The sequence below is a fragment of the Leptosomus discolor genome, chromosome 2, assembly GCF_034619465.1.
Source record: "Leptosomus discolor isolate bLepDis1 chromosome 2, bLepDis1.hap2, whole genome shotgun sequence".
In the NCBI taxonomy this organism is placed as follows: Eukaryota; Metazoa; Chordata; class Aves; order Leptosomiformes; family Leptosomidae; genus Leptosomus; species Leptosomus discolor.
In genome coordinates, this window is record NC_141392.1 from 65,158,629 (window position 1) to 65,230,717 (window position 72,089).

Here is a 72,089-nt window from a genome sequence, read left to right on the forward strand (position 1 = left end):
ATTTTGAGTCGAACTACAGGCTGTTCAGAGAAGTTTGTAAATGACTGTGTGTTTCCCTAAGCATTTTCTGTGTGTAAAATGTCATGCACTATGTGTCATGTGTGAAAAACTTCTGTAAAATATTCCAAAATTTTTTCTGAAGTTGAATGTGTTGCCTCACTTTTTTTCTCTTTTCACAAAAACATACACAGAGTCTTAATGCTTATTAATAGAAACTATGTGCAAAATTCTAAGTTTAACAAGTTACTTTTGTTTGTATGTGCATATGATAATGGGAGAGGAAGATACAAAGAGGGCAATAATATTTATGGGTGATTGTTCAATTTTTAAAACATATGGATAATATAGTTTTCCAAACAAGAATTAGTTTCTTATGCAAAAGGAAAACAATGAGCAGAACCATTACCTAAGCCTCAGCTTCCCTATTGTTTTTATCAGATATTTTAGAATTTTTAATTTCTTTGTGATGGTTTCAGAAGTTCATTTAATTGATTTTTCTACAACACACTTTTCCTACCCTGTCTGCTTTTGTATAGCATCATGGCAAGTAATATCTGTCATACAAGTGCGCAATGATTTCTGGATCCTTGTTCATTCTGAGTACATGTTTATAGTGTAAAAAATGTGGTGTTCGCATCTCAAATATATTATACACTTCTTTGTTTGAAGATGAACACGGACTCCAAGATTGAAGGCAGCATGTCAGTCATAGGGCAGCATATTCACTGGATTTTTTTACCTGCTCTTTCTGTAGCAATTCTAATTTGGGAGAGAAGAAAAAGAAAAGTTGTCTTTACTTTTCCATCACATTTAATTGGCCTGTGGAAAATGCAGGAGTCTCACTCAAGATTTATAAACAAATACACCATTATGTTTCTCATTAGTTCAAAGAATACCTGTATAAGTGGCAGTTGTCAGATACAATATGTGCCCCCCTCCTTTTTTGCTTATATAATAATCCCAGCATTCAAAAGACTAATCACTACAAACTGATCTACAAAGCATCTTATTTCCTCATCAAATTTCCCTGCTGGGCTTAGCCATGCTTGTCAACTTCCCAGATCCCCCTTTCAATAACTGGTTTATTCTTAGCATCTTGCCAAAATGCATTCCTAGGAGTAAACCATGGAAGAATGAAGTTCTAATTTCTTTATCTCATTCAAGAAGAGGTTTCTACCTATGCTCCTGGGAAAGGTCACAGGTAATTTTGGCTGCAGGTTCCCTTGAAAGAAGCAGGCGTGTACAGCACATTGGAGCCCTTTGTCTATAAATACAGATGAGCATCAAAGATGACAGAGGACAAAAAAAAAAAGAGGAGAGGAGAGGAGAGGAGAGGAGAGGAGAGGAGAGGAGAGGAGAGGAGAGGAGAGGAGAGGAGAGGAGAGGAGAGGAGAGGAGAGGAGAGGAGAGGAGAGGAGAGGAGAGGAGAGGAGAGGAGAGGAGAGGAGAGGAGAGGAGAGGAGAGGAGAGGAGAGGAGAGGAGAGGAGAGGAGAGGAGAGGAGAGGAGAGGAGAGGAGAGGAGAGGAAGGGAAGGGAAAAGGAAAGGGAAAGGGAAAGGGAAAGGGAAAGGGAAAGGGAAAGGGAAAGGGAAAGGGAAAGGGAAAGGGAAAGGGAAAGGGAAAGGGAAAGGGAAAGGGAAAGGGAAAGGGAAAGGGAAAGGAAGAGGAAGAGGAAGAGGAAGAGGAAAAGGAAAAGGAAAAGGAAAAGGAAAAGGAAAAGGAAAAGGAAAAGGAAAAGGAAAAGGAAAAGGAAAAGGAAAAGGAAAAGGAAAAGGAAAAGGAGAAGGAGAAGGAAAAGGAGAAGGAAAAGGAGAAGGAAAAGGAAAAGGAAAAGGAGGGGAGGGGAATTGATCAAGCAACAACATGATCTCTATGTTAGCATTAATATCAGCGACAGCTCATAGGTAGTTCCAAACTGAAGTTCAAAATGGAAATTGCCCTGTCCTCTAACTCTCACCTGTGCTCTCCTAGTTAAAGCTGAACCTCCCCTGTCATCCTGGACAGGGAACAAAGGTGGACACTGACATGCCCAGCTCACACCCAACACGATGTACAAGGCCAGGCAGCTACACACAAATGGTCATGGTTTGTGTGTTCTTTGGATAAATGTGGCTTGCAGGTTCTAATGCAGCAATAAAGCACTGTTGCCCCGCTCTGTACACTTCTGCAAGTCTAAACAAATCTCCATTGAGTTGAATGAGTACTTCCCTATGGAGCAAGAGCCGAAAACGAGCATTTACTGACTTTCTAAGTGTTGACTAGGTGCATTAGGGATGGATTATTAGATTCACTTAATGAGAGTCTTACTTGTCCTTTCTTGTAAAGACTAAGCTTATTGATTTCACAATTGATTTTACCTATTCTTTTCTGACGTTTTATTCATTACTAAAATACTCATTTATTATATTCGCATATGTGAAGTGTCACTGAAACAGAACAGCAAATGGAAGGAAAAGCTACAGCTTTTCAATATTGTTTCACCTCCTACTTGATGTCTGTCATGGGTTTCACACAAGTTTAGCATCGGTTGGACAACCTGAAGCACAGCCCTTAGCAAGGTAATCTCGGGTGCCTTCCTTCCCCATAAATACATCTGTGGTAGTTCCAGCGCACACATTTTCCAGGCACATTTTAAACACAATGCATGAGTAGACAACTCCTATACGAAAAATACTATTTTCTCCAGAGGACAGCATATGAAAGAGAAAAGATATTGTGCTGCTGTATTTTTTTGCTTCTCTAATTTTGACTTTTAACTTATTTGTTTGTCCTAAATTCCTGGGCAGGTCCTGTATACTATTCTAGTATATCAGAAACTAATTTTCTCCAATGGCAAAAAACCAGCCATTCTCTGCAGCTCTGCATTAAACCTATCAAAGGAAAAGGAGTTCTTTTCATTAAGCCAAATAATCCTTTGGATCGGAACTTACCTGTTTTACTCAGTGTGAATCAAAACTATATTCACCATATAACCAATGATCTGCTTAGAAAATGAAGATGACAGGTTTTTTATGACCAGAGATTTGTGGTTTCCTTTATAAAAATTGCTCGCAAATCTTGACATGTTCTTCTTCAGTAGGATGAGTCTAGCTCTACAGAGAGCAAGGAGGAAAAAAAAACAGGTTTAATTCACAGTGTTTAGACTACGTATGTGTGGATAATGCTTCTGGCTGCCAATCCATTTTAAAAGGAGGAGACAAGATACAAAGGCTGCTTCACTGTTGTTGAGGTTGGACAAAAGAGCAGTGCAGAGACAGAACACCTCCTTCACAGCTAAAGAGCATTCTCGATTCTCTCTCTCTCTCTTGTTCTTATCTCCCTCTCAGGTTACTGCATTTTCTGTTCCCCTCATGCCATTGCAGTAGCGATGAGGACAAGTGAGATAATGCTTGGCCCAAATCCAGGCAATCATTTTGGAGTAATTAGTTTAGGTACTGCACACCCAACCCATACTTTTTTTTTCAGGTGGGTATCAAGTGGCTCACGTTACCTGATTACCTGCCTGTGTTTGGATGGCCAGCCCCAAGGTTCAGTTAAAGCCCGTCCTCAGGTAGCAAGTGAGGGCTTAACTGAATGTGTCAGTTTGTTCTGGGAAATCTGGCTCCACTGCAATGAGTTATTTCTCCTCCTGCTGCTGTATGCGATCTCCCTTTTGTTGTTCTTCTTCTTTGGCACTTTCAGGCCAAGAACAAAGTCTATGCTGTGATGACCTTGGAGCTGCTGTTAATTCTGATATTTTGCTGCTTTTTTTCTTTCATTTAGTTGGAGAGCTGGGGAAGAGCAATGTGTACTATGAGGGCTGAGCAATTCTTCACCCTGAGAAACTATGTGCACAAGTCCACTGATTTTCACAGAAATTGGGCAGTTGTGAGTCAGAAACACATGCCTCTTGCATCGAGCCTTCACATGAGAAATGCCATACAGGGACAGAAGATGACTTCTGTTGACACACATCATATGCAGACTGCTTTCTTGCTAGGGCAATACTGGTTTTGCACTTTTTACTCTTCCCTGCCCCCTCCAGTGCTTTCTGACCAATCCTTTGCCACCCCTCCTCATTCATCCCTCTAGCCCAGGGTATCTCTCAGCCAAACTCCTCTCCTGAGTGGATGTTAACCAGGAATGGTGTCTTTCCCACACCCCTTCTTATGCACCTTCTCCTTGACCGTGGGGGACCCTTCTAAGGGCAGGAAGGACCTGCGTCTCCACTTCGTCCTCACCTTGCCTCACTCCTGTGAATGTGAGCGAGGCTGCAGCTTTATGCCAGCTGTGAAGGTAGCCTCGTGCTGTGGATGTATTTCCACCTGAAATTGGGCTGAGGCCGCTAACAGCTTCATTAAGACAAGAAAAGAGCTGTTGGATGCTAAAGGCTTCCAGCCAGTACTAGCCTGGATCAGATACAGATTGGCAGCCTTGACGTGCATGGCTCCAATTTCCCATTACCAATTCCCCTGAGCTGCTCAGTCTCCCATGGTGAAAGCTCTAATTTAGGAGAGATCCTGTAGGGCTGCGTTGTTCTTGTCCTCTGCTTTGTTTCTAATTTTTAGGAATAAGTCCATGAAGTCTTGCAGCCAGATGCCCGCTGGCTGTCGGGTAAATATAAGCATTCATCCTGAGAATAGTTCAGCTCAAGAACTAAAGCTGTGGTCATTATTTATATTCCTAGAAATCAGAGCAAATAGCAGTATTTCAGTCCCATTTCACCTAGCTGATTAGCTTTGCAATCAGTGCATGAAAGAATTTGAACTCATCAGCTACTCAGAACTTTGAATAGCATAACCTAAGCAATGGGAATAAAACAGTGGAAAGAAAATTATATTTCTTTATACAACTGATTGCAAGGAAAAAAAATCAAATATCTTTGCAGTTAGAATTTGATTCAAATTTGGGCTAAGAGACGCAAGCTATTCTTGCAAGCAAAGGTAACTATGTTAAGACAATGTTGTTCAAGAGGGACCTTGGTGATTTCAGCACTACTTGATTTCTTTAGAAGAAGACCAGATTCTGGACTGGCATGAATAGATTGTTTCCTTCGAAGCTGGCAGAGCCGTAATGATTGCAACAGCTGAAAGTCTTGCTCTGCACTGCATCAGTGCTATTATAATCACAGTTTTCATCCCATAAAACTAAGTAGATCAACACAGTCACGGCTGGCTCCAAGTTTTTCAGCAGCGTAGGAGAAATTGGATATCATGCTCCTGTGGATGAGGGTCCAGGGACAGGTTCCTTCTGCCAACGGAAAGACAGTAGGAGGAGAAAGTCATGCTTAAGATGGATAAATGTGGGGAGCTGGGCTTCCTGCAGCACTCAGAGGAATAAAGGGGAAGGGGCAGGGCTGTTTTGGAAGCGACTGTCCTGTCCTCACAGCTGGTGGTACCTGCCCCCACACCCTTACCCCACGCCAGCCCCAGGCAGGCAAGTCCTGGGGGAGGGCTGCGTGAGCCCAGGCAGCCCCTCCAAGCTATCACTCCCACTGCCTATGGCCCAGCACCAGCTAGAGTAGCACACTGGGAAAACATTAACACCATGTCTAGGGGTGCTTTTATGCCACCGCATACCAGGTGTGACATGAACCTGCCTGCTGTTGGCGAAGCACCAGCACCCTTCCCTGCCAAAGGAGCCCCCACGTCTCCCCCAGGAAGCTCTGCCTTCCTCACCCTGCTGTCTCTCCAAACATCCTCCAGCAGCCCAGCAATGTGCCCGCCAGTGCCGGCGTCCTTGCTGCAGTCTTTGTGCAGAGGACAATTACCAACATTGTGCCCCAAAAGCTTAGTGGCATGAAGTGAAAACAGCACAGTGTGAAACCAAAACGGGGAACATATGGTCGCCATACAGGATTACCTGATTTGAAAGCACCTCTTCCTTCATTCAGTAGCAGCCTTTATATTAACGATGGGCAAAACCCCAAGGTTCACATCTGCTTAAGGAGAGGGAAGGTCCTAAGTTTAAAACGAAAAATTTCAGCTTGATGCCTGTTGGGTTTTCTGGGCTTTCTCTAGAGTTGAGGGACAAGAGCGAAACAGGCTCCTGATATGACAAGTAAGGTCTCGATTTCATGGCTTTTTCTAGCAAAATAAATGCTGATGTTTTCTTTATTCCTTTGTCTCTTTTCTGAGCTCTTTCAATTATTTTAAGAATTCATACAAATTCCTGTTATCTGTTTTTGATGGATGTGTTTTCTGGCAAAATGTTAAAAAGATAAATAAGACAATTACTCGTTTCTCAAATCATGGTGCTATATCTGAAGCATAACCAAGTAACTATAAGATAAGATTGCATCAGTTGATGAAAAAATCTGGAAAAGCACAAGGACATGTGTAACAGTGGATCAATCACCTTGTCATCTAACTCATTACATGACATGATGGCAAGTTAAATTAGCTAGAAAGGAATGACCAGGATTTGTAGTTTAAACAAACAGAATTAGCTATGGATAGTCCAAATTTTGCCAGTGACATTAAGAAAACCATCAATAGGAATATTGCTCTTTCTCACCAAAAATAGTGTCAGACTGTGGGGAAGATATACTTCTTGACAAATAACCTGAATGTGACAAAGACATAATCTAGCCATTATTTTGGCCACATAAGACATTAAAATTAATGACAGTTTTTGCACTGCTTTTAAGGGCGTGGTCTTATAACTGAATTAGTATTTGCAGCAAGTTTGACAGTCCAACATGGCATATTATATGTACTTTATTTTTGCTAACCTACTATTCAATGGAGAGATTAGAAGAGGATGTAAAAACCATCAGGCAGAAGGTCTGACAAACCATTCATCTCAACACCCTGTAAAGATAATTCTCAGCCATTTAAGATGGATATTGAAGAGGTTCTGGCAGATAAACAGACTGGCAATAAAAATCTCTAGGGAAACATTGATTTCCCATCATTTCTAAAGAAAGAATGGATTACAGAAAACAACTGGCTACACAGGTGTACCGTCTTCAGTACACCATTTCAATCTCTACATTGCTCCTGAAAAGAAAGGATTCTGTTATTCTGCAACAAGGGAAATCATAGACAAGCGTAGGTTTGGTCAGGAAAGAGCTAAATAAAAACAAATTTTTGATTTTGGAACCAGACACAAGAATCCATTAGCAATTTTCCTGTGGGCTGGAAATGTTCAAAACATATTTGAAAATGAGAAGAACTGTGAATAGACAGACTTACTCTGAGGTACTGTTAATCATTGATATCTTCATTTAATAGTCATGATGGGTTTGTCTGCAGCTGCACTGTATACCTGGTGAGGAGATATATTATGCAGCATGAGGAGCTGTATGGATGGGAAATTTTGACCTTGAGAGCTACAGTTCCTTCTGTGTGTTTTCTGTTTGCTGGAAGACGGACCTCAGAGTTACTTGCTTATGGTCCACTTTTTGAAGACGGGATAGGGAAGGAAGCTTTGTCATCTCCTGCCCATTTGCTGTGTTGGAAAACAGCAGCTTCATAATGCACTATCTACTGCACTCCTGCCTCTACTCACTCGTCTGGACCTATATAACTCATATAGGGACTATGAAGGGGTTTCCTTTAAGCACAACTTTTAGCACAAAATCTACCTATATTTAGAAAAGAAAACAAAACTTTTTTATCCATGTGTGTGCGGCAGGGAGTTTTTGGTCACTTTTCAGTCTCAGCTCAGTTTTAAAAAGTTTGGAATTAATCAGCAAACCTGGGAAAAAACAAAATTTGAATGCTTTGGAGTTAACACAGTCATCACTTTGACAACCAAGAAGTGCCTGGTCTGACAGCTTCTACTCCTCCTGTCCTGAATATTTTGTCTACTGCCTTTTCCTCAAACAAGTCATCTCATTTCATCAGTCCAATATAAACACAACTCCTTTCCTCCACACTAGGTCAGAGGGAAGTATTTAACATGCTGGAACTCAAGAGCACCAGTTACTTTTGTCTTGACAGCAACAATTTTGACAGAAGAGAGAAATGGAGGAATCCCATGAATGTGTCGAGCCATTAAACGTACACCCGAGCACCCTCATAGCTACTGTTACCAATTAACAAAACCCTGGCAGAGTATTGAGGATACTTGCAATCCAATTCCGTAAATACTTATGAATGTGAGAAGGGCTGTGCAGCTAAGTGGCCTCAGTGAGTTTACTACCAATGCCCATGTGCATAAAAAGTTCCCTACATGCTTAAGCGTTTGCAGGAATCCTAATTTTTGCCTGTGCTGTTCATAAGTGTCTGATATGAAGAACAGTTCTGAGACTTTTCATCACTTGTCATATTTTCGTAAATTATCTTAAGCATTTTTAAATGTTCATTATTCCGGTGGTTACTGTGTTTACACATAGCCACACCAGATAGGTCATGGTATTTGACTCCGGACTTCTTTTTTAATTAGTTTTGCTGACCAGGGACCCACTGTTGTTGAAACAGATGTTGCAGCCCAATAATAGCTCTCAGCTGCCAACAGCAAACTGTGGAACTCAGCCCTCGCCATGCAGAACAAATGAGTGTAATAAGGGGCCAGTGAGCTCCAGACAACAGGGACAGTCCACAACATGTGTGTTTACCAGCTCCATCTTAAGGCACATAAAATTTTAAACACATTTCTTTGTCTCATCTAAAATATAACAACTGAGCAACTATTACTCAAAAATGCATGTAATGACACAGAATAAATGCATTCTTTTAGCTCCTCTATCCTGCATACTTGTTTAACTATCTTATTTTTGCTATGAGCCATATGCAGCAGGGATCAGATGTGCTCTTCCAGACTTGAAAAGACAGCCTAGTGAAACTCAACATGAGGACTCAAAAGAAGCCTCCAACAACTCATGTCCTGTTCAGACTGGTACAGAAGGGAACTATAACACTTCCTCTATAAGGCAAGAATGAATTCAGTCTCCTGTGAACACTTGTTGGTTCTTCTTTAGAAGGACTGAGATTCTGAGCCGAGGTGCTGTTCATCCTAAATCCATATCTTCTCCTGTATGATAAATCCTTTATTAAGATTTAAAGGCATATATCTAATTTTTTTTATCCAAGTATTACTCTTTTTCACCTACTTCTATGTCATTAAATATCTAAGATGCAGATTATTTAAGACCAGACTTCATTTCTTCTGTCTTGTATATTAAATTCGTATTATCCAGTGTTTCTTTATAAACTTCCCAAGTCTTTTAGGCCACTTCCTTCATCTTACAGAGAGTTCTTTAGTACTATTACTCCTTGTTATGTATAACTCATTTTATAATGTTAATAAAAACATTACATAGGTAAGGCACAGTGTTGATCTCCGGACATGTCTTTGTACCTGTTTTTCTTTCAAAAAGGACATTAATATCTTTCTTAGGTTAAACGGTACATTAATTTACTAGCAGACACATTGATAGTGTAAAAATAATGCATTTCTGTAAAGACTTCTAACCCATGTACAAAAGTAAAGTATCGGTAGGCATTTCTATTCAATAACAGGCAAAAGCACTCTTGAAAAGCGATGATGCATATGCAGTGCTGGTGGTGAGCAAATTAGATAACAGCTTGTGGTGTAATATGGTGTAAAATTAAAAATCCCAAGAACCCATAATTCACATGGTTACAAAAACATGGAGCCATGAAGTCTCATGTAGAGTTACCATGAAGCTCAACTTAGGAAACTGTTAATTGTTTAATATTTTAATACCACAAAAAGGCCAACAAGTTACAAAGGATTCAGGAAAAAAAAAAAAAAAAAAAAAAAGTTAAAAGAAAGCTAGAAGGGTAGCTGAGGAATGGAGGAGTCTTGGATTGACCTGGCATCAGTGGTGCAGGTGTTGCTACATGACAGAGGCAAACAGGGCACCCAACCGAAATATAGGGGACAGGATGCCATTCTGCAAATAATACGATTTGGCTAAGCTATATTTTCTACCCCATCAAGGGTTTTTCCAGCACCATCAGTGAGATTTCCAAATCTGTTCTGCCACTTCAGAGTGCAGCTCACTTTGAATGACACTGTGATTCACCACAAAACCACTCCTGGGATCCAAACATTATTATTTACAGCTATCAGAAGGGTTTAAAGCAGAAGTAGATAAACATCAGGGTGAAGAAAGGCCACTCAACACAGACCAGGCTGCTACAAAAAGGGGTAAATCTATCCTCCCACCATCTCTCCCCACCCCAGCTCTTGTACCCATGCAACCACACCATGAATGGCTGCTTACAAATGGTTCAGGTGGACCACCGGTGTACCCTGGCTTACCCAAAGACCACCTGATTTCTGGAGAGAGCACAAAGGGAGCACAGAGCACAGGCAGCTGAAGGAACCAGGCATGGGGACACCTTTCACTGCCAGTGTGCCCTTAGCGTTGAGCAGCGACAGGAATGAGCCAATTGGAACTCAGCTGAATGAGGATTCTGCTGTTTTCTCACATCCTCTGTAGCTGTAACAGGGTGGCAGTAATATTCGGGTATCCACTAGATCTGCAAGATCCTGATTTTAACAGGCTTTTGTGAGTATAGTAAAAATGAAACGTAAAGGGAAGGATTTAGAACAAATACTAGCTCAGGAACGTTTTTCTAACACATATACAAAATATAAATCTGTCTAGTAGAGCGAGTACCATGCAGATTAAAAGGCTTGTTCAGTCCTGGACTGAATGAAGCACAGTAGACCACGGAAGCCACAGCATTTCCTCTCTTCCTGACAAACACAGTTTTCCTTGCTCACGGTGATTGAGAATGCCGCTCCAAAGATCATTTCCCAGACTCGCTGTTTTGATCGTGTTACAGCTCACTCTGTTTGCCTCGTCTCTGCTTCATCAAACATAGATTCATTTCGCAGCCCACTCTTGTCAGGGAGTCAGCACCAAGAGATAAACTGCCCCTCTAATCTGTTTGTAAGCAACCACATCTGTGTGACTCCTCGCGCTGGGAAGAGTTTGCTGTAAACATCCACAAAGTCAGCTGTTTTTCATACCTTTTCTTCCTTTGCCTTTATGCTCAGGAAAGAAACCAGTAAGACTTCTGATGAGCTGAGACCTCTGCTCGTCTGGCTGACAGACTGTGCCTCTGCTTGTACTTCTCTGCAGCAGATTTCGCCTGTGGTCCTTCGCTCTGTTTTTAGGCTTGATACCACAGTCTTGCCTTGGTGGCAAAGCCAACCAAAGGTGTTCCTGCTTCTCCCCCCAGACTTAAGCAGAAATGAGTTTAAGATTAGCCAAATTATTTAGTTTGTCTAATTTATAGTAGCTTCCCAGGCAGTAGGTGCCTATGACACCCTACAAACCAGATCTCTTTCAGGTAGCCCTATTTGTAGTTCCCAAAATATAAGGCATTCCCTTGTGAGTACATTGGCATTTAAAGGACATTTTGAGACACTAACGAGGAAGCAATTCCCACTCAAAACTTTAGAATGAAGAGCTTTAGAATGAACTGTAGAATTTGCAACTCATGCAATGACTTTCCCTACTCTTCTACAAAAAACCAGAAAACTCCTTTTGCTTGGGAAGGACTGCATATAAACACACAAGAGAAAAAAAGAAGTGAGAGGGGGAAAGAAAGAAAGAAGGAAAGAGGAGGGAGAGAGGTAAAGAAAGAAAAAGACGAATGAGGGCATCTTGCTTGTATCTGAACTACAGGAAAGCATCTGGCTCATGTCTGTAACAGAGAGAAGAAGGATCACATTCCCAGAGACACATAAACGCCACTTCTAAGACAGAAAGTATGATTCATTTTTCTATCCTAAAAGGAAAGGTATCATTTGGCCTCCCTGCCAGCAAAGTAGACAAAATGTATTGCAGACGCGTATGAGCAAAAGAGATTTCTCCTGCGCTTTTATTTTGCTGTCAGTCGCCAGTGCGTGCGCGGCACTGACTCCCTGAGCAGCCTGGCAGGCTGGTTGCAGCAGCTCCCGGAGCGGCCCAGCACAGCCAGCTCACCGTCGCACGCCAAGGATGAGAGTTGGACCGTCGTGCGGAGGAATTGTGAGCACGTTTAACGCTGTAATCTTAGTCTACTGATAATTGTCCTACTGCTGGGGAAGTCTGACACAGATACCCGCCTCTGCGGGGGCATGTCTCCAGGTTAAAAAGTGGCAAAGGATATCAAATGGAGCATAATGGAGTAAGATGGGAATGGGAATCAGTGTAAAATATGGGGGCAATGCACACTTACTCATTTTAGATTTTTTCTGTTTAATACATAGAGCTGTAGCAGCTTTTAAAGGTATGTCATTTATTTCTGCATATGCATGCTTTTAAGTGCAATGTATGCTCTTTATACACATGTATGAGCAGTTGACTTATAAAATTCATGCATCCTTGTGTGTCTTGCATATTAAAAGTGGTTTAGAAATGAACCAAGCTTTCCTGCTTTGAGTATAAGACGGTAACTAACTGAAGGTGACGATGAAGAATTCTCCTTTATTGGCAAACTTCTCCTTTAATGTTTTCCTTGAGGTTTTTGTTTTTCAGAGGTGTATTTTTGCCTTCTTCTGGAGCATCTGGAGGAGGTCAGCCCAGAGACAGATTTCAGTCTGGAGAGTAGCGCAAGCCTTTTCCAAGAAGGCAGTTCCTGTGGTCCTCAGAGAATTGACCAGACTTTATGGGTTTGTCTACATTCTTCTCTGCTACAGCTAGGTGTGCAGTAAGGCATTTTTATCATGCTTCCTTGGCAGGGTACTACAGCACTTTTGCATTTTTATATTTTGAAATCCATCCTGCTTCCCTGGTGCTGTTCCATTCCAGTTGCTGGCAGTCATAAGTACATGTGATACAACCCAGGAGATGTTTTCAAGGACACTTGGTTTTCTTTCCCAAACTGCACCCTCCCAATTGTAAAACCTTCCTTTTCCCTCCTGGCACCACAGTGCTTTCACAATACAGAAAGAAAACAGCAATACAAATGCATCTTTTCATTCCAGCATTTTCTCTGCACTTTGTACTGCGGCTGGCCAGCTCAGAAGCCCAAACATTGAGTTTTTCCAGCAGAAGTAAGCTCCGTGATCACTCTAAACTGCAGTGGGACTGAGCAGGAGGAAAAGCACCATTTCCACTGGAACTGAAATCCCTCAATTAGGTTAGAGGGGCATTTTCTCAAGGAGTTTTGGGGAAGGTTATCTTGTAGGCACACTAACTAGGAAATTAAACAAATCATCAAGAATATTCTTTGGGCTTTTTTTTTTTTTTCCCAGTGCCCATCAAGGAAATTTTTTACTTTTATATCAACTTACTTTTTCCTATTAAAAGTGATTTGATCATGTAGGCCTTGGGCAATACAGAGTTATGTGAAAGCTGATATTAGAAAGGGAGGGAAAAGAAAGAATTAAAAGCAAGATGAGGAAAATAGATAGGACGCCAACTGCTTATGTTGTGCGCCCAGTGGAAACCAATGGGTCTTTCAACGTGCATCTCAACTACTTTTATTGGATTTTAGAATGAAATTAAACAAGTTACGTTTTGTTTTGGGGAAGTCACACTGAACTTACTATCTCCACCATACCAGCAGAACTAATCACAACTAAAACTTAAACAAGAGAGAAGGTCTGATACTAATTCTTGAAGGAATGTTGTGCAGCTTTCCCTTCTGAAAAATGAAAGTGTGGTACCCACGTCTATAGCTAAGTTTCTATTGCACAGAAACACAACGCAGCAAAGGCGCTTCCTTTTTGTCTCCCACAGATGTCCCACAACAGCCTGTCTAGCAGCTCCACGGCCGTCACCCTGCGGTGTTGTCCCGCCGTTACGTCCATGCTCGGCCATCATCCTGCATAAGCCCATCATGTGGGGAATAATGCCGCGAATCAATAACGCCGTCTGGGAAAAGGCTTAGAATAAAATACGACAGGAGGGTGCAAACCTCACCCGAGAGGGGGTTTCAGTGCTGGTTGCCCGTGGCTGCTTGGGCTCCCGGCAGCAGTGGGAGCCGAGGGGTGCTGGCCCGTCCGCTGCCCTGGGCTGCCCTCTGAAGGCTGAAGTCAAACCCACAGCGCCGGGTGAAAAGCGCTTCTCTGCCTCCCCAGCAAATTACAACACAGTTTTGCTGCTGGGGAAAAGGTTACCAAGCCAAAAAAAAAAAGAGCCCGAAGGGGGCTGTACGTGGGGCAGCGGCTCCCTGCCCCCACAGAACAAGGGCCTCGCCCCACTCAAGGCCACTGGAATAGCGAAAACTGTTTGCCTGACTTTTAAAAAAATGATTGTAGGAATTGGGAAAATTAGGAGCACTTTAACGCAAGTGTCGGCACCGATCGTTTGAATAAGTTAAGCTGTGCCTCTCTGCTTTTTGTCTGCTTGAGGCTAAGAACGAGTTGGCGCTTTATAAAAGAAATATGGCCCGTATTGCGCTGACCCTGTCCTTACGTACGACTGCATTGCAGAGAGCCATGAACTGTCCACCCTACAGCAGATGCAGTCCTTTTTGCCCCTATCTACCTGAACCTCTCTATAGCAAGCTTTTGTATAGACTAATCATGTTAGAATCATAGAATCATTAGAATGTTTATTCATTCTGCCCATTCATATTTTTCTTCATTCACATTTCTCCTTATTCACGTTTGTAAAAATAAAGCATTTCAGCAACAGACAGTTTGCCCATCATGTGGAGGGAAAACAAAAGCACATATGTTTCAGTAGGTATCACACAGATTTATTCCCAGCTCACATTGCTGACTAGCTATTCTACACTATTAGAAATGTGATTGAAACCATTAGCTATATTTTAATGAACTCCACGTGCCATTTCAGTTTTTTCGCCTGGAAAAAAATTTCTTATTATATAATTCTCCACACACATAATTGAGATAAATCTCTATTTGGGCCATTTCTCAAAAGTTTGGTTTAGGAGAATCCTTTTTAAAGAGACATTTGTGAAAAATAAACACAATTACATATACATGATTGGTTCTGCTTATTGCTTCCGCTAGGCATTAGGAAATGTGTGTGCACGTGTGTTCATTTACACAATGATGCTCACAGCTCCAGTGAATTACGGCATGTTACAGCCATGAGCGTACTCTGAACCAAACTGCTTTTTCAGCCTGATTTCCCAAAGAAATTAGTCTTATGCCTAACACGAGAAACTCCAGTAACTTCTGAACCCTTTGGCCTATTTCAGCTAAATTTGACAAAGGTGGTAGAGATCTCAAAGATAGCAATGCTCACACTGGCATGGGAAAACAGGTGGCAAGCTAAAAGGAAATCCCATTAATGCCCACACCCTGGGTATGCTGCAGCATGACCTTGCTCCTTATTAGACTTCAGAGAATCCACAAGGGAGCCCAAACCCTGGGTGAGGGACCCAGCCCTACTAGAAAACCAGACTTGAATTTTGTGAACTACCTGATTTTGTTTAAAAATAAACAATCAAATACCTTCTTCACTGATGTGCTCTATAACAAAGTAATTTCTTCCTCCTTTAATTTGTCTTCTGAAACAAGATTTCTACAGTTTACTTGTAACTCTCTTGCGCAGTGTGTAGGATTAAACTAGTACTTCTCTTTCTGCACTATGAAGATGAAACTGAGGCGCAGAGAGGTTAAATGAGTCCCCCTGAAGCTTCTCGTTGTTGACACAGGAACTGGATCACAGGCAATATCTTTATTCTGCCTCTTATAAGGACTTAGGTATAATTGCTGTTTTCTGAATCTGATGGGGGGCAGGGGGGCGGGGGGAGCTTTAGAAAAACCTCAAAGGTTTCTGGTTTGCAGGAATTAGTGTTTGTCCATGAGGATTACTTCCTCTGTAGTCCCATCAACTCTATTATAACCCACACTACACAAAACCAAACTGTTTGAAATAGGTTTTTTCTGTACTTTCAGATGAAGGGTCTAGCTACACAGTGGTCTATACTACCAGTGAGCTAAACTCTCTTGTTTTCACCCTAAAAAACACCAGCAGAGATGGACAAGAGCCTATTATGCTTTCTGGGGCTGACAGGTTGTTCCCCACCCAGATCCCAAGGTAGGAGAGACTTGTTCAGAGGAACAATATTGCAGCTGGCATGTAGGAAACACGAAATAGAATCCCGCATATTCTCTGCCGACCATCATTTTGTGCACTGGTATGGGGTCCTAACATTCCTAGCCCCAAAAGTGTGTCAAAAATAACAGAGTTTAACTCAGTTATGAGGCATGGAGTCTGTATGACAATATGAAGCCTAGTGGAAGTTAAAGGCAAGTCTCTTTCCATGGTGTATGGATCTTGATCTGAATGCCTAAATACAGCAAACTTGGATTTCCCTTAGTTTTCAACAGGATATTCTTTTTCCCATTCTCCATTACAGAGAAGAGTAACTGCAAAAGGAAACTATGTAGAGATAGCAGAGTCTTTACTAACAGCAGAGCAAGGAGAAAGGCCTCTAACTCTCTCAGTGGCCTACAGGTATCATCTTTACCATGTGAGAGCAAAGATGAGTTCAGCTGCACATACAGCTTATCCCTTAGTTAAGGCACATCGTTTAGAAAGCACCACTCTCTGACCAAAACTATGCACTTGTCAGCTGGGCATCTTGAATTAAAGGACTTAAAAAAATATTTAACCAGCAGAAGAGAATCTGACAGAAAGCTGTTATAATGCATTATTTAACCTATTTTTGTAATTACTAGGGCTTGAATTACAGTAACTCCAGCTGAGATGGGGCCCAGATGCCAGGCACTGTACAAACACCTAATAAGAAACTGCGGCTGCTCTGAGTCACTTACACCCCGATCCTGCAAATGTTTAGGAATGTGTTTAACTTTACTACTGTCAGTATTAATGGAGCTGCTCAGAGAACTACAGGTAAAGAGATGAGACCAACGAGAGCCAGAGATTTTGAGACTGAAGTGTTTAGGTGTCTGATTCCCACTGGTCTCAAGATGTTAATTCGATCTGGCCTTATATGACTTACTGACATTTACACAGCAAATCTTAAGCAGACCCAAGGCAAGTGCACGCATTCACATCATTTGCCTTCCATACCAGTGCAAGGCTATTTCCAAAATGCCCTTCTTCGGTGTCTCCTCATTAAATGACACGGGCATATTTTAATGGAAACGCCAAAACTATCTTAATATTTGGGTGCTGTGCTTTTCAGCTTCTCAGGGCACAGCGCATATTGCCCCTAGTGCCATTTGCTCAGCCCTCTGTGCCCTGAGAGCTGCCGGCTATCCGGAGGAAATACCTTGGTTGCACTGAGGCAGCAGGCAGGGGAGAGGCTCTCCCTTGCTACAGCCGCTGCCTGTACCCTAAATGGCAGTATTTAAAAAATCGTTGCAGATTAAGGAAGTGGAGAGATTTCTTTCTCTTCTCCTTTTCCCATTGCCCCCTCTCCCTTCTGGTGAGGCTGAAGGCTGAAGTCCCCCTCCCCACCACCTTCTCCCCCTGTTTGCTCCCTCCCTTCTCCCACTTTTTTAAAAATACAGTTTTCTTTCAAGTCCTCTACAGTTACAGTGTTTCGGCCATCAAAGTCCCCTCCCAGCCATTTTCATTTACCTTGTGACTCTGACCCTTTGTAAGGCTGAGGATTTTCAGAGTAAACTGATCCTCAAGGTCCCCAAGGATGTTATTCTCATTTATTCACTCAGCCCTTTGAATGGAGCAGCCTGGGGTTGGCAGCGGTTCAGCAGCTTGCATTCAGAGAGCACACAATCCTTTTTCTTTCAAGGGCCTTTCAAAATAAGGCCTGAGGTTTGCCGAGGAGCTTGAAGGGCTGTCAGTCATGTGGCAAGTTACGTTTCACCCCCAGACACCACCGAAAGTGATGAGCAGAGGAGGGGTAAGAGCAAGGAGCAGGCAGTAATTGCAAAGAATGATCTCTCTGGGCCATGCCTTCTTCACCAGCATGGCATGCTCTGGAGATGTCCGTGTCGACCCCCTCCCCCAACCTGGCAAGGATCTCGAGCCCCAGAACAGAGCGCAGAGCATGGCCTCTACAGGAACAGCTGTGCAATGGACAACCCCTTTCTTCAGGTGCGTGGTGGGCCGAGCGAGCACCCCTAGTGCCATCTGCATGTCCACGGGCAGTCATTACCTCTGACAGCTGGCCCTCCTTTGCGGGAGGGAAAAGGCCCCTCCTTCGCATTTTCATTGCAAGATGTTTGGGAACGGTCCCCTGGGACTGATAAGACAGAGACATGTCTGTGAGTGTCCCAGAGGGAGGGAAGGCTGTAGGAAAAGGCTCATGGTTATGTACCACTGTACCTGCCAACTGGTGTGTCACAAAAGGCTAAAATTACCAGCCAGTCAATTATCTGATTAAAGAGAGCCTTTCATTTGAGATTAAAAAAAAAAAAAAAAAAAAAAAAAAAAAAAAAAAAAAGAAGAAAAAGGAAAGAAAAAGAAAATCCTGGCTGAAAGCAATACCTCTACTAGGTTACCAAACTTACTAGACATTGCGTTCTTCGCTTTTTACTTTTGGCAGTGATGAAGTGAATCTTTAAAAAATCAAGAAACATGGGGAGAATAAACATTTTGCATTAATCAAACATTTTTCTACATTTCTTTCCTCTAGCGCAACATGATCTCATTTATCTCCCTTCTCACAAAAAGGCCCTATTTTTTAAAAGAATGAACGACTGCCCATTTTACATATTTCCATTTTTGTTCAACTGATTAAATAAGGAACCTTCTCCAGGAAAGCTATTCAGGTTTCATTAGTTTACAGTTGCCTTGCAATCCCTTTGAATTACAGCGAGCATAAATTATCATTCTGTCAGCTAACATCAGAAATACCTCCTTAAGGCTCCTGGACTCAACAACGGCTGCTAAGGTTTGGGAATAAATGTACGATGTGCCGGGGCTTCACCAGCTGGTTAATGACCTGCCGCAGTAGTTATAGGGCCCAAGACGAAGCTGAGGAAGATTAACTAATCTGGCCAGTCACTAGTGTGCTGGCTCTGAGCTCCGAGCAGCGTGGAGTGCGTGATTGTAAACTTTATTTTCTGATCTCTGCTGAATTAGGAGTTGGGTTTTTTAGGGGAGTTAATGTTTTATTAATAATGTTTCCAGTGTTTATCCTTTCCTGTTTGAGCAACTGAAAAGGTAATTTCCAAACACAGGAGTCAGCAAAGTTGGATTTCTTTCAAAAAATGCTGTGTTCTCTACACACAAGTCAAACAAACATGGTTCAAGCTGAAAATTATTCCTGCATTGCAACAGACAAAACTGGGGCCAATTGTAGTTTTTCTTCTTCGTTCCTGTCCATTCACATAATCCATCCTTCAGTTGCTAAACACCAAGCTACAGATTAAAACTTCCACAAAGTGATACTTCTGCAAGCCATGAGCTCCAAAACCCCTCAAAGCTCAATAAAATCTGAAACTTTTCTGGTCTCACCCATCTCTGTTGCATTTGATTTCCTATCCAGGTAGTGTGAAAGAGTAACAGGAAAGGAGAGTGTTCATACAAGATTGGCATGGCTAAGAAAAAAAATAGGTTATGTTACTGTAGTTACAGTGCAGCAAAAATGAACTACCTTTTAACACATCTTAAATCCTTTCACTTTTATGCAACTGTTTACTCTGCTACCCAACGAACGACATACAGACAATATCTCTTAAGTATGAAATATTTTTATAATGAAACACTCATCTTCTGGATTTCTTCATATGAAGGGAAAAAGTATGTCTGATGCTAAACATTTTTTCATAGTTGGTTTCTCGGACAGAGTTGGACAGAGGAAAAGAATTGGAAGAAAATATATTACCTTTTTGATGTTTTTCAAATTGCTACAAAGCAATTCAGCCAGACTGAATGAGATCAGGAAATCCTGTCTCCTGTCTCTCCCATGGTACTGGCCAGTACCAGCTTGGGTGGGCATCTGTGGGGTGGCCCACCTAATGGAGAAATTTCCTCCTGGAGTTTGACTGCACAGATGAAACTTCAAAGCATTTATAAACCTCCAAAAGCTCTTTCATTGAGATCTTCTGTTTGAACTGGATGTTCCCACTAACACTTGAAATCTCATTTCTTTTTTTTTTTCAATTCTTCTAAACTATTTATCGTATGTTAAAGAATTTCACAATCTCCATGAAATACTGAAGTAAATAAACTCACAGTGAAGTGTCTCTGAGTCACATTCAGCTGCCTCCTTATGCTGGAAGGATGAGGCTCAAATTTTAAACTTTTTAGTGCCTGCTGCTGGCAGATACATGCTCTGCCCTTCATCCCCAGGGCCCAACATCATCTTGATGTTCTCTGCAGCCCAGCAATGGCTTAAACAAACCGTGAAGAGGTACGCCCACCGGCACGTGTGTCATGGACAATGGATGGACCACTCTCTGGGCATATGGAGGACCTGGATTCAATCCAGTCTCCAGAAGCCAAGATCCCATTTGCCTTCACCGTGATGTCCTTTTGTGAAAGGCTGCTCATCTGCTGTACCTCCATTCTTTCTGTGAGAAGGGAAGTGTTTTGGTGTTAATTACACAAGAAGGTTCCTTTCCATGCAAAGTGAGTGGAGAAATGTACTTAGTTCTCAAGAGCCCTTGCTTGACGTTTCCTACTTGTTAGCCTAAGTGGTTTTCCACTCCAAATGCAGACCTTGGTGAAGTTTATTCTTTACTGCTTTATTCTGCCTCTGTGCTAGTCTCTGGGCTGAGCCTCAAAGTGGACTTTGTTAGACTGGCTTTTGCCAAGGTGCCTGAATACTGCTGTGAAGGTCAACAGCAGGAACTTGCCAGAATACTGTCCTGCAGCTGGGTAAGCCTGAAAATTACTCTACTACTAGCAGCTGTATAAGGTATTATAATATCACTAGCTAGAGAAAACTTAAGAAATTGCAGGGTTTTTTTTTCCTTATCCCATTCAGGATATTATATTTGGGGTCAGATGTGACTCCAGACAACAAGGATCAGAAGTGCTGTGGATGGATGCAACTCATGCATTTTGTCTCTTCTAACCTGGAAAAAGGCGCACCACCCATCTAATTCTCACAGCTCTCTCTGTGTTAAGAAATGACTGTCAGAGAGTTGTTGTTCCACTTTTGCTTAAAACATAAGGCTGTCTTGTTACTGCATAGACCCAGACCAGAGTTTGGGAGGGATTACTTTGTTGTGCAATGAGAGGTTTAGGATCTTGGGCACTTAAGGGGAAGGGCAAAGGGTGTTTGCATGGTGGAGAAAAGGAGCAAAGGAGAGAGAACATGAGAGGATCACAGCCACACTGGGGAGAGGTGAAACATGTAGTCTCTGCTGCTGCCGGGAAAACAAAAGAAACTCTAGGGCAGTGGGAAAGAGAGTGTGAGCCCTTGGGAGAGGAACCAGACCAATGGAGATGGGGACCTGGAGTGGAAAGTTACAGAGTCTGACAGTCAGAGATGTGCTATGGGCAGGGGACAGCTCCAGGTTAGGTGAAAGCGGGGCGACACAAGTAGGGCAATGGGCAGCACCATTCCCCTTCCCACTCCTCCCACATGCAGCTAGAGAGAGGCAGGGTAATGGCACTTGGAGACTCAAAAGAGTCACGTGTTTATCTAACAAGCAGAAAATGGGGCTGAGATGGCAAAAAGACACCCTGCCTTTCCCTGTTATGCCTATATTAAACCCTGATCCTCCTTTGCCTCATCTTGACTTTTTTCCTAGCATGTCCCTTTAAAAACTACTCACAGAGCCCTGTCTGAAGCTGAACTGGCTTTAGGGAACTGAGACAGCCAGCCATAGAGATGTTATAAAATCCCCTTAGTGACAATTTATTAATGCTAATGAGACTTGTGTATGTTCAGAATAGATATATTGCTACAAGGGAGGCCTTCATGCAGCCAGAATCAGCCCTGATGGCTCCACTGAGATGTAATCTACCAGTAAAAGCACTGCTTGAAAAAACATTTTTATTGTAGGGCAGGTTTCCCCCCTTCCTGTACAGCAGTGCTTTCCACCCAGACACCCATGGGCAGACCTGGAAAATCATTGACACTTGGCAGTATTTAGAGTTGTTGTTTTCTAAAACAAAACCTAACCTCGCTTGTGATGCAATCAGCTGAAGCATGACATGCAGCATCCCTAGACATGTTGCCATGCCGTGCTGGTGCATGCCACAGCATGCCCAGCCACGTCCTGCAGCCTGGTTGGTGCGACACAGTGTGTGCTAGCAGCAAAGGGTGTCAGGCACAGGAGGGGGGGTCTCGCAGGAGGGCAGAGACTCAGTGCAGTGCTGCAGGTCATTTCACAGTGCAGTGAGGCCTCTTGGCTCTTTCAGCTATGACAGGACCTCCAAAGCAGCCCGAGATCGAGAGAAAGCAGCCGTGGCAGTGTGACATGTACATCCCGGCCCTCTCATAGATGCACACGTCAACAAAGAGTCATTTCTGGCCCAAAGCAACTCCCCAGGAGCTTTGCCTTGTAAATCAAAATTATTTTGAACTTCCCCACTGGTAGTCAGTCCCATTCCCCACCCCATCTTAGAACCATGAGTTAGTGACAAAAGAAAAACTGAAGCTCACTGAAAGAAAAAATAATGGCCTGGGAGAGGCCAGTCAGCTTATAAGACTTAAAGATCTTACACACGGGAGTGCATTGCCAATTTTTCAAAGACCCCATGAAAAAGAGCAGGGCTTTAGTAAAAGCGTTCCCTTATAGTAAAACACACTGTCCAGCAACCCAGATCCTCTGGTTATTTCTTTCAGTGGCTCCCTGAGCCAAGCAGAGGTAGGAAATCCGTTCCAGAGGTGGACATCTGCTCCATAGGTGGACTTCCATGCTCACAAACTGGGCTGTAGGATCAGGGCCTTTGCATGTCTCAGCTCCTCCTGAGTCCAAGCATTTTGATGTTTCCTCATAAATCTCTTGAGTTTAAGACTAAAAGAAGGCCCAAAAATTTTGCTGCCTACATTTGACTTGAACTCAGTGACCTGATTATGACTATTATACATCTCCCAGAAAGACATCCAGGCTTAATCTGAAGTAGGCAAGATAGCAAACTCTTCTTTCTCTTCATAGCTTGTGTCAGTGGTCCACTTCCACCTCCCTTGAAAATCTCCTCTTGTTTCTACATTGGATTTGTTTGGCCACAGCCTCTCCCCATCAAGATGCTCCAGAGCACCCCGAGGCACTCTTGGGTAGGCAGTGGGTGCTGTGCAGCCGGGAGGGCTCAGCCCCACGCTCCTGAGGGCAGCCAGTGCTGCTTGAAGGACCGGAAGGGCCCAAGCAGAGCTGGTAAAGTGTGTAAATAACAAGCTGACCCATGCCCCGCCAGCCATGGCTTTGCTGCATAGGCCTTTCAAGGCATATGTCTTGTAAAACCACTTGTAAGTTCATGTAGTGACTCACCTCAGTGAAATGCACTGCATTTTGTGTAACCTAAAAAAAGAAATATCTTAAAAATGTGACTGTCCACTTGTTCTCAGCCCTATGTGTGTTTGGATGGTAAGGTAAGGTCAGGTTTGTAAATAGAAATATGTCTTTTCTTAGGCAAATTTCTGTAATTGGAAATTGCTGACAAGCCCCTCTTTAGTCCAAAATAGAAGCAACAATCTTTAAAACAAAATACAAGTTGAAAATGATCATCCTGAGTGCAGCAGGAGTTCAGAAGTCCTTATACATGTGGGAAGGCCACTTTTTCATATGTGTCTTCTTTTAAATATGGGGAAAATATGGAGTAAAGTAGAATTATGTTACTACAGCCCTCCCCAGTAGCCTTGCAAAGCCAGAGACCAGGAAAGCCTCTACCTTCAGTGCAGTCCTGCAGCCAGCTGTGATGCTGGGATTTGTCATAATGTCAAACAAAACATAACTGCACGCCTTTCAAATGCATTTCAGGGGGACCTTCAAGTCTCAGTGGCACAGCCACATCCAAACAGGGTGTTTTGCAGGTGAAATAGCTGACAGGTTTCAACTAGGGCACAATGCTGCAGAGCTGATACGCCATACAGCTACAGGTATCTATCATGTAACATACTAGTATGGGATTAGAGTTAATATGTTTCTTCTCTCTATGTTTCTTCTAGAGCAGCCTCAGGATTGTGACCAAAGCAGAGGAGACAACAGAGAAAGGGAAGATTTGGGAGAGCTTGATAGGCAGAAGGGTGGTGGGTTCACCACAGGAAAAGGCAGACTTTCAGTGATGCTTTTGAATATCTTGCCCACAAGAGCAAATGCTGTAAAACCATGTGCTTGCAAGGAACTTGGCACATGCAAATAAGTCCACTGAACTCAGTGATTTTCCATCATAAATACATTTAAGATTGGTGTCATGGTAACCAGCACCATAGTAAGGAGATTGATCATTATGTTCTTATGTATTTTATGTAAAGCAAGTTAAAATAAATACCAATAATCAAACATTCACACCAAGAACATACAAACATCAGTTTCCTGGCCTTTATTCATTTGAAAAAGTCTAAGGAAAATTAACATACTGATACAAATACTGTTAGCAACTCTGCTTTCCTGATGAAATCAGAACTGAGAAGCTTTAATTCTCTGAGATTTTTATTTGTTGATTTCTTTGGTTTTTTATTTTATTTTTATTTTACTAACCTCCCTCAGCTGCCACAATTCACGACAACCTTAGCAGAAATTCAAGTGTAACTGAAGACCCAGCCAAATTTCTGTCTGCTGGTCTCACTGTCAGCATGTCATATTTCACTTACTTTTTATCTGATGCAACTGGTGGAAAAGACAAAGGAAATCTCTAGCACAGAAGTTCTCTGACAGGAAGTATCAAACTGCTTTTTTTTTCAGGAGAAACTAACACATACTGTAGATAAATGAAAGAGAAATATTGTCATGTTAATTTATCCTAACAGAATCCAACGAATTTTCCTCCTAGGTGGATTTTTTTTTCTGCATGCAGCATACCAAGCAAAACCAGACTTCTGATACTATCTTAACCTGCTATGACTGCAGCTGTAGAGAGGGCTTATGATCCAAGGTAGTTGCATTGCTGCAGCACAAAACACAGCTGAAAATGGCAACTGATTTCTCTGTGAGCTCTTGTCATGCAGCAGAGATAAAGTGACTCAACCAGCCACAGAAAAATTTGGGACAATAACAAGTAACTCCCTCCATTGTTTTTCTTCATTGGTTTGCATTGTTTTAACCCACAGAAAGAATATAAACTTCCAATACTGCTCCACAAAAGTTGCATGAACAGACCAAGGTAAGAATGATCTGCTGAGGTCTATCATAACCTCTGATGACAGTCTCCAAATAATAATCTTCAAACTTAGCTTCACTGCCAGAGAAGTTGCATGCAAAGTCCACACCTTGCTAACATTTGTCTTCTGTGGACTAATACTAGAAATGAGGCTGGACTCAAGAGCTTACCTATTTCCCCTCTCCTTGGTTATTAGGTAAACTAAGGTCTGAATTTAGAAGCTGTTACTTTGACTGAGTCAAGGGAACCTTGGGAGGTTTGGATATGGATCAAGACTTTGTGGCTCAGGCTCTTTCCCCAAAAAATGGAGTGCCAAGTAATTTTGCACAAATCTCCTTTTTCTCTTATCCATTCCAGCAAAATACACTTTAACAGTCAAAGGTAATGTTTTATAATTACACGTTGATTAAAGAGTTTTTCCTATAAATAAATCAGTGAATATCATCAGCATTGTTTCAGTTTACAAGGGAAGTGCGGATTCTCATACCATTGGATGAATCCACTACTCTCCCAAAAAATAAGAATACGGTTCATTAATTCTAGCTGTACTTCTTATTACCAAGGCTTTTACTACCTTTGAGAAGGTGGAATCTGTCCTCATAAAGATGTGTCCTTAAATGTCCCCTACTTTACACTTCAAAGGTATGCAATGACTCTTGTTAGGCACTTGCAGTATAAAGCAGCCAAGATGCTCTTGTGTCCCAGCCACTATTGCACCTGTGTCAGGAAGGTACCTTGAAATTACAAGGTCCTAGAGAGGTGCCATTCAATCTGGGCTCCATTTCACAGTCTTACTCCCTGATCAATGTTCAGCTTCTAAAGACAGCTGACTCCAGCCATGACACTAAACCACATGTGATTATGACTTGCTAAAATGTATGATATGCAAGGTTTTAGCACAGTGTTTTAAGGGGCTTTTAATAGAAGAAGGAAGGTAGAAGCCAGTAACATGTTATAAAGAACACAATGAATAAGTGAACCACTCTCAGGCAGGAGGAGGGAAAGAAATGGCCCAGTCCCCTGCAAATAAACTACTTAGCAAACAAAGCTGGATCACTCCTTTTTATGTAGAGAGGGATCATGGAAGCAGATGTTTTAGGTTGTTCCACCGTTAATAACAGTAGCAGGAACAATGTCACTAAAATCTTCCCAACTCCAGAAGCTTCCTGAAAAATCGGAGCGACTAAGGGGGATCATTACTGTCAAACACAATCGCAGTCAGGTAGGGATAAAGTTGGCACTAGCTCATCAGACACACACACATGTGCACATGCATGCATGCTCTCACTTTGTCTCCCTTGGGAAGGGAGAAGCCAGTCTCCCAGTCGGGGCTGTTAAACAGTGATGGGGGCTCAGGGCTGCCAGGAACCTGAGCGGAGGCCATGCCAAGTCTAACGCAGAAATTGCCAGGCAAGCTGTCTCTCCCAGCAAGCAATAGCCAAAGTCCCTCTGACAAGAAGCATCCAGTGCAGAGAGCACCTGAGATACAGGGCTTGCCTCAAGCTGCCATTATCGTGCATAACGGAGGTGATGTGTTGATACAAGTTTCTGACAGAAGGGGCAGTGTATACAGGGGAATCAAAGTCTGAATTAATTCATCTTTTGGATCCGTCATTCCCCCACAGTTGCAAGTCAGTACAAGTTAGGACAACAAATGAAACTGAAGGTTTGACCTCATAAGATGTTAAAATTCTTAGGGTGCTTTCAGTCCAGTCCCTCCTGCAGCCTCTGGGTACAATCTTTCCTCTTAAGCTGCCGTGCTGGTCTTGATCCTTAGGGGGCTGCCAGGCTCCACCTCAGAGCCAGCTTGAGCTCTATGGTGATGCAGTGATTTTTAGTATAACTAAAAATTTTAGCACAACTGAAAATCGGTCATTTACTTTGGAAAGGAAAATTCTTTGGAATAAAATATGTAACAGCAGCACTAAACATAAAATACTGGTAATATAGTTACACTTACCTTAGATAACTAGCCAAATGACTGACAGAAAGCTGTGCCACTTGGTAGAAAAGGTGTCCTGGTATTCAACAGAGCTGAATGAATAACTGAATTTTTGTTTGTCTGAAGTCCTAAATAAAACACTGCTGAAAAGGAGAGGACAGTGAGAAAGGGCAATATTTTTCTTCAAATGAAATTAATTTTTAGGAGGTTCTTGCTAGTCTGAAAAACTCAAAATATTTCCATTCCAGTTTAGGTCTTTTGAACAGAAACAAGGCAATTGAAATAAAGGGCAACATTTTGGGACCATGCATAAGCATACTATTTTTTTTCTTAATAGCACAGAGATGAAGACAGCAGCTTCCAAACTAGAGTGTATTAAGAAAATTTATAGGTGAGGTTGGAAGCCCTCAGAAATTAAGTCCCAAAGGAAAAAGGTGGCAGCTCTTGTGTCCAGGGCACTCACTGTGGGCATTTTGGGCTCGATTCTTGTCCTTCACTGAGAGAACAAGAACCAGCATCTCCCACCCCACCTCCTCAAGTGTGTGGGGAGTTCTCCATAGCAAAAGAGAAACTGCCCTAAAAATCACTGCCTCTCCAAACATCATTACCATGAAGTTGGATACCAAGGGACTTCTTTGAATAAAACTGTTTAGCAAACTCAAATTAATGGCAACAGAGTGACTGAAACACCTTTTGTTATTGCTAACAAAAGCAGAGCCTGCCCGAGGCAGCAGGAGCTCCAAAGGTGTTGTGAGATGATCTCTTCAGGCAGGTATCATCAAGTACAAACATAATTATCCAAGGTGTATTTGTTACACATCTGTTACAAACGGTACTAACTCCAGTATGCTTAGTGCATCCCAGAAGGCCCAAGGAATTGTTTCTGGAGGCAGCTGCCGAGGCATGCACAGTGCGACTTGCCTCGCAGTAGATCGGTTCACCCACACTCTCCTTTGTGCTTTGTCTGACCAGCCCACACTGTGCCATGCTCTCCAGGCTCCTCCTCTTCTCCAGGCTCCTCTGCTCCTCTTATAGTGTTAATGGGACATGAGAAAACTGTTTAAAAAGCCAGTACTAAATAGGAAATTTTATTTTGGAGGTTATTTCCAGGCATCATGAGTGTGTACACAACAACTAGAAGGTGATACAGCAGTAAAGAGATTTAAGTTTGTCTTTTGATTTGGTCTCATTGGGAGAGTTATTAAGGGCACAAGCCAGAAGGATTGTTGCTTTTACTGTGTAGCGATCAGTCAGCTAGGCAGTAAATATGGGCAAATAGCTCATTTTATATTGGCAGCAAATGAAACAGTGGCTCCATTTTGATTATATGGATGTAAAATACCTTTAGTGTGGCACATTTGATTTGTAAATGAAGTGAATAAAAAACAAAGTAAGCTCAATATTAAAATTAAGCAAGTTATTTTATTTGGACGAGAGTTAAATTCAATGTGGAAATGCTTCCCATAATATAGCAAAATATAAAAGGAATTTTATATAGCAACATATCTTTTATATGTATACACACAAAAGTATACCCACAAACACACATGAAGAAGTATATGTGCATATATGTTAAGTGACAGCAGTAACATAAAAATGGAAACAACATTGAATTCTTAATGAACTTTTAAAAATGCACTTTTGTACAAATATAATTGCATCTACAATGGACAGCTTCGAACACAAAATCTACTTTCTAACATGGATCTCTGTTCTTGCCAATTAAAATGAGAAATCTTCTTTTGAAGAGTATCCATTTACATCCTGAGTTGCTAAGCTACGGAACAGAAGGGTACTGTTATCACATCTTGTTTTCAGAGGCCACATCTCTGCATTCAAGGACACCAGCACATATTGGTTTAGTTGTTGCCTTTGAGAGCAAGTCCTTTACTGAAACCCTTGAAATTCTGGCCCTGCAATGCGAATTTTGCTATTTGAAAGAAAGAAGGAAAGAAGGAAAGAAGGAAAGAAAGGAAGAAAGGAAGAAAGGAAGAAAGAAAGGAAGGAAGAAAGGAAGAAAGAAAGGAAGAAAGGAAGAAAGGAAGGAAGAAAGGAAGGAAGGAAGAAAGGAAGGAAGAAAGGAAGGAAGGAAGAAAGGAAGAAAGGAAGAAAGAAAGGAAGAAAGGAAGGAAGAAAGGAAGGAAGAAAGGAAGGAAGGAAGAAAGGAAGACAGGAAGAAAGGAAGGAAGAAAGGAAGGAAGAAAGGAAGAAAGGAAGAAAGGAAGAAAGGAAGAAAGGAAGAAAGGAAGAAAGGAAGAAAGGAAGAAAGGAAGAAAGAAAGAAAGAAAGAAAGAAAGAAAGAAAGAAAGAAAGAAAGAAAGAAAGAAAGAAAGAAAGAAAGAAAGAAAGAAAGAAAGAAAGAAAGAAAGAAAGAAAGAAAGAAAGAGAAAGAAAGAAAGAAAGAAAGAAAGAAAGAAAGAAAAGAGAGAAAAAGAGAAAGAAATAAAGAAAAGGAAAGATTTTATTCATAATCTATACTGTATATTGACTATGACCTCATTTTATCCTTGCAAAACGTAAAGGTAGAAAACTGCAAGTGTCTTTTGCCATGATTTTTTTCCTACACAGGCTGGCAAAGTGTTCTACCACACTGGTCCCATTCTTTTTGTTTCCTCAGAGCACTTCTGCACAGTTCGCTCCTACAGAATGGTTGGCCCAGTGGACTGCGGCCCTCTTGCTAGGTCTTCCAAATGGAACCAGAAATGCACACCTACCCTACCAACATCTCTCTTAGCAAGCCCCATATGAGAAAAACATGAGATACCCATGGTTTCAACAGTAATGCATGGACATCCCTCAGCTATAGTCCTTGCAGAATGGTTATGCAACTGTCTCCATAGCTTTTACTGCGCATATTATTCAGAGCCACAGCAATCTATGGGGCTTTTCCAAGTTTCACCCATAACCTGGAAATAGGTCTACATAGACGAGGACTAGCAGATTTCACTCTAACACAGTAGCACTGACTTAATCTAGAAATTGCAGCAACATGGTAGTGTGTGATTCCCTTTATCTTTGCTGCTTGCAGTAAGGCAGACATATAATTTCTAGGCTAGAGCTACCTTATGCGCCAGCTTGGAGGGAGGCAAAGTCAGGTTAGCCCTCTACAATACAATAACAGATTGCATGTACTGGATCCATGGTCCCTGGGTGCTATGTAACAGAGCTGCTTGAACTGTGGTCCACACACCACTGATGACTGCAGAATATCTGCATGGGTGATGCTCACAGCAATGTGTGTCAAGGTGCTGCTTTAACCTCTGTGTTTGCAGCTGCTAAACAGCAGGAGAAATCTGATAAATACGCAACAGATTTCTTTGTGCTATATTTTCACTTGCTTTACTTGCTATAGAAGCAGTAGGTGATGAAAAGGACAGGATGAAAAGTGATGTGTATGGCTGTTAAAGAGAGAGAAAAATACAGCTGGGCATCTCTAATGAGGTGCAGTCCAGTTTATGAAAAAAAAATAAAAATGGTTGGGCTGAGTGCCCTAGTGCAGCACAGGCCCAGATTCTTTGCAAACAGGAACTAATTGCTATAAAGCTCTCCAGAGGATTTTTTTTTTTCATTCCTTTCAGCTAGCATTGGCAAAGAGGTAGAAATTTCATCAAGAGGAATGATGTCTTATAAGTCCTTTCTTAAATATTTTTTCCCTCTTTACTGATGTGAGGATTGGCATAATTTAAGCAACTTCTTTCATCTTTGAACATGGATGTTCTGAAATTGGTTTAACAATTTAATCCATTTAGCTGAAGTCCAATCCAGTCAAATCCACTCAAGAATTGCATGGAACAGACCCTCAGTGTTTTACCCAAACCACTACTCCGTTAGCAAGAAGAGTAAGAACGACAACTTCAGTCAACAAGCTCATGTTGCTCCTTCTTCTGGTAACGCACCCTGACACCTTTGGCTGAGTCCTGGAAGACTTAGGAGGCCTTGCAAATTGTTTTTCAGTGAGAGAGAAATCAATGTCTGTGAGGTTGGCTGTGACTCTACAGGTATGCCGGCTTTATTTACACCTACATGAAAGCTGTTAAAAAAGAGGCAATTGCGTATGGCCTCTACAAAATCTCTGTAGCTTAGGGTCTTAACTAGCACAGCAATATCTTCAATCCAAAAAGTAATGTTCCTTCAGAGCTGTCCTCAAATATCATCAATATTGCAGGCAGTGATCTGCTAGGGCTTTTATTTTTCCAAGGGATTTTTCAAGTAGCAGCAAAGATGAGCGTCAACCTAGTGTTTTGCCACATGCTAAACATTTGCTCCTAACTGAAGAAAAGGATGGTAAGTCATCTGGCGCCTCCTGCCACACCACACAGCTGAGCGCTGGAAGGCTTAATTGTTTTGTATGCCTATGTTATAAGGAAGCCAAAAGAATTGAATTTACAAGCCTGCTAACATTTCGACCAGTTGGCCAGCGGCACTCTGGGAGCTTTGCTGGGCGCTGAGGCATGCGGGAAAGCCCATTGTCACCAGCACAGCATAGGACCAGGCCGACCCATCGGCTCTTCCTGTCTGCCCGTTCCAGTCTGCAGCTTGCAAATTACAGGCTGTGCTCCCGCTGTAAAACACACACACTCCCGTCCCCAAATTCGTTATGTTATTTTTATATTCATGAAAACATTAAAGTCAGGGTAAAAGGGACAAATAGTCCAGATTTGAAGATTTTCCAGCTAGACCAAAAAATGCTGCATGGCATGTGTGTTTAGCATTAGCAGGAAAATAAATGTGCTGTTTTCAAATTTTTGCTTCAGGGTCAGCCAACATCAGTCTACCATGTAACAGCTTTGAGGGGGGAAAAAAAGCTTCACTTAAGGATATATCTGCCAGAGTAAACAGTGCCTCAAACCAGGGAAATCTAAAGCACATGCCTTATTGTCAAGTTTGGTTTAACTTGTTTTACAAATCAAAACAGCAGCTCAGTTTTTAAAATCTATTTTAAAGTCCACTAGTGTTTTATCAAAGAGGTTAAAGACCTACATTAGTGTTTCAGTCCCTGCATTTTAAATCAAATATGATGTACCAATTTCTCTTCCGTGAGTTAATGTCTTATCCCATTCTTACGTGTAGCTCTTCCTACCTCTTCATCATGTCTCATAAATCAGAGGGTAGGACTCTCTATTTTAACTGTCCTGATACACCCTGCACTCTCTGGGCAGTCTTTACGTAGCCACTGGGGCTTCTTATGAAATATGTTAGTGCTCCCTGTAGGGTGAGAGCAACTGGTCCCCAGTACACATTCAAAGCATACAAAATTTTGTTCTCCTTTGTGTGAAGAGGAGGAAGCTTGTGTTCAGAATTTACTTCTCCTTAGGAAACAAAGCACATGTACAAAAAGAAACCTCCTGCACTTAGGCTATGTGCAGATAATTCTTCTGATTAATGTGGGAGTTTTTGCATGCATGTCTGAGGGAAGAATTTGGCTCTTCGCTGTTTAAATAAAACACTGAAAAGTATTTAAGGAACAAAACCAAACCTGGAATGTTTTTAAGACATTTCCAAGAAACTCCAAGAAAGGAAAAAGTCTTTGCCAAACATAGACAAACCTCATCAAACCCTATAGCTTACTTTCAACTTTTATTGTTGCTGTTCCCCCACAAACCAAGCCTCAGCAGGTAATTCTGCTTGCTTGACTGCGGCTGAAGTTCCATGATTATTTTATTCCAGAAGTCTGAACTGTGTTGAAAGGAGGTGGGTGGGGTGTTCCCTTCCTCCTTCTTCATCTATCCAAAGCTACTTGTGCCCTTGCGGCTACATGTAATTTTTTTTGTTCTGCAGGGAGCGGGATCAGGGAACTGATCCAGCTGAAATCCAGCTTTCCCTCACCCAGCTCCTCATCGCGCCTTGCTCCTCCAGCACTGCACGGCTGGATGAGCAGTAATGTGAGCACAAGAAAGGATGGGGATATGCGACCAGATGAACAACAGAAAGGAGGAGCTGGGGTTTCCATCACAGCCCCCACACAACACCAGCTGAAGCAAACATACAACTTTGATGTGAATCTAAGGGTGGTGTGCTGGTATCAGTCTCACTCAAGAAGTGTTCCAAGATGAGTGGTGATTAAACACTCTGCATGTTGTCATTGAACAGAATGAAGATCCTTTTCTTTAAAAAGACCTTAGAAATTAATTTTAAGTTTAAACATTCCATTTCTCATATGTCAACAACAAACGTTTTCATCAGAAGGGAAGAGCCATTTCTCTGAGACTGTATACAGCATGCAAAACTGTTTCAATATGTGGCACATAACCATGCATACTGTTTATTGCAGTCTGTGTTGTTGCATCAGCTATGTGCAACATTGCTTAGTATATCTATTGTGAAAGACTGGTTTAGTGACATCAAATAAGATTTTCTCATCTTTAGTGTCAATTTTTGCATTCGTTGATTTTTTTGTGAGTGAAATAGGCTTAGTTATCAGGGAGTTTACTTCCCTGTCACTGAGGCTTTTGGGGTACTGGGCAAGCTTTGAATGCCACTGTATAATAAAAATTCAGTTTTAAAAAATCTCTAGATACCAAGTATTTACTATAAAATGTGATCTAGATCAAGCAAACATAGGAGATGTCCCATTTTATACGGAAACCTATTAAAAACAAAGCCAGTCTCTAGAATATTCAAAGCATTACTCAATCGACATCTGTTCAAAAGGTAAAGAGGTTAAATTGATGCTTAATGGCCAAATGTTGAAGTTCATTCAAATCTGTGAGCCATTACTTACTCCAATAGGACTGGTTATGTGTGTGTAACTGCTCACCGATATCAATATGTGTTCAATAGATCCTGTATCTTTTAATAAATCTGTGGTAGATGCAGTCATTCAGGTGTGAAGCTAGAGTGAGATCAGAATTTGGCTTCAGCCGGTACATTAGCAAGAGTTGTAACAGAAGTATTGACTCTAGCATGCAGTTGGATTCAATGAACAAAGGAAATAAAACACATATGATTCCTGTCCAACATTATCCAGATTGCTCTGAGATGGGCTGAAATTTAACTTTTTAGAAGGATCAGTGTTTGAAGTGCTGCTTCCCTCTTGAGCAGCAAGAAGGACTGATTCAGCTTCCAGGTATCCTGTGAAAATTGCTTAAATGGCACTTGCCAAGGCCTCCCATGCAGAAGCTCATGAAGCTACATAACTCTCCAGGAGCACTCAGGAATGACAACGCCTTGCCAGGCAGGCGCAGGCGTTTAAACAAAAGGCTTTACACAGACATGACTTTACAGGAAGGAAAGGGGAGGTGGGGGACACAATAAAATAGCAGCTTGGAAGGGGTGAATGCTCCGCAGTAGGGGAGACCACCACCTCCTGGGCAGCTCTCGGCTCAGCATTCCTGTGGCTGGCTGTGAGGTTGCCATCACAGGCTTTTCTTGCCCCTGCTGATCTCCAGACTGAAGGTGGTGTTGGGTGGCCGCAGCTGGGGAGGGAAATCCCGCTTGGCTTCTTGAGGAGGCACTCGGCAGTCTGCACGAAGGATGGGGCTGGGCCCTGCCCAAACACCTCTGAGGTGGCCCAGCCATCACTCCCTGTCACCGCTACTTAGCATTTGTGTATGTTTGGATGCCCAGCCACGTTGACCATCTCTGAGAGCTGTCCTGGGAGAACTTCTATGTATGCTTTCTGTTTGGATCTTGTACCTCAGTCCCACAAGCTGCATCCTGCCTAGAGTCACCCTCCACCCCACGCATGGGTGACATGGATGGTGGACACAGATGGTAGTTTTGCCCTATTATTTAGCAGCTGTAAAAGGAAAAATTACCTCAGTCAGTTGCCTGCATACAAATGGCCTCAGTCTACCCACACAGTTCCTTTTATTCACTAAAGATATTGGCAAAGAGCCGCTTCCCCAGCAAGTCTCCATCCATCTGGAGGCCTGGGCTGCCCATACACCTGGTGTCGACAGCAAGCGCCTTGGTCTTTCAAGGTTTCAGGCCATGAGGACCGCAAAGAAGTAGAAATTACTTTCAGGGCAGACTCACTCGTGTCTGTCCAAGAACAACACAAATCAGGCGTGGATCAGATCAGTCACACACATCCCTGTAGTGATGTTGTCATATGCAAACAGCTTATCCAAATCTACTCGTTGACTGCAGTCTTCTTCTATCACGTTTGTGGATGAGGCTTTGGAGGACTTGGACAAATGTCTCACAGCAGTGCCTTGTGGAATAGGATAGCTGAGAAACCATCCTGGTTGGATCACTGTGCAGAAAGCCTTTGTTGCCAAGAGCCAACATCTTTAACTTTGCTTCAGGCTCAAATTTAGCATGCAGACGTTCAGCTCAGAGGAAAACTTTTTACAGCAGTTTGCCATTTTAATTACAGAAGGAATATAAACAATAAATTTCTAATATTAGATACATTTCTCACAGTCCTTGTTACTGAAAATAATGTCTTAGGGCCATATCCAAGGCCCACTGAATCAGTGGAAAGCATCGCACTGACCTCATTGTCATTGGATCAGGGCCTTGGTTTCTTAAAATAAAATTTTACAAGGTGCAGGCTAATCCTATTCCACATATTTTTAGTAAAATGGCTGAAAGGGTTTTTTTCTCCGCATGAAGATCCATAAGAAACCAAGACACATTCACAATAACCTCTTGGCACCAAACATTTCATAGGGAATTTAAATATAAATGGGAGGAGGGGTGTGAGACTGTTTTACACATAAGATTCAAAATGGCTGGCTCAGAGCACAGGTCCCAGGAGCAGCAGCGAGGGCCCACCACAACCGGCAGCGCTGCGTTCCCTCTGCAGTGCCCTGAGAGCAAGGGGTGGTCAGCCTTTCCCCGGAAAACAAGCAGTGAGCCAAGCACAAAGCTGCAGGCAGCACCAGCCACTCTACAGCGCTTGCCGAATTCCACCAATATTTCATTTATTTAATTTTTGATGTGTAGCCAGGCTCTAGACGGCTGAAAGGAGCTAGAGCTACCAAAACACTGCGTGACAAGCCGTGCCTGCGGTATGTCCAGCCACACCAAGCCCAGAAAGCAGTAAAGCACTCCCAAGAACATCTGATTTTGTGATTTTTCCAGCCTATCTTCCAGCCCATAAAGTTTCAGATAAGCCTTAGATAAGCAAATGGGGGGCAGGGTGGGTATCCAAATGAAAATATCAACCTGCTCCCTTTATTCTACCCCCAGCCACTGGTGCAAACTGAAAAGGAAATGTCTTGAAAAGAGCAAGGAGGTTAGGAGCAAGCGGAGTCGCGTGCAAGCAGAGGTTACGTCTCCTGCACCCAGAGGAAATCCCCATCTTTGGCACTGCAGGAGCAGCCAGGCCAGCAATCAGAGACTCCCGGCACTAATACCTACAGCATGGGAAAAGGTGTCATTTTCAGAAGATTTAAAAACTATAGAGGAAAGAGGAGAGAAAGCAGACAGCATGAAAAAAAAATAAGCATGAACGTGTAAAAATATAGGTGACACAAAGAGAAAGGTAATGTTCCCAACACACCCACTGTCTGACAGTTATTGCCATGATATTTCTGGTGTTGCTTTTAGTTTTACCTCTATGAGCTGCATGTTACCTCTCATGAATTTTAAGGACCCTGTTTCTAGCTGTCTGAAAAGCCTGTATCACCCTCCTGGCCGGTCTGGTGAGCCCTTTGCACACCAAAGCAGAATAAAAGCCGGGACACAAACGGTGCTGGGGCACAAATGGTACCGTGCCGCAAACCAGAACTGACCCAATCAATGCCATCTGCACAAGGCCTGATATAACACCCGACAAAATTTGTGTATTTTAAAAGAGATCTGGATGTGGAGTTCAGCTAAAACGCATACAGCCTGTGTTGCAATTAAAGTGCACTCACAACCTGACACATTCAAAGAGCATTTTGACACGTCGGCGTGCAGATATGAATGCCACAGGTCAGATGAAAGAGAAGGAGCTAGAAAAACACCAGGAAGACAAAATGAATCCATGACAGCACCATCCAATTTCACCATCAGGAATAATGTATTTATTTTATGCCTGAGCCAAGGTTTAAATTGCCAACAGCTTTGTCATTATACCCTTTCACCCCTGGCTCACTTTTGCGTACAGCATATCACAAGACACAACAATTCATTTTCTCCCGTCTCGCTTCCTGTCAAACCCTCCTGCACGTTGCACAGGGATTTCTTGCCCCACAACTGGGGATTAAACAGTCAAGTGATCCAACAGTGCAGCCTAATGCACACTTTGTTTGACATTTCCAGCTTGCGTTAGCCCGGTCTTGCTCCCTTCCTTGGCCCTCTGAACACATGTTCATATTTTAAAATTAATTTTAACTTTAAAAATATTTTTCCCTAAGCTAAAGAAGATCTGAATGGCTGGTCCTCAGCTAGGAGCCTCTTCGAAAAGCAAGTAAGTCTGCCTGTGGAGCCCTCCAAGCATGGAATGCTCATGATCCTTCTCCTCTGAAATATTGGAGTTGTCCAGACCCAGCAGAGCTGAACAGAGGTGGGAAGAGCCTATTGTTGCCACTTAGGTCCCCAGACCCTCCTCAGCAGCACCGAGGCAGCCCCTAGCCCTCATCCTGACATCTGCCTCTCCAAAGCAACTTAGGCAAAAAACCGTAAGAACAACACGAGGGCTAGAAAAATGTGCTTTAAAATAAGATACATAAAGAACACATTTTATTGTGATCAAAAAGAAGGTTAAGGATGACTCTTGTAAGCTGATGCATCAATGTGCCATGTCAATATCTACATAAGGATTCAAAGGCTTGAAGACAGAACAGATTTTATGATCGCCTTGTCTAATCTCAATATATGTACTGCCAAATTTAACCCAGTGGCCCCTCAAATTAATCCTGACTTTGTGCAGATCAAATGTTACTATTTCCAAGCTTATTTGGGTGACCAGTTTGTATTGAGCAACTTGGCAAACAAATTTAATCAGATTTATTCTTGGCACATAGTCAAAGGTTTATTCAATGGTCACGAATTTGTGCTTTCAGTAGAGCAACTGGTCACTCAATTTACACTGTGTTGCCCCAGTTCTTGGACTACATGACTTAACCATTCTTAAACTTCTTATCCATGTGCCTGAAATCATTTCATTTGGTCAACAAATATATGTTGTTATGCAAAAGAAACATGTTCGCTACTCTACTAAAACTGACCCTCCAAAAGATTTGTGCAACTACAACTTGCATTTACAGAAAAGTGCACAGTAAGCAAATGAAGATGCTTGGAAACACAGCCAGTGGAAAAGGTTTCTCGATGTCGTTGAAATGCCTATAAATAAGTTTTCTCACTACTTACCCTAGTGGTTTAGCAATCCAGACTGCGGGTAACTTTTTATGTCAGTGTAAACTATACCGTTTCCATTGGCTTCAGAGGGGATGTGACACTGAACCCAATGCTAAATTTTGCATTTTTGTGTTTGCAATTTGCAGACACGAGAACAGACAGCTATTTGTAGTTGTACCCTAGTCACTTTTAACAACAATGTGCAGAAAAGTTCAGCCATCCTTATTCATCAGCAAGAGGAAACGCCTCATAAACTCAAAATGCTACACTAAGGACTCTTTCAGTTTTACTTCTCTCTTTATTTCCTTAAAGAGTGCTTTGTTTCCACTGCTGTCTTGTTCCCATTCAACTCTGAGAAATACAACCTGCACACTTTACCAGTCTGCCCACCCCCAGATTCGCTTACGGCCAAATATTGCTTCCCCTTCACTTTTTAAAACAAACATCCTCTTGCTGCTCCCCCCTTACTGCTCAGAAGACCCTACAGAAGCGGCCAGGATACTTTGCAGATATTTGACAGCTGGCACAGCAGTGACGTGTTTTTTTCAGAGGAGAAACTGCAGAAGGCTGAAATGTGCTTGACAAAGGGGCACCCAGCAGGATGGTGCGCCTCACCAGTCCCAAGGGCCACCCTGGGAGAAGGGTCTTCTGAGGCTGGAGACCCTGGGGCTCTCCTGAGCCCACTCCTGACCGGCTACGAGGGGAGCAGCGGGGAAGGACAGTGCTTCCCAAGGCACTTTGATGCCACAGTCAGTAGCGGTTTCTGCTGGGAAGGGATGAGGTGGACAGGGCTGACAGCCACCACGCTGTGGATAGGCAGTCTGGGTCACCAGGGTTAGGCTCAGGACAAACTAATGAGTTCCCTTCCCCCCTTAAAAACAGCTTGGTTTTCTGCTGTTTACTTTCCATGACCACACAAGCTTCTAGTTCTGTGAAATAAGGACTTCACACCCTTTCGTCTAGTACGGCAAGCAAGAGCAGAAGCCAGTCCTCTGGTCACACACTCATCAAAACCATTCCCCTGTACCAGCTTGGGTTTTATGCTTCTTGAGGTATTTCAGGTTTGCATGCAGCAATTGCCAACCCTATTTGTCATATCAAGATGCCATTTTTCAGCCCAAGAGCTGAGTTGCTCACACATGGCAATTTAGTTATCAGCCTTAGAAGTGCTTTAAAATATAAAGATTAAATTTAGAAACAGTAAACATTAAACCAAACTATGGATGACCTCTCCATGAGACGTATGCTAACCCTGCTTATTGTCCTAGTCACTCTGGCTGCAGTGCCCAACAAGGGATGCATTCCTAGAGGCACAAGTTATACCCAAAGGGCACTCAAAGGTCAGTGTTCAGACAACATAGGCCACCAGAGCTTATAAAGGTCATATTTTTATTCAAAGGATGGTATTTCTTCTCTTTGAGGTCTTGCAGCTAAAATTTTCATGACTTCATTCTCTGAAGTCCCGTCTTCAACAACATCTAAAAAATGGACTCTGAAGATATGCAAGTGCCAAAGCTGCACGAGTACTGGAATTTAAAAAGCAACAGTACAGGCTTGATCATATGGTGCTTTTGACACAGTCTTTTGCTCCTGAGACTGTTCTTGAGAAGACTACCCAAAAATTTCTTTGTCTTAATCACTAAAATACATTTTTCTATCAGTACTGCAGAGAGAGTTGAATGGGTGGGTTCTCCACATCCAGGACACCTAAATCATTCAGTTTGATTGCATCATTGATGTAAGTGTTAAGCTGTTATTTTCTAATTTGCCTCCAGGCTCTCCATAGCTACCACTCCAGATGACAGGAGGAACAAGTACAAGAATGATAAGCACCTGACACTGTCGGAAACCCCCATACATATCAGATCTCACAGGGCACATACCACTTACCACTGTAAATACAACCATTACCCAGGGTCACAGCTTTAGAGAAGTAACCAACTATACGTGGCAGCTAGCAGTAAATGCTGCCTTGTAAATGGTGCCTGTTATACGTAAAACTGAATGATACGTACAGCATTTTTTCTTCCTTGAAAACTAAGCAGAAAGTTTTTTCCTCATTTAAATAGTTATTGAAACACTACTAATAACTGATGCTTTCTCTGATCTACCTCTAAAGAGAACAGTGTGTCCTGGTTTGGCTTGGACAGAACCACAGCCCAGCCATGCCAGGCAGGCCATTAGCAGTTTCAAGCCAGCCAGTCATTCACACCAATATAGCATACAGGGGAGTCCTGTGTCCAGACATGGGCTCCTGAGTAAGAGATAGGCACCGACATACTTGCACAAGGCCAGCAGAGAGCCAGCAGGCTGATCAGGGCTGGAGCCCCTGGTGCAGGAGGACAGGAAGGGAGCTGGCCTTGTCCAGCCTGGAGATAGCCATGGGGCATTTACTGCTGGCTTCAGCTACCTAATGGGAGGATGCAAAGAAGACCTCTCATTGGAGGTGCTCAGCAGTAAGGCAGGGGACAAACAGCACTTGTTGTAATATGAAAAAAGATCCAATTAGATACTAGGAAAATATTTTTGCCATGAGGGTGGTCAAACACTGAAACAGTGGCCCAGAGAGGGTGTGGGATTTTTGATCCTGGAGATAGCAAAACTTGACCGGATAAAGTCCTGAGCAACACGATCTAAGTTGGCACCGCTTTGAGCCAGGGGTCTGAACCAGGCGATCTCTGGAGGTCCCTTCCAACCTAAATTATTCAGTGATTCAATGAGAATGTGTCTAAGCTATACCAGCAGAGCTGTGTCTCCTCTATTAATTGTCAGCAATTTTAACTGTTACATGAGAGTTTGGAATTAACTGGATATATAATCGGCACAGGAAATTAGATTTTCTCCTTTAAATTAAACTGTCATGGTAGGAAGGAACATAAGCAGGGATTGATAGTGCTGTGCAGTATGTTGTATAAAATCAACAGCCTTTGCTACTTTTTCATTGCTGGGTAGGATTTTACCTTCCCAAGTACAAAAAAAAAAAATTAAAGCAAACAGATAAGCACTTGTCTTTTCTTTGCTTTTATGCCTCATAGCTCTGCCGCCTTCTATACACTGTTTTGGTTTGTATCACATGGAGCTACGAACTGTTGTCACTGCTTCTCAAGTTGCTTTATCATCGTTTTGGTTTTTTTTCACTGCCCTGGTTCCTGGACCTTTCTTTTCCACTCCTTTGCAAATGTTAATAGCTCCCTTCAGCTGTGCCTGATCTGCAGATAGCAGAAGAGACAGAGGCTAATCTTGCTTCCTTCAAGTCGAAGGAATTAAACTCATTTTCTGTATGACTAGCTAGAAATAATGGCAGTCAGTGTTCTAGACAAGATCACTAGGGCCTGGCCAAAACAAAAGCCATGCTGCAGAAGGGATCTGGGACTTGGGCTCAAGCTTGGTCTCAGACTTGGAATCAAATTGTAATTTGGGAACCAGGAGAATACTTCCTGGCAAAATGGCTGTTTGTGAGGGGCAGAGAAGCATTTGTGACAGTCAAATGTTTGGGGTCCAGTGGAAAGACAGTCCTACAAACTGCTTGCAAGGAAATTGTCTGTTGCCATTTAATTTTCTTATACTCCTCAAAACAGGATTTGCATGCATTCCTTGTTAACACACTGAATTGACACATCAGTTTCTCCTCCTAATGGAAATAGCCTGACAAGCCCATGGGTGTTAGCTAAAACCCTGCATCAGCATGGCGACAGCACAAGTAACCAACACAGAAAGCGTGTTTGACCTCTGAGACAAACCTTTCCTGCAGCCAAAGATAAAAATAGCAAAACATCAGTGTTTAATATTTAGCAGGTACAAATGGAGTAAATCTGAACCTCGGTGTGATAAATCTATCCTGAGAGTCTTCTCTATATACTTATATCTTCATCACTTCTATGGATCTTAGACAACTACGTTAAGCTGAATGCAAAATTGAAAGTATATAGGCATATACTGGAATTAAAAGTTTCATTTTTTTATGAAGCCAGTAAATACAGCATTGCATTTAGACTCAAAAGCCATCTCTACCTTTTAAGGTATGGAAATAATCAAACAATAGCACTAAGGAATTAAAATTCATCTGTGAGGAATGGTTGGGTTCACCTTTGATATCATAGTGAAATAATTTATTAACATGAGCTACTAACCATAATTCTATGACAAGATCACTAGTGACGCCTTGCTTAAAATCAGTTTCATGCAAGGTTTACTTGTCTACAATTTCACCTGTGTGTATAGGCACATACACAATAAATGTGTGTAGTGTCAACTGGTTTGAAAGTATCTGTGTTCCAGGAAAGCAAAGATAAATTTTGCACTTCTTAAGGGACTAAATCAATGAACTAATCTGAGATTTAATTTTAAAATCTCAAAACATCAAATAATGCTCTACAAGAAGAAAGACTCTGAGCGCTAAAAGGATACCGGTTGTGTACAATGTGTTTGAAGGAAAAATTTAAATCTGCTTTCATTGCCAAAGGCCTGTTAAAATCTGATGGGGTTCTAGAAACTGGTCTTTACTTGTCTTAGATTAGGGTAGTGAATTACCATGTGGCTTTCGAGTGCTGAAGAACTGAAGAATAAATCCAATGCTGTGAAATGTGAACTCCCTAACATGGAGCTGTTGGTGAGGAAATGACATCCTCATGTACCATATTCAATTTATATAGCGTCTGTATTATAACGCTAATACTGACCTAAAAAGTGCGAAGTACCAACACAGTTGTCAGGAAACAGCCGTGTTTGAGTGGCATTTCTGATTCAGTCTTGTGATCCAAGGTGATAACAGAAGTTGGTGAAGAAGCTGTGGTGAGGGCTCCAGCTTACTGACACAGCTCATTGTTCTGTGAGCAGTGCGGGATGGAGAACAAGAGTCTCCAACAAAACCAGCAGCTTGTGAACCAGATTCTTTGCAGGTACAAAGAACAGTTTCCTCAGCCTCAACACCATACACTAAACACACCTTTATCTTATACTTAGCATTACAATCAGCACTAACTTTGGGCATGGCAGAAGACTGCCTTGCCACTGTTTCTTTGATGTTTACAGGTGTTCCCCTGCCTGCTGTTCAGCTGTTGTTGCTGTAAGCATCATATGCCAAAGACAAATGCATACAAAAATCATTTGCATTTCTAGCAGATCCACAGAGGAAACTCTTCCATTGGCTTTGCAAGTAGGAATGTTTGGCCATTTTGCCATAAATTCTTCCTCCTAAGAACTCAATAACAGATTATTTCTGGGTTTGAAGTGGTGAAATAGCTGCACTTAAACAGACACTTCTCATTTGGTGGCATGTATAAGAGTAAGGACTTTTTAAGTGGATTGCTGTGATTTCCTATTTAAAAAAGTTGGGTTCACCAGAATTGGGGAAAAAAGTAATCTCTGGCTATTGCAAAACAGTGGGTTTAATACACGGTACAAAGCTCTTGCTCCTCACCCAAGATACTACAGTTAATATTTCATAGAATACCAGGTTGGAAGGGACCTCAAGGATCATCTAGTCCAACCTTTCTTGGCAAAAGCACTGTCTAGACAAGATGGCCCAGCACCCTGTCCAGCTGCATCTTAAAAGTGTCCAATGCTGTGGACTCCACCATTTCCCTGGGGAGATTATTCCAATGGCTGGTTGTTCTTGTTGTGAAAAATTTCCCTGTTGTATCCAATTGGCATGTCCCCAGGATTAACTTCTACCCATTACCCCTCATCTTTTCTATGTATCTCCTTGTAAAAATGGAGTCTTCATCATCTTTGTAGCCACCCTTTAAATATTGCTGCCCCAAGCTATTGCAATGCAGATTAAACAGGTTAGCTGGAGCTGTCAGTGCTGGGTATGGGGATGCACCCTTTTCTTGGAATTGCAAGGGAAAAGGAGCAGAGTTGTAGGAACTGCAGCACCTCAGCTAGACACTGGATGTTCATAAAATGCACTATCACATGGACTTGAATAAGCAGGGCTTAAATTTGGAAAGCTTTCAAAGAAAAGTCAGTGTGACAAATCTGAAGCAAAACTTAATTTCCAGAATGGAAAATTCATCTCAGGAAAACTCAGTAAGAAAAGATCCCTGCTTTTACAAAACTCACTCTGTGTGCATGCATGCACGTGTGTGGTTCCTGTGGTTATGGTATAGCAGGCCATTGAATTATCAAACCAGTAATTTTGCCATTAGTTTTTCAGTTTGCTTCTTGCATGCATATTCTGTGGTCAAATCCATTAGTAAGTTATAGTGATAAACACCTGGAGTCTATCAAAAACAAAGAAAGTTTTATTCTGTAGGTACAACCAGCCTGGTGAACATAACAAGCAGAGGCTAACTGCATAATATAGAACTCAAACAGGAATATGTTTTTTATGATGTGCCAGCATAAGGGAGATCAAAGACTAAAGCCAAATAAACAGCAACTGGGTACCAGCAAAGGAAACATATTTAGACCTTAAAGTAATCAGAAACAAACCCAGTGTATGCCAACACCCTCTGAATTCAAAGTTAACATTTTCGTCCTTTTCATAAAAGGTTCAAGAGCTGGCAGATTTTGTTTTCGTTTTAAATCTACTGTTTTTATGACTGCGAGGGAATTTTTGTTTCTCACAGACAATGGAACATAAAAGGCAAGAATCATCCTTTCACCCCATCATCCACTTCTTTCTGGTGGTTTTAGGGAGTTACACCCCCTGCTGCCCTCTGATTGAATTTTCCTTGGCTGCTTTGTGGAATTTGCCAGCTTAGATTAACCATTTATTGAGCTCGACTCCTTATCTGGAACATCACCTGGCAAACTGCAACAATCTGTCTGGCACCTGGGGACTGGGAGAGCAAATTTTTCCAGGTGGTACAAGCAGACACCCAGACAAAACACTGTTTTGTGAGACAATTTGATCAAAAGGAAAAAGCCTAAATGACTAATGTTCAGTGTCATGTTTACTACCTGCAATGTATCTACATAAACATTTTCAAATGACTACTAGTACCAAAAAACACTTGCAGGGGCGGGGGGATGATGGGGGGGGGGGGGTGAGCAGGGGAAAGATACAAGGGTGGCAGTGAATTGACAGGCTGAGCCTGGGGGCAAACAGTTACATCTGTGCTTGATTTGTCAGGGATTTACATTAGTGAAACTTTAACTCTGCAGATGATAAGTAAGATTACACTTACAGAACAAGTTTATGCAAATAAAGCTTAGTCTACAGAGTGTGTGAGTCCAGACACAGTGGATTTGGCAGGTTTCACTGAGGCTGGTGGCTGGGTTTAATAAGTTCATTTACATAAAGGATTAGGACATCTGGAAAAGTAGCATGGCAGTTTACTGAAATATAAATAACATTAATTGAGAGGCCTCAGGTATGCAAGACACTCCATGCATGCAAAAGAAAATAATGGAAAATGAAGGGGCTGTGACTTGCATCTTGCTCTTGGTTACATCAAGCGAAGCTGTAGGTACTAGCTGTCCCATGCCTTTCTAAATGCCACTCCTGATTTTAGCTCCCATTACAGAACCCTATTTCATGACAGGTATGCACATAAACAGTCCCTTTTTCTTAAAAAAAAAACCCAAACCCAAAATCAGTGGTTCATACCCACTAGCATCAGCGACAGCCAGAATTCAAAGAATCTGTAGGAAATCACTGAAAAACTGATCTAAATAAGCAACGGGGTAGATAATTCAATCTTACCCCAAAGACAGATAACCTGTTCCCATGGCAACAACATCTCTTTTCAGCAGCAGAAACAAAGTTCTGAACACAGAAAAGTATGTTTACACCTAATTCCAAGTTGCTTTACAAGTTCTGAGGTACATACTTGTTGCTTACACAGTTAAAAATAGCTTACTTTGAGTTTTATCCTTTTTCCAAGATTTTTTATGAGCTTTGCTTATTTCTGTCCCTTCTCCAAGATATTAAGTACATGTAAACAACAGATTTGTCCACGTGCATACTCATTTAGACATAGCACTGTACACATGCCACATTGAGATGTACACTGAAACAACAATGATAAACTTGTCTGAAGTAATATACTGCTCTCTGACCTGGTTGTGTGAAGTGACTTGGCTTTAACTCTTACCTGAGATACAGAATCTGTTAGAATTGCAAAATACACTGAAGAAATATATATGCACAAAGCAAAATATTTCAACCACCTGGCCTTAAAACAGTCAGTTTTGCTCTTGTGCAATCCAATTATATCATTGCTATATTCAGATGGAGTGGGAATCTGGTTGAAATATGGGGCAGGAGCAGCTGCGCTTATGTAGTCAGTGGGAATGTTGTTGCTGTACATGTTGACCTTACCCAAGCAATTCAATATGTAAAATTAAAAGCCAAGACATATAAGCATGAGGTATGAACATATCAGCAGCCATGTTCAAAAGGGATTAGCTTTTGGAAGGGCCAGTTCAGCTGTGTGCTGCTGCTGGCATCTGTTAAGAGCAGGGGAAAACACTCTTCATGTCTTGGTCCATGAGCCAGATCTATCACTTCATTCATCCTTGCGGTGGGATGTTGATAACATCTGAAAGCAAACAAAGGTGATGATTTGGAGTGGCTGCTAGTAGGCACTTACAGGTCTCTTTCCACTTATCATGCTCTGCTTTGGTTGGATCATTTCCCCGACAGACAAGATTATAACTTGGCTTAGAAAAGCGGCCATGTTCACTAATGATTAAAAACTGTGGTCTCAGTTCAAAAGTAGATGAGGCTACAGCATCCCAAGAAATACAGCCCAGCTAAATTAATGGGGGTTGTACAATCTTGACTCTGTTTTTGAACTTCTCACCTAAGGAAATACATGCCCAAGTAATCTCTTCCTCCAGTGTTTATGGTAGTCAAATGCCAGCAACCTTCACCTGTTTGGTTCTGCCTGGACTAGTTAGCTCCAGCCCATCACTGGCACAGGCTGAAGGGAGAGAGCTTCTAGCTTCTGCTGCTCCTCCTTGGCATTCAAGCCATTACCTGCTCCCAAGTCAGCTAGCGTTGTAAAGTCAGAGTTCAATTTCATGCTCATTGAGCAAAATTACAAACATTATTTTCCATTTACTGTAAACCTCTACATCAAATTCCAGTAACTGTCAACCTATTAAATCTATTTTTAGTCCTTACTACAGAATATTCATGTCTAAAAGAATTATTTTAATAAACTGCTTACTAAGTATCCAGTAGTTTACAGGTAAAATTGCCCTAGAACAGCCCCAGACCTAAGCTAGAGAGGTATTGTTGCAGAGGACAGAGTACCTCACACCACCGTGAGTCACTCTGGTTAGTGCTGCCCAGCGTACAAACTTTCTCTTTTCCACATCTCATGCAGTTTGTTCCCAGGAACACTTTCTAAAAAGTCTTATTTCCCTTCAAGTGAAGATACAGCATATTCCTAACACAGTATAAAATGTACAGAAAAGCAGCTTATTATTCCAAGTCTCTGACCAAGTTAATTGGATATTAGAATTAGAATCATGTTAAGTAATCTCTGTCAAATCCTATTAGCTCCCTTGCTCTCTTCCAGAGTATCTGCTGAATGATACAAAGCTTGTAGAAGAGTTAATCCTTATATAACTTACGAGCGCAGCTGAAGTATTTTGTGTGTCAAGGTAAAAGAGACCCTCAGGCTTGCCATTGTCCACACCATTCTCCCATGTCACCCTTGGTAGTAACCAAGAACACCAAACTGGAGATACTAACCTCTGCTGCAATCATAATTTTCACAGTTGTTCATGACCTAGGTTGAGAATTTAAATGCAAAAATACACTGAAATCCAAAGCTATAGTTCCCACAGCAGCTATAACTCAGTCATTGGTATTTGGACATATGTTGTGGAGTATAGACACAGTAACGCAGAACACTAAAGCTACCCCTGGTTATAGTTCGCTGGGGGAACCATAACTCTGAGTTTCCTGACTTTTGTGTTAAGATCTCAATCATAAATATTGATTTAATGTAGCTTTGTGCAATAGGTTTACATTGGCATTGGGAGGTGCTCATACGGAAACAGTAGAGAATTAGTGTGGTATGCTTATTAAATGACTAATGCTTTTAGAATAATTCCTGGGGTGAAATCATGGCCTCAGTGAAGTCAACAGAGCCAGGGTTTCACCTCAGAAACATCTTATTTATTCAGGGAAGAAAGCATAAAATGTCTTAGTGGTTTTGATCTTTATTATAAAGGAAAGAATTTCATAACAGCTCCCTCCCTCCAAATCAGGGCTCTAAAGGAGTAATCAATTTATTTTAAAGGAGTGATCAACCCCCCCAACCAGCAAATGGCTGGGGGGAGGTTGCCTCCACAGAAAAGCTTAGAGGTTGTTTTGTTTTGCTTTGTTGTTTTCCACATTAAATACCCCAAAGTGTCTATTTTTTCACAGAAAGTTATTTGCTAACTTAAAAAATTTCTTACTTACTCTAACTTCTCCCTGTTTATCAGTAGGTGACAGCAGTCAATGATCTTGTAGAGTATCGAGCAACTGAAAAAGGGTCCCCATTGAAAAACTTTCAGCAGAAAAGATTCAGCCAATCTTGGTATTAATTTCAGTTGTTCATTTCTGCATGCTTATTTTGAAGGAGGAAGGGACATACCATTATTTTGCCTGCTAGGATGGTAGAGAACATTTCTCCTAGAGGATTGTTCTTTGGCTTATCACTATTTAGCTTGCACAAAACAGCCTACTTCATTATGCAAATGAAAAATAAATGGGCTTGTCACAAGAGGAGAAAAATTTTGTATCTTGCAGTCTGTGACCAGCCAGAGGAATGCTCCCTTTGTGCCAGTCTACCTTGTGTTTTCAGCTGGGAAAGACACCGTGCAAACTGATAGCAGATGGTAGAGCTGAAAATAGGTGCTTTACCTGTTTGATTGAGAGCCAGCATTTTGTAATTTAGTTGTCTCACGTCATTGCGCTCTGTTATGTTGGGCAATCTCGTGTGACATGCCGAAATCAGCCTAACTAGCACAGTATTTTCTGAAACAGGACTCTTGCCCTGATGCAGTGAGCAAGAACTCGGTGTGTGTACTGTTTACTGTTCTTGGAAAGGCTTCCTCCGTCGGAAGCCACCCTCTGAGGAAAATTTCTGCCAGCTTACCCTGATGGGAAGGGCCAGTGGTGGCACTCGGAGAAATGTCTGTTCAAAGACTCTCAGGGGAAGAAATCCAGAGCCCTTGGCAAAGGCTGGTGCAGGGAGGACATCTGTGGAGAGAGAAAGCGTAGTCCCTGCAGAGCAGTCATGAGCCATGCAAATCCAATGCTACCAGCTTGCCTTGTAAAATGAAAATGTTCCAGCTCCCCGCCAAAAACCGTCATGTGGCAGCACATTGACATCCCCTTTTTTTTAGCTGCAAAGGCAGCTATGAGTTCAGTTCTTTCTTTCTTCACTGAAGCAAGGCTCTTAGATTGCTCTGCCATGAGCATGAAACGGTGTGTGTTGGTGAAGACTGAAGCCAGATTCTTCAGGGGCTAAATCTCTGCCTTAGTGAATGGTAACCCTGTTTTAAGCTGTTGAGGTTTTTTATTCGTAAATCTCAAATCTACCCATTTCCATGCTGGTCAGGCAATAGCTCCTCTTCTCCATTACATTTCCTCATCTGAGCAAGAAAAAGGAGGGAAAAGGAAAGGACAGAAGACAAAGATCACTGCATGCAATAATCTATGACAATTTTCTTCCACGAGACTCTTTCCGTCATGCTGCACTTGCCTCTTTCTAGACTTTTTAGAAAGTTCTTAGCATGGCAAAAATACTAATAAAGCTAAGAACAGGAAAACAGGCTTCCAAAATCGCCAGTTAGAAGCTAATGAATGCAGGTCATTAGCTTCATGATACTTTCTAGTTTATGCTTGCTGAGCTTGTCTTGCCTGGGTGTCTCTTCCCTTGGTGATGTTTTACTGAGGTGTGATCTCTCCCTGTTATGCTTTTCAAACTTCCTGCAGTCAGTGGATGCTATTCCCATAATTTCCACATTTACTGGCATTCCCAAACCACATTAGATGTTTTCCTCCCTTTACTGTTGAAAGCTGCACTAGAAATCAAGAAGTACGAAGTTGAGACTGTAACACAAGTCAGGATAAAAAGCCTGACCGCAGTGCTTCAAATGTCTTCCATGAGTTTCTCTTCTAAGTAGACTTGTTTCCTCTAAGGTAAAAGCCAGTGGAAAAACATCCATCAGCTCCAATAGTGTCAGGTGTTAGGACAACACAACACAAAAAAAAAGTAAAGAAATTCTTGTATTCAGTCCATCAAACCCAGTAATCAGTGCCACTACTAGCTCAGTCCTCATGTAACTCCTTCCTTCCTCCTAGCTACTTATTAAAACTGAAAGTAGTTAGAGGAGGAGCAGACAGGTAAGCTGGCTGGTATATTCCCTTTACTGTCACCTTACATAAATAAATGTAAATATTTTGTTTTGATTAAGCATTTTCAGGGAATTACGGCAGCTCAAAGTGTCTGAGGATGTTCGTCCCAAAATGATGAGTAGGAGTCCATATGTACAGGCACACATGCTAAAGAGGATAAAGAAAGCATATTTGGTAGGCTTTGCTTTGGAGAACATATATATTCACAGACATTTAACTTGCAAAATAGGGGAGGCTATGCCTGCTGCATCGCAACTGGAATATAATATTCTCTAGAAACAAAGACTTGATGTTTTCTTAACGGTTTATTAAAATAACAAAAACTGTAAGCAGCAAGATACGGTGATTTAAATTTCCCAGCTGAAAGTTTTTGCCTGCATATCTTTGGTAAACGTTTTGGCTAATTAAAGATATAGAATCAAATTAACCTGAACATAAACCCTTAAGAATATTACCACTGCAAAAATTGTCAGGAAAAGATCCTTGTTTAAAACACTGCAGTCTTCTGTGACATAGGTATTTTTAAAGGGATTTTCACTTTGCATTTGATATGGTTTTACGTTTACAATTTGTTATGCAGTTTTAATTCTGGTTGTTGTAGTACTTAAGGTAGGGTATGGTTTTTGTTTATTTTTTAAACTACACTACTTATTTATTTATTTCTGATAGAACCTGGAAACAAAACAAAAATTAAGGAAGTTTTAAAGACTTGTTTAAAATGTTTGTCAAAATTTTAGGTTAGAAGATGGAAAACATGTTGCACAAATGTTAAAGACAACACATAAATTACCTATGATGTAGAAATGTAAATCCCTCTCTATAGTTCCAAATGGATTTTTCTTAAGCTTTTTGTCCAAATAGTCCATTAGCTTCAGTGGAAGTTTGGAGTGGTACTTCACGGCACGCTCACTCCTTCCTGCTAGCAATTTCTGCAGGGCATGCCCTTATCCGAGAAGCAGGGCCAGCTCAGCCCCTCATGCCCTCAGCTCCCAGGTACCTCACCCTCCACACCTGGAAGGAAGCTGAGAGTCCATGCAAGAGATGGGGCCCTTCTGACAGGCTGCTTCTAACAGCTTTTCAGGCATAGTCTGTGGGGTCCAAAGACCTTATAAGCAAGAGCAAAGAAATGCAAAATTATTTAATAGGTTAAAAGCCAGGCCTTCAATTGAGACATGCATGTAGACCTTCCTCGTAGCATAAATTTTCTTGCAGTCACCAGTTCCCCTTCAATTGGCGTACATTCAGCCATTTGCTATCTGTTCCTTTTCTAACCTTTTGCATTGACATGTACCAATAACTTGTTCAATATCTGTAACTTCCATGGGACAAAGAACTGGTACAGGTCTGTGGAAACTACTGAAATCCAAAGAGCTGTGTCAGACCTGGACAGGTTTGTATGGAAAAGAATTCTTGCCCATACTTCATACAAGAGATCTTTGTTGCTGAAATCTGTGCCATAATTGCAGGTTTGTTTGTTTTTTTCAGCTTTCTTACTGGCAAGTACACCATCCTGACCTCTCTCTTTCTTTCTTTTGGAGGCTTGTTGCATAATAGAGAGGTATTTGGCAGAGGTCTGATTTCTTTCTTTTTTTTTTGAAAGAGCAATGAGCTTTCCCTAGGGCACATTCGGATGCTGAAGCAAATGTAATTCTGAAAACCAACTTGTTTTCTTTTTTTTTAAGGATATTCACAATTTTGATCAAAGACAGGTTTTTATCTAAGAGGATAATTCTTTTAATGCTGAGCTGAAATGACAAATGCATTATTTACTAGGAGGTACCCTATTCTGTACAGAAAAGTAAATTTGCTCTCTATAAAACTGTAGCATAAATAAACCATGCTGTTTAAAGCAAAACAAAACCAGTATCATACATCTGATAAAGGGAAAAATGCAGCTCACATATTGCCAGAGTATTTTTTTTTAATCTCAGCACAGAGCTACTGGTATTCACAGACCTGCCTCTTCTCCTGTTTGCTTCAATATTATAAAATGGGAGATCTCAAATAATATCTTAAAGGTCATCCACAATTTGAAGACCAAACCACTGTGAAAATTAATTTGAACTACACCATTGTCTTGGTGATGTGATGGTTGAGTTATGGTTGGTGGTACTGTTCGGCTACACTGTGCAGGGAAAAAACCTTTCAAAGAAACTACTTGTATTTCTCTGCCATGCACACAGTCTGTAAACTCACAGAGTCGAGTCTGAGGAAAAGGTGAAGTGTGAGATTCAGACTGCTTCCTGCAGTGCACAAATCAGGACCAAAAAGCTTTAAATCCTCCAAAATTTGAGGGAATGATCCAACCAGCTCCAACAGATCTCCAGGACTGGTGGTCCCTACATTTAGTAGACATAGCTCACCTTGGAACACAGAGTTCCTGGTGGCTACGTTTAAGCTCCCAGGCATGCACAGAAGCCCTTTTCAATGGACCACATAGAAAGCTTCTGTGCAAGCAGCATCACTGTTTGAATGTGTGCAGGATGGGGTCCCAACTCAGCCTTATCCTGGCTATCTGGTAGGTGGCCTTGGGCAGAGCTCATGCACTGGAACAGCAGGAAGCACAGAGAAAGCAAAGCAGGCATTGCTGCCTTTGTTCAAAATCACAAAAGAAAAATGTTGATGGTGCTAATCCATGCCTAGAATTTTAAAATATTGTAGAAACTGTCATTTCAAAGCACCTGTAGGTTCCAATTAGTGCTCAGCAACAGTGGGGAACATCAGACCAAGATAAAGGGTGACAAAAAAAGGATTTCAAAACCAGGACACTCAGAGAGTAGAGCTAGATCTGTACCTTCTCTGTTGCCTCTAGAAGAGCCTTAAAGACAAAAGGATCCGGGACAGAACAACAGGCAAGCTCAGGGGCCACCCCATCTCCCCCACACATTGGGATATTTAGTCACATCCCACTCCCTCCCTGGAAGGATGGGAGTGACCCTCAGCAGGCACCTCCAATGGTGGAAATATCAGCAAACATGAAGCTGTGACATACAAATTGCTAATGGTTACTTTCTATTATTTGAGATATCCCTTCAAATAAACTCTCATAACCTCTGGTGTGAAATTCTAAAATTCCGGTGGAGAAATTCTAAATCCAGGAGGGAGGCTGGGGCGAGCACCAATTCAGTCCAAAGCAGATAGTAATTAAGTAATTTTACAAGCAACCTATAAAGAATCCCTTCATTAAGCAGACTGCAGGGGAGTCTGAACAAGCTGACCCAAATGCAACTCCCAAACCTCCTGAACTTCACCTACTGTTGTTAATAACATCCAGAATAGAAAAAAAAAAAAAAAAAAAAAAAGACTTTTAATCCATTAGGTACAGCAACTTGTTCTCACCCTGTCATCTTCTTTTCCTCTATGTGCTTTCCTAACTCGTCATATCTGCATTTAATATCTTCACTTGCCTATTTCACAGAGTACACCAAGTAATGTATATATTTCTCTAAAATGTGATGGAGATAAGAATGCAAAGGCATTGATTCAGATTAATGTCTACCTTTTGACTCTTACACAAAAGGAGGAAACTGAACATCAGGTTCTTCTGGTGCTCCCTGTCGTATCACATCATCATAACACAATGGCAGAGTCTAGAAATGGCATATAATCAAACATTCATAATGTAACAGTTTCACAGCAAGACAAAAAACTGGCAAAGTAGTGAAACACAGTTATAACGAGGTCTGGTTTGCAGCATTCAAACTGGTGTTCACGGAGCTTGGAAAAGAAGGAAAACCTTGCTTTTGACATATTGGAAAAGTGGCACTCTTAAATCAACTCTGGTAGTTTTGTCTGAGGGTTGGCATGGATTTACTCAGATAACTTCATCCAAGTTCTGTTGGTTGGCCAAGGAGATCTTAAAGTTAAAAACCAGATAATCTAGTAAAAGAAAATAACAGGCTTAATTAGTGATGGTAGCTCTGGCCTCATAAGAAAATAATGTGATGGATTTGGAACAGAGATCAGAGCACTAGCTCCACAGAAGTGTTATTCCAGCCACAGAAGGTCTTAAATACACCTTTTAAAATGTATAATATAATGCCAGATGCTTGAGCCACATCTGAGTTTTTCAGGGCATTCAGTATGTGATCAAAGTCAAATAATCACTGAAAGAGAGTAAAGCTGCTAAGGACCTGCCATTATAGTTAATGTGAACACTGATTAATTGATTCTTGATCTTGTTCAGAAAAACTGTCTGTGGGTGGTATTTCTGTGTTAACTGGAATAGCCCAGTTTCAGCTCATGTTTTTCAGCTGAAAATGTTGTTCTTTCTAGTACTTTAATAAAATAAAATTAATATAAAGCAATAGTTTGTCTAACTAATAGCCAAACTTCTGAATTCTCTTGTTATAGACAAAATGACATCTAGCTCTGAATCAAAACCTGGGAAGCTTCACTCTTGAACACAACCAGTCCCTGGCTGGACAGTTTGGCTGCATCCATGTTCTCTTTTGAAATACTTATGTGGGTGGTGGCCAAACTGCTCGAGTTCTCTCATGTAGCACCTATCAATATTGCTGTATTCAATTAACCTGTCATTTACAGGATGAGATTCAACTTTATACTGAGACACATACCTTCAGATATGTGCACACAGGTGTTGAAACGGGCATTGTAGCAAATAGAGATCTACTCAATGCCATCAACGTTGTCTGAATGGCAATTCAATCCAAACTAGATACTTAGGGCATTGTTGATTGTGTTTAGGTGTCCCATGCTATTTGAGATGCTCTAGGGTATCTGAAACACACCAACAGGGAAGGTAAAGGTGACACATGCCCCGCAGGAGACCTGTGATTTCCTGGACTGGCAGCTAGAAGGTCGGGCAGAACACCCTGGAGCATCTTAAATGGTGTGGTTAAATGACACCTGCGCATGATCAGATGAATTCAGTGGCTGGTCAACCAAATCTCTCTTTAGACTCCATGGGATCTACTGATAAGTTCTCCGTTGACCAGATTTGGATTCAGACACGTAGCCCACGTGCAGCCAGACAGCTAAATGTCAAAGCTTTAGTCCTGTAGAAGCCTTGGTCCTACTCACACTGCTAGTCTGCAATGTGTAAAGTCACATTCAGCTCTGACTGCCTAGGAGTTCATGGTCCTTTACATGGGCTACGTGGGTTCTCCATAGGGTCCCAGGTTGTATTATACCCCATATTGGTTCCCTAACAAACAAATCCCACAAACATAGTTGATAAACACAGAGGTGGCAGAGCCAGGTGACAAACAGCTGTCCATCCAAAGGTGAACATCTGCTCAGGCCTGCACTAGGGGATAATGTTGGCTGAGATCCCAGATCCTAACCCTTCCTACAGGCCTTGAAGATAACCTCAGCCCATGTCTGAACATCAAAGTGCACCCATACGGTCTGAAGAGTCTCTACATTGTCTCAAGCCCAAGCCCACTTTTGTTTCCCAAGGTTATTTATTCCTCTGTCCCAGAAAGCCACTGGTCACATGCAGCACTGTGGAGTGGAGAGAAAATTTATGAAAAGCAGACAGGACTACCATGAAATGGGGGTGACCATGGACCATGTCCTTGTTCACCACATCAGTTGTATAAAGGAGGAGGACAGAGTTGTCTGAAAAAACCACAATCACTTAGAGCAGGGATAAGATGAAGACCTTGACAAATAGTTTTATGTTGTCCAAGTTAAAATTGCCAAAACAGTTACCCTGGTATAAAAGTCATGTAAACAACAGGATATAGCACCTACATTTTGCAAGTAACAGTGAAAGGTAACAGGTCCATTAACTAATAGGGATACAGGTATGGATATACCTTTCACAACAACGGCAGAATTTTCCAAGTCACCAGTTTAAAAAAAAAAAAGCAAATGAATGAACTTCTGTCTTCAGGCCTTTATCCTTCCTTGATCATGGGTCAGGAAGGAACTAATGAGAAACCATTATTGGACAAGGAAATAGCTTGACAGTATGTTATTTATTTAGTGCCCCTGCCCCCCCTGCTGTTTAACTTGTAAACAATTGCAAGCACAGGCTGATCAGCAGAGCAGGCACCGAATGTCGACTCCACAGCCCAGAGGCTGGGTATAAATATGTTTAAAAGAGATGTCCAACTAGATCCTCAGCAGGTGTCCTTCACAGCAGCTCCATTAAAGGCCTCGCTAATGCCTAATTAAGCCTCCTTATATTCCTAATCTCGATGTGGACTTGATCAATTGAAGATTTTTCTGGTCTTATCCTGTGAAGTCACAACTTGTTGCAATTCTCTCATACAGCTCTAACATTTTGGTGGTTCATTAGTAGTAAACACAGTTGCTACAGAAGTTATAGCTTAGGGCATGAAAAACATTTTGGGCAGATTATCTGTTTATTTTTCACTCTATTTTTAATGAGATGTTTATACAAGCCCTTAATATTAATTTTCCTCATGACTTCCAGTTTTAAGTCATGCAAATGTGTCAAATATGTGGCTAGGACTTTTTTATTTCTTTCTTTCCTTAATAGAAAACTTAATTTTTATATAAATAGCAATGTACAGTATTCTTAGACTCTGTTTCTTCTCCTAAAAGTCATTTCAACTTTTCACCAGAAACTAAATACTTTAAAAGTCATTCTTATAACATTTGAAAATGTCTTTACATTTTTAGTGAGAAGGAGGAAAAAAGAGGATTTCCTCACACTCTAGCAAATAAAGTTAAGTTGCTTAATTATTAAAGGCTTGAAGTGGCCATGCCTCCCACCCCCAGTAAGATTTCTTAGGTATCTAGATGAGTTGCTCTGGACATGCCTAGAATGTGTTAGCCTCAGCAATGCTGAGCAGCTTGCCACCTGTGTCAGTGACATCAGGACTGCTGCCAAGACTACCCTGCAGGATCTGACCAAATAGATGGTCTCAGAGCACACCTCAGACTGGTCCCTGCACAGCAGAGAGAACCTGGTACAGCTGCTACTTCACCTCTTATCACTTCTGGTTAAAAACCCTGCTTACCTGTGGTACAGGAAAGTTGTTCCAGCTCTCTTTCTCCCAGTCTTATGGTCCTCCCTGTCTATCCTCCTCAAGCTGTAAGACTTTTCATTAACTTAAGTAATCAACTGGCCATTGAAGAAGGGATCAGCAAAGCCCTAGCTTCAAGATCAGTGGTTGGGACAAACAGCTGGGAGAAGGGAGGCCACCATTAGGTCCTCTAATTATTGCATTACAAACACAACAGATTCAACGGGAGGTATTAAAAGAGATCCCCATCAGAATGCTGTTGGGGTGTGGCATTTGGAGAATTTGTCACTGTGGAGGGAAATTCAGCTTTACGTGCACTCCTATGCTGAGGAGGGCCAGGATGGAGGGCGCTTTCTTCCCCTTTGCTGTCATTACCTCCCACTGGGCAGCAGGAGTTCATACTCTCAGCCAGCACCAGAAACAGACATATGCTCCACGCACAGCAGAAAGGACCAAGCCTTTGAGGTCGGAAGTCCCTTCAGAAAGGCGATGTTTCACCATGCTCTCTCCTGGTGGAGCCCCAACCCCAGTCATCATGTGGCGAGGCTGCTCTCACCACACACCAACACTCCAGTTTCCACAGTTGTCCGGTTGTCTTCAAAATGTGTAGGCCTACTGCCAAACTCTTCTCCTGCTTTTCCACAGTCTTCTGCAAGCAGGAGAGCAAACTGGGTGCCATGCTGCAGCTGCTTCAACGACACTCCTGTCAGCTCTGTGCCTCAGTCCATGCAGATGTGTGCTACTTTCTCTGCCCCTCTGGAGAAACCATTTTTCCCTAGTCTAGTGGTACAAGGATGCAGGTCAGCCCGCACCTATATCATCTGCAGCTATCCATTAACATTTTTCTTCCTTAGGGCATTGCAGCATGTTTAATGAAGTCTGCAAACTTGCCAGCTCCCCAAGCCTCCCTAATTAGGCACTTGTGATATGACAAGGTTCTTAACAATATTATTTACTTTTCCTGAGACACAGCAAGGGAAGGTTATGTTTCTCTCCCTGCAGAAACCAGTAGCATGATGGATGAAACTTCAGGAAATATTATATTGGCTGGTTGTTTAAGTTTTAATACAAAACATACTTGTGTCTGGGCTGAACCTGAGGCCAATTCAGCAACCTGAATTCCTGTAACGATATTTTAATTTCCTTCCTTTGATGCAACCAGGTTTTAAAATCTTTCAGCTTTTTTGTTTTGCTAGGAAAGAAAAATCATTTTAATTCACACAGCTCCTTTTGATCTAACACTAAGATGTAAGAGGGGAGCTCTCTCTTCCACTGGTGGTGTTACCTCCAATAGAAGGAAAACCCAAACCAATTCAACTAGCTTGTCAACCACATAGATGAGTGTGCACACAATAGGAGGGGCAGGTACAGAGATGAGGAGACAAACATTCTCAGGGGTGACACCCTCTGCAGTGTATTCCTATGAGGAGTGCAGAAATCCCCCACATCTCCCACCGCACCCTCTCCTGCCCCCAGCCAGAGCCAGAGGATGGTGCTGGCCTCGGGTGCTGGGACCTACCTTGATGGCACTTCCCTCAGCAGCTTAAATTGAGAACAAAAAGTGATGCTTTCTTCAAACTGAGAGAAATGGCGCTTTTCCCTGTAACATGCACTTTTCTTAAGACCTGTTCAGCAAAATGAAACCAAAAGGTGTTTGGAGATTTCCTGGGATGGAGCCAATCAACCTTCACCATTGAGTCCCTGAAATGGAAATAAACACAGATACAGCATCTGAGCCACATCTCCTCAGTAAAGCCTGGGAGTAATGTAGAGCTGCTTCCTGCTTACCAAATTGAGTGTCTCCACCAGTGCCAAAGAAGCTAGCAATACTCTGCCAGACACCTCTGTTACAGCCTTCCCAGGATTTCAAGCATCAAGGGCATCACCATTACCATGCTACTAAGCTGCTGTCAGTACTAACAGCTTCTTCCAATAGTATTTTAAGCTCACCCAAAACAGTAGTCTCAGGGAAAATATATTAAAAAAAAAAGTTTACCACGTTTCTCAAAGCTCAAAAACCCCCCAAATCTTCAGATAATGAACTTCATTTTACACCTGTGGATCAACCTTAAAATCACGAGGTACTGGGAGATGGCTTCTCCTGCATTATTCTGGGGGTGAAGTATTTCCCAACCAGAGACAGATAGATAGATAGACAGACAGATAGATAGGAATTGCAGGGAACCTAACACTTTTCAATACATGCTAATGAACGAGCAGCCAAACCAATTTAGTTATGCAACAATACGTGGTTTCTCCCCTCTGCAGCATCTCATGCCAAGGAAGGATTATAGCAACAGCAATTTGTTTCAGATTTACTCTGTCAGATCAGCTGCTGATAGCTTCAGACCACCCTAATCTGGGAGAGAAAATGAAGCTATCTGTTGACAGAAGAGCCGTTAGTGATTTTCCTGAGGCACTTCATTGTTTATGTAAAACCGTTAAGGAAGCTGGGGGTAATATGAGTTCAAACTCTTTTTTAAAAAGGTAACCAAAAAGACTTCAGATTTACAATTCCATCTCAGTTCTCCTCATGAGATATTGCAATCTTCTTGACTCGGATGAAATGCAAGTCTAAACACCAATTGTGAGCACAGTGCCTGCTACTACAAAATATTTGGATTCTTCTCATAAAACACTAAACAGTGGCTTAGCTTTGGGAGCTGTAAATAAATGAACTGCATTTTGAAACAAACTCCAGAGCTTACATCATCTTAACTATAAACTGTAAATTAGGTGCAATGGAAGTTACATTAGACCTTTATATGCTACTTCGATGTAAGACACTCCAAGATGTCTAAGAAATTTAAATATCCAATTCCTATTAATTTTAATAGAAAGCTACACACAGCTCCCTCAGGTAGTTTCAAAAACTTCATCTTAACAGACTGTGTTAAAAACCCTAAACCTATTAAATCTTTGGAGAGATTCCCACTGAGTTCAGGAGAACTGGATCAGGCTCTTGTCCCCTTTCCAGGCCAGGGATCCCCTCCTTGGGCATCTGGGTCTGCAGCATTGCAGTAGGGCCCCAAATGCCTCCCTAATTGCAATCCTCTAATCTGTCGTTGCAACTTTTTTTTTCCCTAGAAACAGAGTGGAAAAGGCCACTGCTCTGCACAAACTTAGAAAGATCACATACAACTCCTGCACCCACCTAAAGAGTCTGTAAATTTGCAAACTTTCTTGGTTGAGGAAGCCAGCAGCTGCTGCAGCCTCTTCATGTGCCCAGAGGGAGCAAATCCAGAGGAGGGTATCACATTATTCTATATCAAGTTTGGCAAGACTGTCAGACAGCTAACGCCAATGGCAAAACTCCCATTGCCCATGGTGACGCCGGATTTCCCCTGGCCGAAGCACCGGAGCACTGGTGGGGAATTGCAAACCCCAGGGCACCACGATCACCGCATCTTCTTACCATAACTCAGGTCTGAGCAGTGCTGACACACTATAGATGTGTTGCCTCAGGACCTGCACCCCGGGACCAAGCCCTGGCTGAGCAGTGTGTCCATTACCTACGGCACCGTTTGAGGAAACTAGTTAATTCTCTGTCTTTGCAGAAGCGGGCTCTTTTTCCACAGGACTCATTGGAAGCATAAGTTAAACTGAAGTTTCATTCATATACAGGATTTAAGTTTGCTTTTTCATCATAGGAACAATGCTGTTTGAAAGTCCAGATGACATAATGCTGAATATTGCAAAAATGAGAAAATAACCACAGGTAATTTTAAACCAAACACAAAATTATATTAGTTGCACTTGAATTTAAAGCCAAATTTTGGATTAGGGCTCCATTTATTGGCAATTCTGGGAAAAGGTTTCAGTATAATCCCCAGTTAATGAAACCTTTGCTAGTGAATTTCCTTTGTCAACACTGCATTTAATGTGAGAAGTGCTTATACCTGCTAGATCATCAAAACCTGCAAAGCTAATAGACTCAACTGGAATGTGAAAAACAGGGAGGATTTTCATAAAACTTTAATAAAAGGTTTTGGCCTAGAATGGTGTAGGGTGATTCCTTTAAAAACAACTCTACTATTACTATTCTCCAGTTTCCAAATACTTTTTTGCCACGAAAATTGACAGACAGCTATGCTAAAAAAATATATATTGTAAAGTATTTCTTGGAAATGTTGCACAAGTAAAAGAAAAAAATTCAATTGTAAAATCCCTAGAAACCTATCCAAGCTGAGCCTGAGCTTCAGATCCTTTTCGTCGTGTGCAGTGCTTACAGAGTCGGATAGATGCCAAGACCCAAATAAACTGGTCAGAGAGAAAGGCAGTCATGACCACTGCTAGCAAGCAGCTAGAGAAGAGGCTGGTTTAGTTGACTGAAATGCTGAGCTCCCCTGCTGCAGTGCCAGGTTTCCCTCGGTGTTGGACACACAATGACTGACAGGAGTGTGATAGAGAGGAGATCTAATCTGATGTCTGTCCAGCACATCCATCCCACCCCGCCGCAGGGGAAGTCTGGGTTTAGCGGGGTAGGGATATTTGTGTCAGAGACATTTTAGAAAAGCTACCTTTAATGAAAGAGCTGTAGGGTGGTGTTTTCCTGCATATTTTTGTGAGACTTCTGTGCCAAAGGTGAAGTTGTTGATAGTGTTTGCGTGTCACTCAGAAATGCTCAGGGGCTCTCTTGCTGGTAGCATTACTTACGGTATAGGAAAAGTGTTTCCTTTTTCAGGAATTCAGAGTAAAAATGCTTTTGAACACCACTACATGATTCTTTTTCCCCCAACTTGGAAAACTGCAGTTTTGTACTCAGCCCCAACACTACTTTGTTTCCCTTCACGTGATGAAATGCCTCTTGCACTATTGTGTCATTGCCATAACAGCTTATCCACCTGAACCTTAGGTACTTCCTTCCTCCTTCTCCTATATGAAACCATCTGCCACAAGGACCTGGGATCCAACAGCAAGAGAGACTTTTAAAGAATGCTTCCCGCTGCATGTAGCAAGTGCTGAGACAGGACTTTGGAAATTCAATTAATGCTTCCATGAACACAAGTAATGTGTGAACGTGCCTGTGGCTGTGTACTTCCCTATGAAACCTTAGAACTAGGATTAAAGTGACTTTCGGGTCAAGCTGGATGATTGCACTAAAAAAGAAACATTTTATTTTTCCTTTAAAATTTTAAACTCTTCGTTTCAACCATGTTGACTTTATGTTCACAAAAACAGGAATGCTCATGGAAATAGTATTAAAAATATTTTTAAATACTCAGGAAAAGCAAATTTTGAAGTCCTACAAAAAATATTTGCAGTGGAAATCTCATTCCCCTCACCCAGTCAGGAAACAGAAATACACCGTATATACTGTACAGCCATTACAGCTGTTTGAAGTGTGCCAAGAACTACTCATAAATTAACTACAGACATAGAATTTTGTAAATAAGTCTGATGAATAACTAACCAGAATCTTCTCAATGGCAACTCAACTGAAAAGAAGTGGAAACATTTGTTGGAAAATAAGGTATTACAGACTGCATCTCTAGCTTGACTGCCCAGGTATCTGAACAACTGTGTTACTTTCTGCCAAATATATCCCGGCTGACTGGTAAGAAAAACTTTTGCTTTATTTTTCTTCCCTTTCGCTTGCCTTATTGCTAGCTGAGTTTCTCACGACAGTCCTCCCTGAGTGGGATCTATGGGACTGCATAGGGAAAATCCCAGGAAAACAGGAGAACTGCCCTTCATCAAAGACATATCCCTGGGTACAATCCTACACAAGCACACAGACCTCGCTCTGATTTCTTGCAAAATCCACTTCTCACATTTATGCTTGAAGTCTCCATTTTTAAAAACACCTATACTGATGCTTAAATTTCTCTGTGTTTGAGATGAGCCTTAATACGGTGCAGACCTGTGACTGAAGTTAAGCATGTTGTAAGCTTGCTTTTCTATAGAAATGCTTTCCTGACTTTGAGCTTAAGCACCCAGTCACTAGACAGAAAATCAGATTCATAATCTTTTCTGCTTTTATTACAGTTATAATCACAACAATGCTGTATTGTCTAATACTGTGCAACTAATCGTATCCTGAAAAAAAAAATATCATTAGGTTGATATCAAACATTACGTGAGTAGACACTAAAGGCAGAATATCTGCAGTTGGTATTCCACTTGAGCATTACACATCACCCTCGTCTTTATTCTTCTAGCCACGGGTAGAAGAAATGTGAGCAAAACAACAGCTTTCAGTGATAGATGGATAATGTGCACATCAAATTTCATACATACTCCTTGAAATACGGACTCAGCTAAAAGCCCACTGAAGCCAGTTTGATGTCAATGAATCAGGGGGTTCAATTACTCTACAGAAGCAACACTCTCCTGGTCAGTGAGAAGAAATTTGCATACACCTGCCAGCAGCCAGTGCTACTTACGTAAGCAAGGTTAAAGTAAAATTATTATCTATCATCTGAATTGTTCTGAAATCCCAAAGCTTTCTAAGTGCAAAAGTTTTTTTTTCCTTTCCCATGTAAGCAAAGTTTTCTGTGATGTAGTAGCATTCTTTTAGAGATTTTGTACAGGCTGAAAGTTCAGCAGTAGTGTAAACCTCCATTTTGATGTGTGTTCTAGTGAATAAAGGTAAATATGTTACTGGACTAAAAATGGGAAGTTGTCTCAGAACCAGATTACGTTACAGAAACAGATAGAGTTGGTCCATCAGAAAAACCAGCTTTCAAAAGTAAGGAATAAGCAAAACTGGGAGCAGAAGATTAGATGGTAAAACCTGGAAGTGCTTCTTAAAAATAATTTATTACATTATAAGAAAAAGGCCCAAGAGCACTATTGCACAATCAAGGATGACGACTTTGGCTATAAATGCATTTTTGACTCAGTGGCAAAGAGGAAAAAAACAGAAACAGAGTCATAAATAACAAATCCAAGACAAAGATAGAGCAAGAAATACACACTACAAAGTGTGGAAAATTGATAGAGAAAGCCAAAGATGTTCGACTGATCAGGCTGGAAATAGGAAAAAAAATCATAATAAGAGCAAAAGCAAACATAATGTAGAATGAGATGGCAGGGGTTAGAATATGCAATAAAAGTGCCGAAAAAGCAAAATAAATCATTCTTTTCTGTATTTTTAAAGATCCAGAAAGATGTGATACTTTCCAGTGCATTTGTAGCTTGGAACATCTCCTACAGAAGAACATTTTACCCCTTTTCTTAAAGGAGACATTTTAAATGGCCACAAGCGAGTGGGTACATCTGGAAAAAAGGGATGCAGGTCACAGACAGCAACATGGGGGTCGGAGCCCTGAAAGGACCTGATGTTCATGGGAACTGAAGGGTTGATATGGCTGACTCTCTGTGGCTTTCCTTAGAGCCACAACATGAGCCCTCAGCCTGATTTTCTAGCAAAAGGGGTGAATATGGGGGTACAGTATAAATAAAACTACAAAGGAGAGTGTGAACCCACCAAAGCAGGAGGTACAAAGGTGATAGGGAGTAGGAGTAGAGACTCCTGAGCTCTCTCCACAGGCGACTGTGCCCACCAGGACAGTGAGCCAACGTGGAGGCCTCCGTCTCCTACTTCTTCCTGAGGGCAGGGACCTTGGGGGGATGGAGGACACTGGGGCCGGGGAGTCCTCTGCTAGGTGCTGTAACACTTTGCAACAAAGACAGGATGCCTCTCCCATAAAGGTCACAATCCACTCTCCTGATATTTCTTTTAAATACTTACCAGCTAGTCATTTGATTGCATTTCTAGAGCCTATAAATCCAGTTGTACACAAGAGGGATGCCTGGGCACCCGAGTCCTGCTCTCCACTCACCAGTTTCCTCTGCTCCCCCTGAAAGAGGCTCCTCTGGTCCAGTGCCTTTTTGGCTGAGGGGCAGACCCTTTTGATTTACTTTCTGAACACTGGAATTTATTGTGATTTGCAATGATTCAGCCCTCAGCACTTGAAATGTTTATGACATTTTAAAATATTAAGAAATATAATAGTCACAAGTATAACATAAATAAATTTAAATATAATAAACTCCTCTTGCTTCCAGCCAACGCAAACTATGAAATGAGAAACTTGGGGACTGTCTGCCTGAGGAAAAAGAGACTAAATACACGTATACACACACAGAAGCCAAGGGATTTCTCTATCCTGGGAAATGTCTTGAGGCTTAACCCCATACACCAAGAAAACTTTTTTGCTGGTGGTTTAAAGCAATCTTCCTTAGGGCCCTTATTCAGAAGCCCATCACAGATGACCCAACTGAAGGAAAGAACACCCTCAGACAACCCAGCAAATGGCTGCTCAAGGAGGGGGCTTTCCTAAGCCCTAAGTTTTTAAGCCCTGAGGGCTGACCAGCATTTGCCCTACTCTTCTGCTATTCCCCACATTAGCATCTGTCTCCCCATTTTGTGCTCTGTCTGCAAACTGTCCACAGCATCTTCGGCACCTTGGTTTACATTGGCAGCTCACTTAGTGCCATGGGACCATGACCTGGGACCATGCTCTCCAGATGCTGTCCTAAGACTGGAAAGAAGAGTCTGCAGGTATAGTACTGCTACCACCACGTGCAGGCAAGACATATAAAGAACAATGAGTGTATCTTGGATACTGCATATTTCAGAGGCAAACATAAATCACAAATATTTAAAAGAACTGCCATGCCTCTGACTGACAGAAAGAAATTATACAGAAAGATACACAATATTATACCAGTTGATAAGGAAGGGGAACACTAGAGCTAAAATAGGGGGAAAAGAGGATGAGATATTAGGATACCAAAGAATTTTCTAGGGAAATAATATTGCCTTCAGCTTTTAGGCTGTTAAGTACTGTATTGGACAAAACCATTTATAGATATGCAATAACAAACAATTTTGTACTGTCAAAAAATGAATAAATGATGCAGAATTTTCCTCCTCTGGAGCTGATAAGTGTAAACAGCTATCTCCTTTTTCCTTTTCCATATAATGTAATATGATTCTCACTCTCCTTTGAATGTATTAATTCTTCAGAAATATTGTTCAAATAGGCTAGAAGTATTTTCAGCATAAAAGTTGCCTGTTAATGGTTCACATTGACTAATCCATATTCAAAAACTACAAGAAATTTATTTGGTTCTGCTTCTATTTGAGGAAAACATTTTACACTTAGAAAAATAATTAATAAGAAATAATTATTCTTGGTTAGCTAAACACTCCACTAGATTTTTTTATCCTTATATCCATGAAACTGTCAAGAATCATCGACATTTACATAGATACTTTTAAGGTAGAGTTTGACTCAAAGAAATAAGGAAAAGAATCCTGTCTTTTCACATGACATCATTCAGATTTAAATGTACTTTATTTTTTTATTTTCTATAATCATGCGTGTTTCCATCACAGAGAAGTTAAAAAGAACTATCTCAGTAACTGCAGTCACATCAGCAGGACACAGGAAAACAGCATTAAAACACGTATTTTCTGACTTGAATATTGACATTTGATTCTTCTGGATTAAATTTGAATAGTGTACACTTGACTGCAGTTAAATCATTATTAAGCTCTTTTCAAAAAATCTAGTTTTGATGTTTGATGTGAACAATTTCACCATTAGACTAGAAAGCGTTAAGCTTGCCCATGGGCACAGGACTAGTGCAGAGCCTAAATCTTTCACTGGCCTCTGAAATCTTCTGCAAGGGCTAGACTTCTGCACTGCAACCTGCATATCACAGAAATACATTGTAATTGAGTATTTTTTAATTTGCTGGCTTTAAAAAAAAAAAACCAAAGAACAACCCTTTATTACTTTGAAAAATGAAAACTTTTATTATTAAATACCTTCTTAAAGTGCTCAAGACTTTGAGTTCAAGTTCAACAACCTCAACTAACACTCAAAGCTAAGAATGTTCTCGCAAACACCCAAAGAACTGGTTTGTGTCTCTGGTTGCAAAGAACCTATTCAGTAGAATGAAAGCTAAGCCAAATCCTTTTCTTCTCCGTCGAAGACAAGAAAAAATTAATTCTTGCATCCCTTTCTCCCAGAGCACAAAAGTGTGTAAATAAGTTCTCACCATTTTATTTTGCAGAAGTACAAATAATTCTTCCTAGGTGAGTTTCCCATTTATATTCAGACTTGTATAGCAAACCCGTTCTGTTTCATGCAGCTGTTGTCACAATACTGAATCAAGTCATTGTCCACTATTTATCATTTCAGAAAGAGCATTAAATATTGCCCAGTTCTTCTAAATCAGGCTACTCAGCAGAAGTGGCTTAAAATAAAATAAAAAATAAATACAAACAAATCCTGGAAAATATCTCTGTGAAACCTGCAGAATTTCAAGGACACTTCAGAACAAAATATTTTCTTTCTCCTATTGCAGAATTTTTTTAAATCAAAAACCAGGGAGCTTCTAATCTAGAAGCACATTCTCAGCAAAGACAACTTCGCACTACAACAATAGATATATAAAAATATTGATAAAAATGACAATATATTAACAATTGCTACATAAAATTTCATCTTTGTGAAGAAGGGATCTTCAAAAGAAAACAACTCCCATATGAAGTATTTTTAGCTAGCTAAAATAGAAGGTAAAAATGAAGGCACGTTGCACTACAGCTGCTATGCTTATTAAGGGCCAGCCTCTCTGTCACTTTGGTCCCATCAGGTAGTACCCGAATTCCTTAAGTAATCCCACTGTATCCAATGGGAAAGCTCACAGAGTAAGGTACAACTATTGTGATTAACGGTGGCAGAATCTGACCTTAAGGTCATTTTAATAAGCATTCTGGTGACTTGCTATTTCCTAAGGACCCCTTTTCATAATACATTCCATAAAAATAAGCTCTAGAAAGATACGGTTTCTCCTGCTCCAATATTCCAGACATTGAAAATCCTGGTGAGAACAAAATGCTGCCTGCTTTTCACAGTGATGGAAATGCGCAGCAGACCATCTGTATGCTGAGGGCCACGTAAATGACAACGTTAAACTGTCCCCTGTGGGTCTATCCTAGAGCGGCCCTGGCTTTTCACTGCTGACAAACCAAGACCACAGGTCTGACATTGTCCTCCTGGTCTGCACATCATAAAATTCCCTACCTGGTTGGCAGGTACTTGCTGTAGAGAAAAGGGAATGATAAAACCTAAAAGTGAGGAAGCTTTATTAGATCATTTTGTTCACCATCATCCCAGGTATGATTATTCCCTACAGGACATACTTCAGTACTTTTTCTAGTCCGGTTTAAAGCCTCGGTGGCAGGAGGAATATAGGCCAAGACTGAGCAAGCTTGGCAAAACTGCGTGGGGAAACTTACATTATCCCAGCTGCAAGCCAAAGAGTATTAGTCCATCACTTTTAAGAGCACAAAACCTACTGACATTTTAAGCACTAGATTCACTTCAGCTAACATCAGCCCTCAGCACAGCTGCAGCTGCACCAGGGCCATGAATACCACACATACCTTCAGGACCAGAGCTGTGCTGGGGAGCGGCCACACAGACCACAGAGCAGGATTTGCTTTCGTGTGTGCACTGGCACGAAAGACTCAGGTAAAGCCTTTAGAAAAGCACAAAAGAGGTGCTTAATCTTCAAGATCAGGAAGTAAAGAGGACATTAAAATACACAGTTAGCCGCACAAGCTGCATGGTTGTACTACCAAGGTAGTAGGTAGGCTGGCAACCAGAGAAGCGATGCAGCTGCAGCTGCTATGAAGCTCCTCTAAAGCAAGCAAATGCTCGTAGTGCAGAGGCTTACTTCCAGCTCAGTGTTACCTTACCAGGTGGGAAGATATGGCTGATGATGCTGTTGGCTTTGCCAGGGCAAAAAGTTCCCAAGTCTCCAACTTAGGGACTGCTTCAGGGAAAGAACAGCACGATCTCAGAGTAACTTCTGCCCGTGCAGCTTCCCATTGCCGATGGATGGCTCCTGCAGCCAGCAGGCTCTGCTGGATCGCGTACCCACGATGGAGAACACCCACAGGGAGTTAAATACAAGTTTCAAACACAACCAATCCCCTCCAGTATCTTTATTGATGTGTCTAAGCCTGAATGCTGAAATTCTAACTTTTTCCTGGTTATCAAGCTATTTTTTTGCCCAATTTCATGGGTAAGTTTATACTCTGAGATAAAGGTAACACACAAAAACATAAAACTATTCCTTAAGTACCAATTTAAAGTTGTGGCATACCAACAAAAAAGCGCCTTTCAAAGTGTAGAAATGTACACAAAACTTATGTAAACAGAGCTTGTTGATAGTATTTCAACAGCAGTAAAAAAAAATGTGGTCTATGCTCTCTCTGCATTGTCTTCTAGCTGTTGTCTCTGTGCAATAAGAAAATAGCACATGGTTTACGTACTGACCTGTCTAGCATAGAAGAAATGGAAAAGGTACAAATGAATTGGTGCTGTCGCGGAAAAAATACTTCAGGTCTTGAATGCAAACTGTAATATCCTACAGAGATTAATATAAGCATGCCAGGTTTTTGGTTATTCATTATTAAGCTTCTGGGAAAATAGGACAATATATTCTGATAGTTTTAACTATGTATCAGATCCTCTGAGTTGCTGCTGATTATTTAGCCCATATTTCTGGCACCATATTTCAAAATTACCTGAAAGAGAGCATTCTGAATTTGTAAAGTTATAGGAAAATTGGCAAAAATAACTTTTTTAACCTTAAAAAGGACACTTAAATGCTGACCGTAGCAGACTTTTATCAAGAGACCAGTCAGAAAAATGGAAGGCAAGAGCAGGAGACAGCTAACAATAACTTTGAACTGACCCTCAAACGTCAGCTACCAAATGATGCTCTCAGGATCACACAGATTGTATTTCCCATAATGGGAAATAAAAGTCCATCGTGTTCTGCTCAAGTGAATGATTTGCTTTGGTCACAGGACTAAGAAGCTGAATATTTCTAGCAAACATAGGTACTTACAAAGTCCAGTTTTAAACTCTGGTCTTATTTTGGCCTTGGGAGGGCATGAGTAACCTGGCCTGCCCCATGTAAAGTGTAAACTGATCTTCAGTGGGCAGAGAGGAAAGGGTAAATTTATTAGCCAGCTTTTCTTTTGTCTTACAAAGCTTGTCTGTTGAGGTGGGGAGGAGAGGGGGGCTGGAGAAACAAAACAGCCCTTGCATAAGAGCCTTTAGCAATACACTTGAGTAAGTAGGATGCCAGCTGAATTCACGTAAATAGCCCACACACAAACCCTGAGCAGAATTACAGTGCAATTTATGTTAACTGAGATAATTTTTTATGCATATCTGAGGAGCATGTTATGGCCCAGCTTGGATCCACTATCCTGGTAGGTACAGAAAACACTGCTGAGGAGTTCACCATTTCAGCAGGCAAAACAGAGCAAGAGTGAGGGAAAATGAGTGTACAAGACGAATTTTACAACAAAAAAAGAGGATGAGGTAGACCATGGATGGGTGGTTCAGAGGAGGAAAAGGAGACCTACACTGGCACAGGTGATTTCCCAGCACGCTCTCCTCTTGCGCTGTTTGGCCGCAATGGGTTCAGCTGGGGTACCTGAGAGTTAGTCCCTTCTACAGACCCTGGTCTAGTTACTGCTGAAACCCTTTGGGCATGTAACCACCTCTGAAAGCCTGAGCCTGTGCTGCCCACAGACATGGCTGAGGAGAAGAGTGAGGTACAGCCTGGTAACAGCAGCAGTGAAAATGTAAAGATTTCATAAGCTATTGCCTTCGTTGTGAACTCACCCCACCTAGCCTCTCTTCCCTGCTTCCTGAGGAAGATTTATTTGTGATTGCTAAAGAGCTGATGATTATTTCGTTTGCCACACAGTGCAGCTCCCATTGCAACGACACAACCAGCATGTCTCAGTTCTAGTTCTCCGGGGATTCATGCTGTTTTTACAGCTCTGAACCTCTCTGCTCCCTGAAGACAGGACTCCTGAGAAGAACTGTGTGTTTTATACGCAACACTGAGGTTGCTAAAACAATCAGTCCACCCCAGATTTCCTCCTTAATATATGCAGCTCATTAACCATCACAGCTTCAGGTTTATAATTCAGCAATTCTACTGAAAAAAACAACTCAAAACCTGTATTAGATAGAGGACCACACTCTGAACTCAGCTGGTGGAGCACATCCCGTTTTATATCACTGTATCCAAGATCAGAATTTGATTCTAACATTACCTTGAGCTTAAATAAAACCTTGAGGTGGGACCTACCAGTAACAACAGGGGCTGAGAGAAGTAGACCTCACTGGCTGGAATTCCTCCTGCAGCATATCCAGCATCCTTGGTAGGTCCTATGGGGAACCCTATGTTCAGATCTCCATCAACAAACACTCAGATCTTCTGAGTGGCTATTTTATGAGACTTTTTGACAAGTGTTGATGTGCTAGCCCCCAAAGAGCAGAAGACAAAGAAGATGATGAAGATGACAAGGACAATGAAGAAGACAAAGATGAAGAAGAACAAAAAAACAAAGAAGAAAAAAGAAGATGACAATGAAGACAACAAAAACGATGAAGAAGAAGAAGAAGAAGAGAAAGAAGAGGAAGTAGAAAAACAACCCTGAATTTAAAGTTTCTCAAAATTTCAGCGTGGAAATTCCACAGGGGCTAAGGAGTCAGCCCAGGCCCCCCCTTCATCCTCAGCCAGATCTGCAAACAGCATTCCTCTCTATGTTTACAGCTA